This window comes from Cupressus sempervirens, chromosome 5 (genome assembly GCF_028749045.1).
Source record: "Cupressus sempervirens isolate cs-2001-9-10 chromosome 5, ASM2874904v1, whole genome shotgun sequence".
NCBI lineage: Eukaryota > Viridiplantae > Streptophyta > Pinopsida > Cupressales > Cupressaceae > Cupressus > Cupressus sempervirens.
This window is the reverse complement of record NC_143122.1, coordinates 778999777-779071865: the sequence shown is the minus strand read 5'-3', so window position 1 is coordinate 779071865 and position 72089 is coordinate 778999777. Positions and strand designations below refer to the sequence as shown.

At 38.6% G+C, this 72089-nt stretch overlaps 2 protein-coding genes across 2 annotated transcripts; both read left to right on the top strand.

The window, feature by feature from the left end:
- The first annotated feature begins 43096 nt into the window (after positions 1-43096).
- On the top strand, positions 43097-43423 carry LOC149558254 (sister chromatid cohesion protein PDS5 homolog C-like). The gene has a single exon (XM_089830706.1). The coding sequence runs from the start codon at positions 43097-43099 to the stop codon at positions 43421-43423; it is 327 nt and encodes a 108-aa protein (XP_089686832.1).
- Positions 43424-53334: 9911 nt separating this feature from the next.
- Positions 53335-63272, top strand: LOC149558253 (uncharacterized). Its single transcript, XM_089830705.1, has 3 exons — positions 53335-53937; positions 54075-54329; positions 63231-63272. Exons 1-3 carry the CDS (start codon positions 53818-53820, stop codon positions 63270-63272), a joined length of 417 nt encoding a protein of 138 aa, XP_089686831.1. The 5' UTR covers positions 53335-53817.
- Positions 63273-72089: the final 8817 nt, after the last annotated feature.

Here is a 72089-nt window from a genome sequence, read left to right as displayed (position 1 = left end):
CTTTGACTGTGAAAGTCGCAGTGGAAAATGAATTTTCCATTTTCATGTAGTGGGCACAATTTTGATGTAGATTGATTCACAAATTATTTTTCTGGAGTAATCTTGATTCTAGACCCCATATAACTTCATTTTGGATTGAGATTTGCCTTTTCTCTCCTCATGTGAAAAATTGGACTTTGCCTACGAAAGTTCTAGTGGAAAATGAATTTTCCGCTATGCATTTTTCTTTTTGCTGAAAAATGAAATATTTGCTTCTCCAATGGAAAATTAGAAAATGACTGCGAAAGGTGAAGCAGAGAATAAGCTTTCCATTACACATTTTTCCTTTGGTGGAAAATCCCAAGTTGACTTCTCCATTGCGGAAAATCAGAAAAGTGCTTCTCCATGGAAAATTAGAAAATGACTTCTCCATGTGGAAAATTAGAAAAGTGCTTCTCCATGGTGGAGAATTAGAAAAGTGCTTCTCCACGGTGGAAAATTAGAAAAGTGCTACGAAAGTTGTAGTGGAAAATGAGTTTTCCACTACAATTCATTTTTCCTTTGGTGGAAAACCCCAAGTTGACTTCTCCATTGTGGAAAATTAGAAAAGTGCTTCTCCATGGTGGAAAAATGAACTTTGGCTTCTATTTGCTTCCACATTTGTATATTTGGACCTAGAAATAATTCAATCCTTCATAAAAACTTTGTTAAGCATACTGGGAACAATTTTTGGGAAATTCTTTATGGTAGGCAACTTTAAAAGTTTTTAAAAAATGGCGTACTGAAAGTGCACCTACATCTTTCAGATTCTTGGAATTTGCCTTCTCCCCTTGCGTTGCATTGTCATCTCTATCTTTCTTCAATTCTCTGGTGGAGCCAATGACTGGGGCAAGCCCACTTTTGCAAGTTGTAGGGAGTTGCACAGTTTTATCTAGTTGATCTCCATCACCGCGATCTCCTCCAACCGTTTGGTAAGGTTTCGCTGATGTGCTCGTGGTGGCTACTACTATGGTTGTTGAGGTTGTGGGGGTGGATTGCGTAGGCTGAGAACCCGACAATAAACTGCTTGTTCTCTTTCTACGAGCACGGGTCCATTCAACCCACTTGCCTGTTCTTTTAATTACTCTAACCATTAGAACCTTCAAAATTCTAACTGTTGGACTAAGTAGAGGAGTAGAATCAAATAGTGTGTTCTTCACATTGTCTAGATAGGTGGAAGATTGCATGAACTTCCCATTATCTATATTCCCTCCACATCGATGTTCACATCATAAAGCCCCACTTGATCAACAGTCATTTTGGAAAAGATCCTCTCCTAGATCTCTACTTCATCCACACAATTAGCCCAGTAGTTTTACATTGCGAGAACATGCTAGTAGGATGGGCCTAGCTATAGATTGTCCTTAATGTAGCCTACTAGATCAAATTGCAATCAGATTACCTCATAAGAGGTTGGCTTATACTTCTCAAAATGCTTCACTATATTCTTGACATTTGACCTTGAAGCATGGGAATATGCTCCAAAAGTTATCAGGAAATGGATTCCTACCTTCACATCAAAACAAAGCTCATTAACTTCAAGAATTTGCCTACACATTTTAACAAGCACTATGCAATCATCTAGGTACCTAGCCAGTTTCCATGGAAAATCAGAAAAACCTACTATTCTTTTGTATGAAATTGTTGGGAACTGAAAGAAAAAGATCTTGAATTAAAGATCTGTCGACATAGCCTTTGGGGACAAATGGCGCTTGGAAGCCAATTGGAAATATTATCAGAGAGAATTTGACCTCAGCTATGCACTCACTTTCTGCACAAATGGTTTGCACCATGTAGAAGAAATGCCCCACAAAATTCAAAGAATCTTCATTTCCCTTAAGATGATGTAGAAGCACCATTATGTCTATAATCTCTCACTTGAGATTGGTGATATATAATGTCTTTGGCACTTTTCTCTTTTTGCTTCAAGGGCTCTGGAACTAGGTAGTCATCATGTCTCCCCTCCACAATGTCTTCTTCTCATTGAAAATTGAAATTGAGTTCCAAATATCCATGTGAGTGTACATCTTTCATAGGTAGTCTGAAACTGTTCTACAATGTGTTCTGATTGAGGGTTGGTTGAACTTCATCTCCCGACATTTTGATCTGCTTGGTGTCTTGGTCAAAATGAGCTATGCACTTGTAAATGAGTTTTGGCACTTGCACTGCAACAAGAAAACTAGCTTCCTAAACTAAACCGCTCTCCTTCAGCCTCTATGTGATAGGGTGAATTGGGTCCACGTTCAACCTTTGATGCAAATCAGCCAGATCATAACATCTCAACAAGGTGTCATTTAAGTTCTTTAGTGTACAATCAATTCCATTGAGACTAGAATAACCCACAAACCTCAATGTTATGTCTTTTAGAGTGCTCTAAACAACTAACTTACAGATTTCGAAAAGGTTTTTAGGGAGAAGGAATGATCACTTTTGTTAGGCAAATTTTATTTTTAAAATCCCTTTTTTTTATCATTAGCTAAGATCTTGGCAATCGAATTTCCATTAATTTCGGCATGCTTGAAGCCTTCAACAATCGGGTTTGCATTGACTCCTAGTTTAATGGGCAAAAATTGATGTCATTCACACCTTTCTGTACAACCCATTAATGAGACAGATATAATCTTTTGAAAATCCACCAACTTGGAATAGAGTAGCAACAATTATTCTTCTTGAAATGAAATTTGACTATGGCTTGGAAATCATGTTGGGACTCAAATTTTTGGATTTTGATGGGAACTACTTCTCTTCTAGCTTTAGAGAACATCACCCTCATCTTATTTGAACCTCTTGATACTTAGCCATTTTTGCATATCGGAAAAATTCTACCTTCACACATCTTTCTTTTGGTAACCTTGGAAACCTCTTCTCTTCGAGCATAGCTCCACAAGACCTCCGCTTGATATTCCTTTAAACTTGGACTTAGCTACTGGAGCAACCCCCTTCGCATTTCGAGAACTCCTTGAGAATGCTCCACTTCTGGATTGGGGAGAAGAGAAGTAAGTGATAACTTTGAACTCTGAATTACTTCAAAGAAAATGGGACTTTGGAATGTCCCCATTTTTAGCAGGTTTCTGCAATTGGCCAAGTCAGTTCACCATTGTGACCCTCGTGAGTTGACAGGGCATTTTGGGGATCTTAGTTAGGATTTACTATTTTTTAGCAAATCTATTTTTACTATTTTCTATTTTTGGCAGCACAGTGGATGGCTTGGTAGTTGGTCGTCACCTGCCGCATGGGCTCTTATTTATTTATTATTCATTGAGTTGCATTATTATAATAATGACTTTAAGAGATGTTTCTAAAAAGCATGTACAAAAATTTCTAGCATTGAGTTCTTTTTCTAAAGTGGAGTATTTGGGAAACTTTTGGCAACAAAAGCTTATAAATGAGAGCTCATCTCATTAGGAAAGACACGCTTGATTATATATTTGATTTTGTGCCTTTGTGGCTTTTTCCTGGGTTCTTAATTGTATGCCCTTGTTGTTGCATAAAGGGTGGAAATTTTGAGAATTGCATTTGCAATTTAGCTGCTGAGGTATAGCTAAGAAGTGTTTTCATTCTAGTGCTGAAGTACAGTGGATTTGTTATTTGCTAGTTATTTTCCTTACTGTAGCATACTGTGGCTAACGAGAATACTATGGAAAAGATTATTGGTTTGGAGATTCTGAAGGTGATTATTTACTAAATTTTGGAAGCTTTCATTTCCTTCCTAAGAATTTATATTGTCCTTTTCTGATTGATTTAATATTGGAGGGTCTGCGTTTTCCTTTCTAAAAAATACAGCAGCTATGGTTTGAAACAAGTCGGGTTCTATCAAGGGTCTGGACGACAGCATTTTTGAGTTCTTTTGATGACTCCCAATTATGCGTTGGAGATGAACAACCACTAAGGAGCAGTGTATCCCAAGTTGGGACTGTGTTCATTCTGCCTTCCCGTGTTTGGGTGTTTAGGAGCATCGTCCTTGCATCATTTGCCTAGCACGTGACTTCCATATAGCATACATCATATTTATGGTCGAATAAGGGGCAGCTTGGTGTGGTTATTAGGGAGTTGCCATGAGCAGCAGGAGACTAAATTGGTGCCACAACTTGGTGATTTAATGCATTCTAGATGCCAAATTAACAAAGTGTATTTCTAATTTCCAAATAAATGCAAGGAACATTTATTCAATTTTAATCTTGTTTGATTTCATGTAATGGTCGGTTCATTTTTACTTGAGCAAAATACAAACAAATTAGAAAACTTTTAGAAAATGTAAAAGGAATTATTTATACTCCAATTTTTGAATTGGGCACCAGCTAGGGGTTTTTATAGTGCTATCAGAGTGGTCTCTTGCCAACCTACAAGAATTGGGCTCAGTTTTCATTTTGTTCGGTGCTAGCTTTGAAGATTTTCAGATTTGATTAGTAAAGTGGCCAGCACTTTAATTTCTCCATCTATGGACAGACATAGGACTAGTAGTTCTAGAGATCGATGGAGGAATGAGAAAGTTAGCATAGAAATGAATGCTTTGTAGGAGGGTATGGAGAAACTTGATCTTTATCAACAGAGGCTGGCAAAGAGCTTGTCATATCCAACGACAGTTGAGAGGGTAGTAAGGTATATGGCTTCCACCTTTAGAAGGCTAACATCGAGGTTGTAGGGAAGGAAGTTTGAGTTTTCCTTGATAGGTGTCCATGATGCTGATGTACCTATATTTAGTAAGGCACATGCAAGTTCTATCCACAGTATTGATGATGGACTAGTTTTGCAAGGACATGTAGATGTGCTCGTAATGGATACCTACACTGAGCTTTAGCAGGTTGAGGCTCCCAAAGTAGAAACTATGGTTAGTTCAGAGGCAGTTGATGATGTAGCTGTTTTTGACTTTTTCAAACTCACCGAAGAAGGGAGTTGTTATTGGCGACTTATATGTCATCTACTGTACTATTGCTCTAGTACAGGAGGCAGTTGCTTCCTTAGGTGGGACTGAGGAACGTGTGGAGCCACCCAACAATGATGTTGGTGATATAGGTGTCACAACAAAGTCGGGAGATGTGGATGTAGATGGTATGGACACATCTGATGATACTATGAGTTGCATCGGGTATGATATCCCTTATTAGATATTGGGTGATGACTTCGAGGAGATTTTTGATGAGTTCCAAGATCGATATTTACATGATCTTATGTTTGATTTGGACGCTGAGACATGTGAAGAGACTGATATTTTGAGGGCTTCCATTTCTTTGGATGAGTAGTTGGTTGAGGTACCTCATAGTTGTATCTTGGATGTGGAGTTTTGCGAGGATGATGGTACACATATGAGTGATCTTGTGGTGGGTAGCTCTGATTCAATTTCCCATCATAGTGCAATTAGTGAGACAAAGAGATTGCATAGAGTCAGAGGTTACAGATGCATCATGTGACCAGTTAGCCGAAGGTGAATGATAGTGAAATTTATTTAGTTCTTGGGATGCTAGCTACGTCTGGTTGGGGTGCTCCTATATATGATGAGCATGGTGATAGTACTCTTTCTCTAGTAGAGGTTCATGCGCTTCGAGAGGCTGTCAGGATCTTGAAGCATGATTACTCGCAGCTAGTTGCTGACGGGGATTACGTTCTGGAATGGGGTAGCACCTATCATAAGACATTGTTAGAAAAAGAGGAGGTGGAGGAGCTCACCCAAGAGCTTGACGTGACTATGGAATCTCTTCAATGTACTCAGTGGGCTCTTCAAGAGTCACAGTCATGATTGGATGAGGTGACTTTGGAATTGGAGCATGTTCAGACCACACCAGTCCTAGATCCAGTTTAGTTGCATATTGTGGTTGGTGGTGAGTTTTCTTCTACGGTTGGGGATGATGGACGTGATGATGTGGCTGACACATCCATCTAGGATGTGGGTGCAATATGTATGGATGAGATAAGAGTATCAGGGGAGTTGGGCTCTCATGTTGATTTGCTTCTTTCTGTTGAAAGAAAATCTATTTCTTCATTTCATACAACTGATAGCATTGGACAATTGATAGTGCCACATTTTTAGAGGGATCAGCTGTGGGTCGCAGGCGAGCAGGTGGATGCTTCCACATAATTTCTACTGTACAGAGTCCTTCATGGAGTATCTATTGGAGAGTTCGGATGTGAGGGAGGATTCATATAGAGTATCTGAGGGTACTCTTATCTAAGGCTCTCATGCTATTCAGAGGTTGGTGGAAAAGATTGTAGAGACTCTGTCTGCTATGCTTCTTCACAGGGATTTTGAGGTTGGGTTTGCTAAGAGGGTTGCCCAAGATCCTATCAAAAAATAGTTCAAAGTTAGAGATTGGAGCCATCTTCTGATTCCTAGTTTGATGATGATGAGCTCTTGACAAAGATTGAGAGTTGTTATCAGCATTACACTATGAGGGGAACTCATCATTTTTCTTTTGATCCACAGGTAGAGGACTTTGCTTCACGTCGGTGTGGGTTGGCTCTAATTTCATACCATCCATTATGGGATGGGTTAGTACCATCTTTTATAGATGAGATTAACAGTTGCAAGTTAGACCCCTTGCAGTATCTACACACCCAGGACATTTTGGCAGGGGTTGGAGTTGGTGTTACTAATTCAGGTACCTGTGATTGTTACCATCTGCATAGTATAGTTAGGTGAGATTATCAATTTGATGAGAACTTAGGTGTGGATAGACTTGGTATTTCAATTGCATTGAGTTTCAATGGGTTGTTGCCTTCATTAGCACCTCGAGTCAGTTTTCAAATGATTTTGATGTTGATGTCCATTATTTGAGTGTTGGTGCTACAAGAGTTGCTTGTACACAGTAGGGAGGGTACATAGTTCTACCGTTGGGATCCAGGTGGATTGTGTGTTCATTTTGCTCTAGGATTTCTTGTACACAGAGTTGGTATTTCAGTTGTGTTGGATTTCGATGGGTTGTTGCCTTCATTAGCACCTCGGGTAAGTTTGTAGATGATTTTGATGTTGATGTCTATTATTTGGGTGTTGGGGCTACAAGAGTTGCTTGTATACAGTAGGGATGGTACACAGTTCTACCTTTGGGATCCAGGTGGATTGTGTGTTCATTTTGCTCTAGGATTGCTTGGGGACAAGCAATCTTAGGGAGGGAGGACTGTAATGTCCTCATTTTTAGTAGCTTCCTGTAGTTGGCCAAGTCAATTCACCATAGCAACCCTCGTGAGCTGACAGGGCATTTTGGAGGTCACAATTATGGATTTACTATTTTTAGCAAGTCTATTTTTAGTAGTTGCTATTTTTCAGCAACACAATGGATGGCTTGGTAGTTTGTCATCACCTACAGTTGATCAGGTTAATAATTGCATTAGCTCTTATTTATTTATTATTCATTGAGTTGCATTATTATAATAATGTTTATATTATTATAATGAGTTTAAGAGATGTTTCTAAAAAGCAAGCTGGAAAGTTTCTAGTGTTGATTTCTTTTGAGAAGCTTCCACATTTTTTGAAGTGGAGTTTTTGGTAAACTTTTGCTAACAAAAGCTTATAAATGAGAGCTCATTTCATTGGTAAAGACATGCTTGATTATATTTTTGATTTTGTGCCTTTGTGGCTTTTTCTTAGGTTCTTAAATGTATGCCCTTGTTGTTGTATAAGGGGTGGAAATTTTGAGGATTGCATTTGCAATTTAGCTGCTGAGGTATAGCCAAGATTGCCTAACTTCTCTACTATTCATCATTGTAGCTGAGAAGTGTCTTCATTCCACTGCTGAAGTATAGTGGATTTGTTATCTGTTAGTTATTTTCCTTATTGTAGCATGTAGTGGCTAAGGAGAATACTACTGAAAAGATTATTGGTTTGGAGATTCTAAAGGTGATTATTTACTGAATTGTCGAGGCTTTCATTTCCTTCCTGAGAATTTATATTGTTCTTTGCTGATTGATTTAATATTGGAGGGTTTGTGTTTTCCTTTTAAAAAAATACAGCAGTTGTGGTTGGAAACAAATCAGATTCTATCAAGGGTTTGGATGGCAGCATTTTTGAGTCCTTTCAATGACTCCCAATTCTATGTTGGAGATGAACAGCCACTAAGGAGCCGTGTATGCCAAGCTGGGACTGCGTTCATTTTTCCTGCCCATGTTTGGGTGTTTAGGAGCATCGTCCTTGCATCATTTGCCTAGCACGTGACTTCCATACAACATACAACAGATTTATGGTCGAATAAGGGGCACTAAATTACTAGCAACTGGGTGTGGTTATTAGGTAGTTGTCATGAGCAGCAAGAGACTGAATTGGTGGCATGTCCTGGTGATTTAATGCATTATAGGTGCCAAATTAACAAAGTGTATTTATGATTTTCAAATAAATGCAAGGAACATCTATTCAATTTTAATCTGGTTTGATTTCATGTAATGTTTGATTCATTTTTACTTGAGAAAAATACAAATAAGTTAGAAAACTTTTAGAAATTGCAAAAAGAATTATTTGTACTCCTTAATTGAATTGGGAACCAGCTAGGGGTTTTTACAGACTTGGGACAAATCTTCTCATCAAGGGAAAAGCATACACACTTCTAAGGGGGAACAACACTTAGAAAATGTAGCAACCCGCAAACCACATTGAACAAAGAGATTTTCACTTAAGGCAAGCAGATGAGACGTTGGCGCACTAAAAGCCGAAAAAGCCAGCAAAGAGAAACAAAGGACTCTTGATGAGAAGCAACTCCTAGTGAAACTCGACCTAGGACTTTGACAAATTTTCAGCATTGTTTTGGCAACTAAGGGGCTTGAAAAGGGGATGACCTAAAATTGGGCAACAACTGGCTCTAACTAGGGACTTAGGGATGCAAGTGCCTAGGTTTCACAAAAGGATGGCAAAGGGCACACAAAGTAGTAAAGGAAACACACAAAGCAAAGCAAATCAATAGAAAGCGAATAGAACTGAAAGAAAACCTAAGCTAGCTATGTACAATGTTGGGTTTACATGCTTTCAATTGCAAACTAGGCAGACCTTTAGATCCTGATCATTGTAGCCAATGGAAGAACTTCTCTAGATGGGTATGCCAACTTGAAAGAGTTGCACTCGCTCGCTTGAATGATCTTGAATGGCCCTTTCCAGAGGCTTTCAAATTTGGAATGCATGCCCTTCAGTTCCCACCTCTTATACCATAATAGGACGAGGTCACCTTCCATGAACTTGTGAGGTCATGCCTTCTTATTGAAGATGCCTTTCACACACAATTGATATTGTGTGATTTTGTCAACCATTTGCTCACGTTCTTCCTCTAGCTTTGACAGATACATTATTCTCTTCTCTAAGTCGTCTCAGAAACTCCCTCTTCCACTACGATCTGCAACTTGCACATCGATAACTCCAAGGGAAGCAAAAGATTAGCTTTTTCTCCATATACTAACTCAAATGGTGAGATGCTAATGACCCTCTTTGAAGTTACCCTATCTTCCTATACAGCCTCGTGCAACATCTTGTGCCAATTCCTTTGATTGTCAGAAACAAGCATTTTCAAGATATTTACTGAGATTTTATTGCTTGATTCTACTTTCCCATTTCCTTGCAGGAAATAATCCGATGAATGGCTTAGATGGATGCCATTTTCATATCAGAACTTGACAATTTTCACCGAAGGAAAATAAGAAGTATTGTCCATCACCAAATTTAACGAAACTCCAAACTAACTAAAATATTTTCTTTGGAAAACTCATAAACTACCTCAAATGTGGTTTTCTTTGCCGGCTTTGCTTCCACCCACCGGCTTTGTATGAATGACTTGCATTAGAGGAAGGATTGATTAGTACAATGAAGTCTAGCCCCCATTGCTGGAAAGGACCCTCGATCATTGCCGGCTTTAAAGGTAGGGCAGCCAACTGTGGATCTCCCAAAAACATCTTACACTTGTCACACTGGGCCACCCATTTGTATGCATCTTTCAACATACTAGGCCAATAGTAGCAATGCCTTGGAATTTTGAAGGCTATGACTAAAGAGTAGTGCCTGCCACAAGCTTCATCATGAAATGCATAGAGCAAATTCTCCTTGTGAGGCTTATCCACACACCTAAGAAATGTGCCATCCATTGCCTTCTTATACAACTGATCTTCCCACATCACATATATTGTTAATTTTGTTCTTAAATATCTTCTTTTCTTGTATGTAAAGACAAGTAGGACACTCTCCATAAGTTAGGAAATAAGAAATATTCGAGAACCATGGGTCTTGAAAACTTACCATCAGCACCTTAGCTTCAGCGTCATACTCTCTTGACTAATTTTATGTAATCGCTCTATAGAGGCCATTTCCCCAAACAAACTTGGTTGGCTTGATTTCTATGTCACACTCCTGCACTTTAGCAATCTATGCAAATCTAGTATTGCATTTGACCTATTGCTGCATGAGAATGCTCTTTACTGTCGAGATGGAAATGTGCACTACGACAAGAGAATGCAAGATGTAAAACTGAAATTTCTTCAATGCTCGCACCACTGCATAGGCATGTTTCTCTATGTGTGAATACTTCAGCCTGTGGTCCTTTAGGAGAATACTCATGAAAGCTATGAGAGCTTGAATTCCTTATGCACTTTCCACCATTAGAAATGCTGATAAGGTGTGCTTTGAAGCATAACAATAAATTATGAAATCCTTCTTATAATCTAGGTGCACTAGAATGAGGGCCTTGGCTATGGTGCTCTTGATTTCTTCAAGTGCTTTCTTGCCTTATTCTTTCCATTTGAAACTCTGATTTCCCTTCATCATATCAACTATGCACTTAGTTATCTGAGAGAAGTTCTAAATGAACTGACTTAGAAATTTGACTTGGCTGAAAAATGACTTCACTCGTGTCCTGCTAGAAGGCAAGCTCAACTGTTGAATGGCTTGCACTCGCTTGGGATCTAATGCAGGATCACCCTAGGTGTAAGAGCAATCTTGTATCAACAAAAAATATTTCATTTCAGTTGTTTGAATAAGGGTTGTCTTAATGTAGAGTTTTTGTCTATGGAAGCTTTCTCCTTAGTAAGTTAGTTATACGAGCTCGGAATGTCCTAATTTCAGAGGTGGATGTTCATCTTGGATATATTAATCTTCTATTTGAGTCTCAGTGTCATATCATGTGTATTCATAGATTTATTACAGATTTATGGTGTGCAATTTTGGTATAAAAACTTCAAGCTCATCGTTGATGGCCTAAATGTGCCTAGAAGAGGCCCAAAAACTCAAAGGATGGGCGCTTGCATCGATCTGGGCTTGTATATTGAAAGCTAAGGCTTCCAAAAAGTGGTTATAATAGCCAACCAAAGCAAGGTTTGAAAGTTATGGCCTTCTGAAGTTGGGTCGATCAAAACTTCCAAAATAAATGTCAAAAATGTATTTGGCCAACTGTATATGTATTGTTAGGGTTTGTTGACCCTAGGTATTAAGTTTGAGTGTCTAGAACCTTCTTGGGTGGCATAAAATTGCCTATTTAAGAAATGCACAAACATTATTTAGGATAGCTTTGGGTGATAGTTCGCAACTTTGTCTTGCATATTACTGTAATGGAGATGCCCATGTGGGTTAACATATTGAAATTCTGATTTTTGTAATTCTGCATTTGGAAGGATAATAAGAAGCTCATATTTTGTTCTTGCAAATTGTCATTTGTTTCTGTTATGTGTTTATGGTATTAAGGTGAGCACCCTTCATCAAGTGGTATCAAAGCTAGAGTTCCTTGAACTTTTGGATGGACTGCCGACTGTGTGGCAGTTCGCACCAAGACCACGGTTTGGGCTGAGCATGTAGACAAATCGCCGATTGTGAGGCAATTTGCCACAAGGTTTCAGTGGAAGTGCGAAGATGCCTCCATAAAGAGAGCGTGGTGGGAGAGTTGTAGGTGTTACACCTGAGGGTTTTTGAGCCCTCCAAAGAGATACAAGCATTGGAAGAGCAAATGCACAAAGAAGTGAATCTTGCTATAAGAGATGAAAGTGAGGATGAAGGTGAAGAAGAAGAAAATACTTAAGTAGAGGCAGTTTTGAACCCAAAAGAAGAAAGACTTCTCAAGGACATCTCCAAGATTGGAAAAAGACCTAAGTTTGATGTTACCACATTTTCGAAAAATCTTAACCTGGAGGAATAGATCAATTGGATCAATGAATTGGAGGAATACTTTGAGTATGAAGATATTGAGGATTCTAATAGGGTCAGGTTTGCGAATGCAAAACTGAAGGCATATGAAAAGATCAAGTAGGAGATTTAATTGGAGAGAAATAGGAGGGGAAAGGACAAAATCACCAGATGGGACTAAATGATAGCTAAATTGGAGAGACAATTTATTCCTGTGGATTATTAGTTAATTCTGCTAAAGAAAATGCAAGGGTTGAAGCAAGCGAGAAGATCTGTTCAAGAGTATACTGAGAGTTCTACTGAGTTCTCATTAGAACTAGCCACGTAGAAGCTGATAAGAAGAAAGTTTTTCGTTATCTTAATGGGTTAAGGTCAAGCATTCAGGAGGAGCTGAGTGTAGTTTAAATGACCAATATTGAGGAGCCATTCCAGTTTTCCCTAAGAGAGATCAGAGACGAGGATCTAGAAGAGGAGGCTTCCATGGGAAATGTTTTCACTAAGGAGAATAATGGCATAGAGCATTTGAGTGTTCCCAGTGCCAAGGAAGGACAGATAGAGGAACCAAAGGCCAGGCCAGAATTGCACACATTGACGAAGATGCCAAATCATTCCATTCTGAAGATGTTGAAATACAAGTCCTAGTTAATAGGAGAGTCTTGTTGAGTGGAGAGAATGAACCTGATCAAAGGAGGAGTTTGTTTTGCACCAAGTGCAAATGTGAAGATAAGTGTTGTCCATACCGTATTGCAAATTTGAAGCTGAAGAGGCAAAAACACTCATGTCCATACCGTATTGCCTAGGTGCAAGATGACCACAAGGTCATGGACAGTGAGCAATGCTCAATGAAGTTCAAGATTGGAAGCTACCAGGATGAGGTGTTGTGTGATATCATACCTATGGACATATGTCATATGTTGTTGTACCTGACGGAGGAGCAAATACCTATACTTTAATAAAGAATGGAGTGAAACATAAGTTGAAACCATTGAAGAAGAAAGAAGAAAAGGTATGTAGTGCTGCTAGAATATGTTTTGTTGATGGAAAGGAGTTTCTCCGAGGTATGAATCATGAGCATATGTGTTTTTTTGTAATCTCAAAAGATGGTAAAGAAGTAGAGGAGGTACCGGCAGAAGTTGCAAGTTTGTTGGGAGAGTTTCATGATATTATGTCAGATAATGTACCTGATCAATTACCCCACAGTAAGGAAGATCAAATATTCAGATGGGTTTGATTCTAGGAGCCAATTTTCCAAACAAGGCAACACAAAGAATGACACTAGTAGAAAGTGACGAGTTGAATAGACAAGTGCATGAGTTGTTCCTGAAGGGGTTGATTCGAGAGAGTCTGAGTCCATGTGTTGTACCAATAGTATTAGCACCAAAGAAAAATGAAGAATGGAGGATGTACACAGATTCTAATGCTATTAACAAGATCACAATCAAGTACAGATTTCTATTGCCAAGGATGGATGATATTATGGATTGTTTGAGTAGAGCTATGTATTTTACAAAGATAGATCTAAATAGTGGGTATTTTATAGCCACCAAACACCCATTAGAAGCCTGCATCCATGCAAACTCTTTCCCAATCATTGTTAGAATGATTATTTACATTAGAATACAGGTTCATTCGATGCAAGTTAGATTCTTACATCCAATGCTTCCAAGTGCCCAAAACTTACAGAAATTGTTGCAAAAGTTGCTTGCAATTAGCACTTTTGGTAAAATGAAAACCTGCTTGTCTTAAAACACCAAAAATGGGTTAGATATCATTCCAATAGGTTCAAAATGGAAAAATGAAACCAAAGCAATCAAAAGAACCAATGCAAAGATGCTAAAAATGGAGTTTTATTGCATTCCAATTGCCAAATTCATAAAATGTTGATGGAATTTGTACAATGCCTTCAATATGTTGATCTTATGCCTTTACTAGGATATATAGGATGCACTACAACTTCCCAAACCATATTCATTCAGTTGAAATCCATTAACAAGGTTTAAAATATTCAAATATTGTTTTCCCTCCTAATCAAGGATATAGCCATTAGGACTCTAAATTTGAATTTAAAATCTTATTAAATTGTTTTATGTCTTACTTTATTGTTTTCTACTACTTTGGACTTGTTCTAAGACCCTCACCCCCATGACCTATTTGATTCCTCTAACCAATCTAGATTCCTTGTTGGCACTATTGGTCACCCTTACATCATTTTTGTGCCTAAATCCTTTATTAGGACCTTTAGGACTTTTCAAGTTAAATTGTTCATTACATTTTGCCATTATAGGCTTTATTACATTCCAATCCACTTTTAGGGATTTCATAGATCCTTTTCTTTTGCTTGCATCCAAGGTGTACCTAGATGTTTGCCTAGGTGCTCCTACACCAGTCTCTTTCCAAACCTATCTCTAGCATTCCATCTTATGTTGCATCTATTGTGACTACTTATATTCAACCATTTAATCCTCCTCTTAGTAGTCTTACTATTTCTTCTCTACCTGTGAGTGTTCCATTAGCTTCATTTCCTATCTCACAACCTTCATATAATAGTGTTCCTTACACTTATCCTTATCCACCTACTATGGTTCCTAATGTCTCACCTATAGCACCTTCTATTCCAACTTATTTTTACACTCTTCCTAGTGTGTCGAACGTGTCATTGCCACCTATTTCCTCTATTGATTCCACTATTATTAGTATTGCTCAAATTGTTTCTTCCTTGCAACAACAACTTGATTCCCTTACTCAATCCAAGTTTAATGTGCCTACATTTGATATGGGTAGTCCAACACAAAACTAATGTAGACCAAGAAAAATGAGCAGAGTTCACAAGAAAATTTACAAAAACATATAATAGCAGATATTTTTAGAAAGAAAGAAGCCATAACCCAGTTAAATTGGTCTAGTTGTTGATTAGCTGGGTTGATTACAACTTCCTACAGATCTGTCATTAGATTAGGTACAATAAAACAAACAATTAGTTATTCCCAGCTAGCAGGAACAAATACAATTTTCCAAGGTGATAAAATTGCATATGCAGATGCATCACTTGCATGCCAAGCATGAAGCACATTCCCCAATTTATAATGAATGGTTGGATATAAAGGCTCCATACACTGGCCCAACAATGGAAGCCAAGGATGTAACCATGCATGTATTGGTACACTCTCCATGCAAGGATCCCAAGTATCTACTGTTGCTATTAATTTGGGCATCACTATATGATCTAGACTATTATGAAGTACTGAAGCCGGTAGTAACTTCTCCCATGTCTCCAGAAAATGTAGCATAGGTTCAGGGTCCCTTGGCTCTCAAGAAGTTGTAGCAACTATTCTAATTGCTTGAAGAATAACTTTAGTGAAGAGTTGAGTGTAAGGAGTTGAAGAAGAAAGTTTTGCTTCTTTGTAAACGCAATAATAACAAGGCTCATTCCCTTGCAGAAGCCTCTGCCACAATGCCATTACCCCTAAACCATGCAAAGGATGTTGAAGTGGTCCCCAACCTTGAAACACTCTTAAAAGAAATGTCAAAGCAAATGCAAATGCAATAAATATATTACTATTATTTTTGTGTATGTATGTATGTATGTATCCAAAAAAATTGATCTAGTTGCATACATATTCCTAAATCCAAATAATAAAACAATAAAACTCACTCAACCCATGCTAAGTGACTTACCTCAAGATCCTACACAAAAATAATACAGACGAGGAAAAATGGGCAATGTTCGCAAGAAATTTTACAAAAACATAACATAGCAGATATTTCTAGAAAGAAACGGTTGATTACAAGTTCATGTAGAACTCTCATCAGATTAGGTACAATAAAATGAACAATCAGCTATTCCCAACTAGAAGGATCAAATATAGTTTTCCAAGGTGATAAAATTTCATATGCAGATGCATCACTTGCATGCCATGAATGAAGTACATTCCCCAATTTATAACGAATGGTTGGATATAAAGGCTCCATATAGTGGCCCAACAATGGAAGCCAAGGATGTAACCATGCACGTATTGGTACACTCTCCCTACAAGGATCCCAAGTATCTACTATTCTTGTTAATTTGGGCATCACTATATGATCCAGAATGTTATGAAGTATTAAAGCCAGGGGTAACTTTTCCCATGTCTCTAGAAAACGTAGCATAGGTTCAGGTCCCTTGGCTCTCAAGAATTTGTAGCAGTTATTCTCACTGCAAGAAGAATGACTAAAGTGAAGAGTTGGGTTTAAGGAGTTGAAGAAGAAAGTTCTGCTTCTATCTAAATGCCATAATCATGTGGCTCATTCCCTTGTAGAAGTCTCTGCCACAGTGAAATTACCTCTAAACCATGCAAAGGATCTTGAAGTGGTTCCCAACCTTGAAACACTCTTATAAGTAATGGCAAAGCAAATGCAGATGCAATACATATATTATTATTATTTATGTATATGTATGCATGTGAATAGGTGAAAAATGGAGCTTTAACAATGCATCTAACATTCCTCACTATTCATTTGTATTTTGAGTTGAAATTGAATAAGTAAAGTAAATATAGAAATGCTTGAAATTAGACAAGATAAGATACATACCTTATGATGGAATTAATCTAGAAATACCTATTTTCTAATGTCTATGTACAATCTTGAAAAATTCTGCAACCAAATCCAAGACCAAAGAACCTCAACGGAGAAAACCTAGAAAAATTATCTTTCTAGAAGCAGGTCCATTTTGACCGAGATAGCAGGGCACAATCTTACCCTAGGTGTTACATCCCAAATTTTGACCTAATTTAAAATGTTCATATAGTTGTTGAGGTTCACATGAAATCAGTTGACAGTTGAATTTGTTATAATCCTGCGAAATGGTATGATGGTTAGTCATTATAATTTCATATGAAGATACCATGCTAGTTGATTATTTATCATGACTTCATGGAATTGAAAAGGCGGTTAGCCATTATGATTATTTATGATTAAATAACTTATTATGGTAATATGATTTAACTGCAAAGAATTTCCTTGTAGGAAGCACGTTGAAGGGGTGGAAGCATTGTCAGAAAAGAATTGGGCATAAGAGCATCACCATCACTAGACAAATGGGTATGAATCGTGAAATCATCATAGTTTAGGATCTAGTGACTTGAATATTAGGATATAGTTGATGGAACCACATGAGCTATTAAATAAACATTTAAAACATTAATCATTTTAATTAAAAATAATGCCTACCTCAAATGGTTTTTGGTTGACTTTTCCACCACATCATTATAATACATAATTATGTGTGTACATATAAATATAAATTAAAGGTATAGTATTCTTATACAAGATTTTATCTATTTAATACATACTTTTAAATGCATGCACAAGAAGATAAAATAAATCTTCCAAGATGAAACATTTATTTAGATATACATATTTTATAAGGTACGACCTTGGATAAACATTTAATATGTGTCATCTTAATAACATATATCTACGTGTTCTTTTTATTTGTAACCTTTCAAATTCTTTTTCTTATTTATTAAATTCTTTACTTGAAACCGATTGAACACTTGGCATATTTATTTGGTGTGCAAGAGCCAAGTCTCTTCTTGATAAGTTATGGCTTCTTGGAAGCCAAAGAGACTTCCAAATACCTCTTTATATTATGAAAGTTGTGAGAGACCATAGAGTCTCATTCCTCACAAGATATCCTTCTACAGATTTCCCTTCGTTCTTTTCCTGCATATTTTTTGCCATAATGATTTTCATTTTGGCTATACTCTTGTTGAATACGTGATTGGAATCACACTGAGATTGCATTCAGAGTTCTTTTTGTGAAGGTGCCAGCTGATAACATTTAACCAAGATTCATGTTACTTTTCGATTTCTTTTTATTGCATCCAACTTCCTCTTTTTGGCTTTCGTCTTCTTCCTATATTCCGGATACCTCTGCAGATATAGTGTGATATCTCTGAAATTTACCATTGTTATTCATTGTATATTTCTTCCACGAATTGCTATTGATGATTTACGAAAGACTTGTTTGTTAATCAAATTGGAGTTCTTTCCGTGAAGCATGGGGCTGATTAATAGTGCCCAATAGAAGCTAATTATTAGCGCCTGGTGGACACCATTTTATTTCTAGATTTAACCAAGTTATGTGGTGTTTATATTCCAAGTTTTACAATACATTTTATTATTAGATATTGCTGCATTCCAATTTATTAAAATAGTAAGATATAGTCTTGCATCATGATGCAAATCATTTTTTTAAACATCATCAGATAGGCCATCTCTAAGATAGAGTTGTTTATGATAAATAAAAGCCAAGTATCCATGTCATGATATCATATTTTATTTATGCTGTTGAAAGTCAGAATCAAATGGTAATTATTATACAAGTCTTAAGATTATAATCTCAGGTCACAAAAATGTGATTTGTTGAAAAAATGTAACATTCTTATATCAATTGAGGATCAATAGAAAGAGCTAGTTGCTTTGAGATTCAAACACCTAGGACTCACCCGGTTGTATAGCTAAAGAAAAGGGTGAAGAGGTGAGAGAAAGGAATCTGCAATAACATAAAATAGAATTAGATGTGACATAACAATGTTTATTATATTTAGAAGGAATCATTTAATACTTTATTGCTTTCTCCCGTTGTCAAGTCAATTGGTGTGATTAGATACCGGAATGCTCAGTGATTGAAAAAGTTTTCCATGTCTATTCTGGGTAGGGAGGGCCTTTCTAGTTAAAGAAAGTGTGGGGCTAAGTTTAATGTCCATGTCCATAGTTGGGTGGTTAAGCCCTTGACAATGTTTTCCCTCTCCACAAGATGTCAAGACATGTATCAAATAAAGATAAGCTATGCATTCAAATGTTTATCGGAAATAGGTATTTTTACTTTTATGATGTATATTCAAGTAGAAGGTAAGAGTAACTAAGTTGTATCATCGTTATAGTTATTTCTTTAAATCAAAGCAACTCTTATCGTCAATATAATTGGCAACCAGTTAGGCCAGGTTGATCTTCTAACTGAATGTGGAATATATTTATTTGCGAGAGAGAGATTTATATGATAGATTGTTATTTTAGTCTTTTATTTATAAGAATAATGATTATGAGCATATCTTCTAATCTTATGTTCTTGCGACAGTTAAGCAATCAGAAGGAAATGAATGATACAGTAGTATTGACGACCCAAATGATACAATGGTATCTACTGCCCTAAATGATACAGTGGTATCTGAAACCCTAAATGATATAATGGTATCTAATTCCCTAAATAATCCAAAGGTAATTGATGCCCTAATTGATATAGCGATATGCGATGCCCTAAATGATATAGTGGTATTTGATGGTAATTGTCATTTGTTATTATATTTGTGGTCTAATCTGGGTGATTGCAGAAGCATAATTAATTTTTAGTTCGAATTCCATAGTATGTAGATTTAAATTTCCATAGTAAATTAATTGATAGTGTTTTCAAATGTTAGTTATGAGTTTTCTGTTTAAGTAACTGTAACTATTAATCTCATTCACATGAACATAACTAATACAACTATCTTCCTATGAAAATAAAGTAATAACTATATTTTTTTAATATATTAGTTGTTAGTTAAGACCTGGGAAAAGTGTTTGTTACGTTGGGGCACAATCTTACCCCTCACTGAAGGTCATCCTTGACAAAAAATCTCCGACATAAATTTTGTTTGCAGATTTTGAAAATTTTCCAAAAAAGGTACTCATATTTGTACTTCAAGGTTTGACAATGGTGTTTTTGGGTGGCTATATAGGGTTTTGCCTTAGTCAAACTTTCATGCCCAAAATATAGAGGGTAAACACAATTTATTTTTATTTATTTTTAAATCCCTAACAGTGTCTTGTCATCTCCATTTAGGTTTATGATTAACATGTAGAAATAGGTCGTTAAGTTTGAACTTCCATTATTTGATTGATTTCTACGTTTGTTTCATTATTACTTTAATTTTAAAGTGATCTATTATAACTAGAATAAATAAATCAAATTTTCTTAACTTGCTATTAATAATAAACAACTATCTAGGTGTATAATCAACACTTAAAATTTAATCCAATAATCTAACTTAATTTTACATCCTTAACTAATCAAAAACATTTAAGATAAAATTATTTTAACTTTTGATTTAAGAACAATATAATCACTTGTAATAAATCTTGATTACTTTTAAGATGGCTTAAATATGCTAACTTATCTTGGACAACATATTAACCAATAATAATAAATTTCTTTTCTTTAACATAACAAAATTTCTTTTCTTTAACATAACAAAATTTGTTTTCTTCAACATAACAAAATTTCTTTTTTTTAACATATTTGAAACTTGAAGATTGCTTAATTTCAAATAAACTCATCATTTAATCTATTTTTTCACCCATCTATACATGAATTGAATTAACATAAGATACAGTGCAAGGAGGTTTTCTCAATCTTTTATCTCTATTAATCAACTTGGTTCAAGGCTCCATCGGGAAAGAACCAGTAAGAAAATCCGACATCTTTGCCAATTACATCAAAATTTAAATACATTTTTACATAATGATACAATTCAATTGAATTCTCTTTTAGATTTTTCACAAGAGATTCTTTTCCAATATCTTCAATGCATCAAGGGAACCATGGGAAAGACAAGAACCAACACAGAGGTAAAACAACATAATATGATGAACAATTTAGGCATGCATTCCCAACCTAGTTTTGCACAATACATTGAACATTGAACCAAAATAGGGGGAAGGTGGATTTTCTCAATAGGAGACGTCAATCACCATACCATAACATAGCCCTTTCAAGGCTAAAATTCAAAAACTATTTTTAGGGCCAAATGCCCTTTTGAGGCCAATGCAACAAGGACTTTCATTCCTTCCCTCTACAAGAATTCAAATTTCATACAAGGTATGTGATGACAAGTAGGGGCCCATACACCCTACCCTCTTTCCCTCTTCTCACCATGAGAGGACACTCTACACTACTGAGGTCCAACTAAGACCCTTTCCCCATACTTGGCCACTTCTTTTTTATCCAAGGGTGAGTAATGCCAAAACAATCCCCATGAAAACTCCTCAAAATTTCGAAGCAAACATAAAAATGACATCCAAGAACAAGTTAAGACTCCTCTCAAAACACCCTCAACACACATACAAGCAATACAAATATCATCACAATGCCTTATGCATGAATCAAGCATGAGCAATAAGAAGAAACATGATCAAAAGAGGAAAGAACCCTACCTTCACAAAAAGTTATGGTAAAATGAAAAGTTGAGAAGATCTTACCATTCATTTCCTTCAATCTTCAACTTTCCTCTAAAAACTAGAGATTGGGTAACATAAAAAAAACTTCTCCAAAATGCTTCCAAATATGACCCTAACTCAACTAGACTTTAGGTAACCCCAAGGTGGAGTTTTAATCACCAACTCACGAAGGAGAGAAATCAATTTTCGCAATCAACCAAAAGTAGAGTTTTTGAGTGACCCTAAAAGTCAACGTAAGAGGCTAAGGGGGTGGAAAGTACTCCCAACCCATACCCTTCCCCTAAGATACTTAAATTTAATGTTTTTCAGCCTTAAAGACATAATAAAACTCAAACAAAAGTTAGGAAGATTTTAAGACTATATAACAACCTTCAAAGGAAGACAATGCAAAATAACACAAATTGCCAAGGGGTTCAGTTTCATCTTTCCATTAGGTTTTCCGGCTAAATATCCTGCACACTAATTGCACACATCAATAGTTCAAGAATCACATGCATATATGTAAATTACGTATTAGAAAAATCATGCAAGTTGAAAACATCCATCTTTCTAATAATCAATTGTTTATCTCATTTTACTCATATTTTGACCATTAAAATTGCATAATCAAAGTGTTAGTTCTACATTCATTTACATCGTCATTATACATGTTCATAAAGCTTTAAATGACTAAATCAAATATCTGAAAGTAAAGCATCACTCATCATAAAATAGCATAATAATGTTCAGTGCATCAAATAATTTTCCGACATATCGAGTCATGAGTATCAAAATAATAAAGTATCAACTAAGCTACGATGGGTCAGGAGGAGGCCTCACATCCTCCCCCACTAGGCATTAACTTCCTCCTAGAGTTCATCAAAAAAAATGGGTATTGAGATCGCATCTGTGCCACATCCTCCCATGAAGCCGTAACCTCATCATAGCAATCCCACTGGACCCTAACCTGGTCCAGCTCTCGACCTCGTAGTGCTAGGGTCCGTCGGGCAATAATATGAATAGGCTCTAGCGCTAACTGGTCGTCCGACTCCACCTGCAAAGCATCTCAATCTATAATATGAGACTCATCATAAATGTATCCTCTAAGTATAGAAATGTGAAACACATCATGGATGCGTGACAAGCTAGGTGGCAGGGCTAAACAGTAAGCAACTGGTCCTATCCTCTCTAGGATCTCAAATGGTTCAACGAACCGAGGTGCCAACCTAGAGCCCTTTCCGAAACGGATCAGACTCTTGTGCGGCCGCACCCTCAAGAAAACTCTATCACCAACTTGATACTCTCGATCTATCCTCTTCGCATCAACATACTTCTTCTGCCGATCCTGTGCCTCTCTCTCATTCACTGACTAATCAGGGTCACCTGCTGTTCCATCTCCTTGACTAACTGAGGACCAATAGATACTCAATGCTCGATCCTGTCCCAACTCAAGGGCGTCCTACAAGGTGTTCTATACAAGGCCTCATAAGGCGACATACCTATGGAGGAATGGTGCCCATTGTTATAGGCAAACTCTACAAGATGTAGGTATTCCTCCCACTTGACCTAATGGTCCATCACATACATACATAACATATCCTCCAACACCTGATTCACTCACTCAGTTTGACTATCGGTCTAAGGATGGTACGTTGTACTAAAATTGAGCCTAGTGCCTAGTACTGTCTGCAACTCTCTCCAAAAGGATGAAGTGAACAATAAGTCCCTATCAGAGATGATCTTACGAGGAATGCCATGAAGTCTGACAATATCCCACCAGAACACCTGAGCTATGTTTCATGTTGTGAATGTAGTACGCATGGGAGAGAAATGGAAAACCTTGGTCAACGTGTCAACTGTCATCAAAATGGCATTATGGCGATGAGACGACAAAGGGAGACCAACAATAAAATCCATAGATATAACATCCTACTTCCACTCTACAATTTCATGAGGCTAAAGGAGCCCATTGGGATGACGATGCTTTGTCTTCACCCTCTGACACTCGAGGCAATCTGCACTCTCATGCCTGGCCAATGATACAACTAACTCAAATCTGCATGTAACTTCTTAACACCAGGGTGCACTACATAAGGTGCTCTGTGAGCCTCAAGTATAATGAGCTCGCGCAAACCCCCAATAGAGGGTCATACATACATCCTTTATGACGCAAGAGTCCATTGGACTCCAAGGAATACTCTGAATACTTCCCCTCCAAGGGTTTCTGAGCATGCACCACCTGACTAACCTCTGCATAAAGCTCATCTGCTGGCAAGTGCTAAAGAATTTGCTCTCTTAAATTGGTACTAGTAGTCATAGATGAAAGCTCATGGTGTCTCCTACTCAAAGCATCTGCAACTAAATTCTCCTTTCCCTTGATGTAATGAACATCGAAATCGTACTCACAAAGGAACTCCATCCACCTTATCTGCCTAGCATTAAGGTTCGGCTTCATGAATATGTACTATAAGCTTTGGTGATCAGAATGAAGCTCAAATCTATGACCTAGTAGGAAGTATTGCCACCTCACTAAAGCATGAACCATTGCTGCAAGCTCTAGGTTGTGAGTACGGTAATTGAGTTCATGAGTCTTCAACTTCCTAGACTCGAAGGAAATAGGTCGGCCAACCTGCATAAGAACTACCCCTATACCATCCAAAGATGCATCAGTACACACAACAAAATTCACAGATGGATCTGGTACTGCAATAATCGGTGCACTCATGAGGGCTCTCTTGAGCTCTTGAAAGGCTCTGTCACACTTCTCTGTCCACTCATACTTCTTTCCCTTCTTCTGAAGAGATGTGATGGGGTGAGCCAATTTAGAGAATCTTACAATGAATCATCGATAATAACTTGCTAGTCACATAAAGCTCCTCACCTCAATGACACTAGTGGTTGTTAGCCAATCCATGATGGCCCTAATCTTCGATGAGTCTACTGAGATACCATCGCCTGATATGACATGACCCAAATAATGTATCTCAGGCCTATAAAATGCACACTTCAACAAGCTACCAAGTAACTGATTCTCCCTCAACTTCTGCAATACCTATCTCAGGTGCTCTTTGCGCTCCTCATCACGAGAATATATCAGGATGTTATCTAAGAAAACAACCACAAACTTATCCAAAAAGGTATGGAATACTCTATTCATGAGGCTCATGAATACAGGGGGAGTATTCGTGAGGCCAAATGGTACCATGATGAACTCGTAGTGACCATACCTAGTATGAAAGGCAGTCTTAGGGATATCACTATCCACAATCCTCAATTGATGATAACCCGACTTGAGATCAATCTTTGAAAATACTCAAACACCCTGCAACTGATCAAAGAGGTCATCAATCCTAGGAAGAGGGTATTGGTTCTTGATGGTTTACTTTGTTCAATTGTCGATAATCAATACACAACCTAAGACATCCATCCTTCTTCTTTATGAAGATCACTGGTGCACCCCAAGGTCACACACTAGGTCGAATATGCCCCTTCTCTAAGAGTTCCTCCAACTGAATCTTTAGTTCACTAAGCTGATAAGTAGTCATCTTGTATGGTGCTCTCGATAATTGCTTCGCTCCTGGTATAAGATCAATATGAAAGTCCACTGCTCTAGGTGGAAGCCTACTAGGGAGCTCTGAAGAAAAAACATCTGCAAACTCCCGCAATATTGAATAATCATCGAGGGATGGCTCCGCCTCTGAATCTTTCTCCCTGTGGTTGATGGTGATAGCGAACGACTGACATCCCTTTCGCATGCACCATTTAAGCTGCATAGTGGAAATCATACGAAAGTATATGGGTCTCTTAACCCCAAGGATCACCCAAGAGATACCATCCTCATCCACACTTTCCACCCTCTTCTGTCGACAATCCATCTTGGCACTGTGGGCATAAAGTCAATCCATGCCAAGAACAACATCATAGGAACTTAGAGGGGTAATGCATAGATCAAACATCGTGGACATGTCTTCGATCTGAATCGGGCAATAATGCACCAAAGAACTAACTGACACTCTGGCTCCTGAGGCTAACTCTACCTCCCAATTGACATCCTGCCTAACTATGACTAGCCTGCAACGCTCCACAACAAAAAGAGATATAAATGAATCAGTAGCTCTGGAATCAAATAAAATAGTAACCATGCTACTCTGTATACTACTTGTAGCTTCAATAACTATAGCCTGATGCTTAACCTAGCAGTTATCAACTGCTACAAAAACTTTGTGAGATCTACATACATCACCAATTGTCGGCTCTGAAAATGCCCCTCTCTGGCCACTAGAAGATTGTCCCTGAAGAAACTCTCTAGCAATATGACCCATGCCACCACAAGTGTAACATGGTCCTCATGTATAAGATCATGCACTCTGAGATCCAGACAGTTGTGGGCCTCCTGACCTGCTAGATCCACTGAAACCACCCCTAGAAGACTGCTAAGTCTTCACTGACTATGATTGTGGGGCCTGTACTTTTTGATCCTGCCTCGGACCCTGTGATTGCCATTGCTTGGGCTTGGAGCCTTGATAACCCTGTGAGGGTTTCTGCTACTGAGACTATTGGCCCTTATAGGGCCCTACTATGTAGTTCTGATTTTCTTTCCAAGGGGGTTTCTACTGCGTAGAATTTCGGTTTTGAGACTGATCCCATGACTCCTACCTACTCCAAGTATCCTCTGCGACTAATGCTACCTCAACTATCTGCCTGAAGGTAGTAGGAAAGGCCATATAAGTGGACCTTGAAGTGAGAAATTCAGGCCCATGATGAAACGATGCACTCATTGTTTCTCGTCCTTCATGTACTCAACATATGGAAGGAGCTCAAGAAACCTGCTCTCATATTGAGCTACTGTGAGACCCCTTTGATATAGAGAATGAAACTCCTCAATCTGCTTCTGCCTGAAGTGCTCAAACAGGTACCTCTCTCTGAATCTCTCTAAGAATGACTCTCATGTGAGGGTATCTATGCTCACTCCTCCTATAGTCTCCTCCTGATGCCAGCAATTAGAAGCATCTCCTCTCAGTTGATGAACTGCAAGACGTGCCTTCAGATTACTCCCATAAGGACGTAATCCAAAGCACCATTGAAGACTCTGTAACCAAGCCTCTGCCACTTTCCCCTCTGTGGAACTAGTAAAGAGTGGTGGTCCGAGTTGTATCAACTCTTTGATATCATATCCTCTATGTCTAGGAGGTCTGTCGAGTGGCGGTTCTCTCTGATGTATCGACTCACCCTCATGCTCACCCTATCACTTAACTTGCCTCAGTGAGAGACTCCTACTCTCTTTGTCTTCGGCCTTGCCTCCTCTATGAACCTGTGCTTCCCCTTCGGGAATCTGCTGCCCTGGCTGTACTATAGGTGCTATCCTCTGCTAGACTATGCCAATCAGTGTCTGGAGGGCATCCAAAATATCCTGATCCAGGTTCAGTGGTGGAGGTGGTGGTCCATCCTCCTATCCCATCTACCTTGACGGTTGCTTCGTGTAATAGGAGGCATCCTACAAAATTAAAATTTTAGTTAAGTTCAGAAGCATAATGATTTTAAGTTCCTAGTGTTGAAACACATCTTTGGGCATGACATTTTGGTATCAGAGTCGTGTTTCAATACTAGGAACCTAAAACCATTATGCTTCTGAACTTAACTAAAACTTTAATTATGTAGGATGCCTCTTGTTACACGAAGCAACTGTCGAGGCAGAGGTCGTAGGGCGAGAGGTGGTAGAGCGGGACAAGAGGATGGACCACCACCTCCACCACCGAACTCAAATCAAGATATTTTGGATGCCTTCCAGACACTGATTGGCATAGTCCAGCAGAGGATAGCACCTATAGTACAGCTAGGGCAGCTGATTCCCGAAGGGGAACCACAGGTTTCCGGAGGAGGCGGGGCCGAAGACAAAGAGAGGAGTAGGAGTCCCCCATCGAGGCAAGTTGAGGGATAGGGTGAGCATGAAGGTGAGTCGATACATCAGAGAGAACCACCACTCGACAAACCTCCTAGACATATAGGAGATGATATCAGAGAGTTGATACGACTCGGACCACCACTCTTTACCGGTTCCACAGAGGGGACAATAGCAGAGGCCTGGTTACAGTCTTCAGTGATGCTTTGGGTTACATATTTATGAGAGTAATCTGAAGGCACGTCTTGTAGTTCATCAGCTGAGAGGAGATGCCTCCATTAATTGGTGGCATCAAGAGGAGACTATAGGAGGAGTGAGCATGGATACCCTCACATGGGAGTCATTCTTAGAGAGATTCAGAGAGAGGTACCTGTCCGAGCACTTTAGGCAGAAGTAGATTGAGGAGTTTCATTCTCTATATCAAAGGGGTCTCATAGTAGCTCAGTATGAGAGCAGGTTTCTCAAGCTCCTTCCATATGTTGATTACATGAAGGACGAGAAACAACGAGTGCATCGTTTCATCATGGGCCTAAATTTCTCACTTTAGGGTCTACTTCGTATGGCCTTTTCTACTACCTTCAGATAGGTAGTTGAGGTAGCACTAGTCGCAGAAGATACTCGGAGTAGGTAGGAGTCACGGGATCGGTCTCAGAACCGAAATTCTACCCAGTAGAAACCCCCTTGGAAAGAGAATCAGAACTACACAGCAGGGCCCTCTAAGGGCCAATAGTCTCAGCAGCAAAAATCTCAACAGCAACAGAAACCCTCATAGGGTTATCAGTGCTCCAAGACCAAGCAGTGGCAGTCATAGGGTCTGAGGTAGAATCAGAAAGTACAGAGCCCACACTCACAATCAGTGAAGACTCAGTAGTTCTTTAGGGATGGTTTCAATGGCTATAGCAGGTCAGGAGGCCCACAGCAGTCTGGATCTCAGGGTGCACGATCTTATACACGAGGACCATGTTACACTTGTGGTGGCATGGGTCATCTTGCTAGAGAGTGTCCTTAGCAAAAATATTCCAGTGGTTATAGAGGGGCATTTTCAGAGCCGACAGTTGGTGATGCAGGTAGATCCCACAGAGTTTTTGCAGTGGTTGATAACCGCCAGGCTGAGCATCAAGCTACAGTTATTGATGCTATAGGTAGTATACAGAGTAGCATGGTTACTATTTTATTTGATTCCAAAGCTACTGATATCTCCTTTTGTTGTGGAGCGTTGCAAGCTAGTGGCAGTTAGACAGGATATCAGTTGGGCGGTAGAGTTAGCCTCAGGAGCTAAAGTGTCAGTTAGTTCCTTGGTGTATCATTGCCCGATTCAGATTGGAGACATGTCCACGATGTCTGATCTACACATTACCCCTCTGATGTTGTTTTTGGCATGGATTGGCTTTATGCCCATAGTGCTAAGATGGATTGTTGATAGAAGAGGGTGGAATGTGTAGATGAGGATGGTATCTCTAGGGTGATCCTTGGAGTTAAGAGATCCATATCCCTTCGTATGATTTTCGCTATGCAGCTTAAACGGTGCATGCAAAAGGGATGTCAGTTGTTCGCTATCACCATCACCAATAGGGAGGAAGATTCAGAGGGGGAGCCACCCCTTGATGATTATTCAATATTGTGAGAGTTTGGAGATTTTTTTCCTTCAGAGCTCCCTAGTAGGCCTCCACCTAGAGCAGTGGACTTTCATATCGATCTTGTACCAAGAGTAGAGCCAATATTGAGAGCACTATACAGTATAACTACTCATGAGCTTAGTGAACCAAAGATTCAGTTGGAAAAACTCTTAGAGAATGTGCATATTCAACCTAATGTGTCACCTTGGGGTGCACCAATGATCTTCGTTAAGAAGGATGGATCACTTAGGTTGTGTATTGATTATCGACAATTGAACAAAGTAAACCATCAAGAACCGATACCCTCTTCCTAAGATTGATAACCTTTTCAATCAGTTGTAGAGTGCCCGAGTATTTTCAAAGATTGATCTCAAGTCGAGTTATCATCGGTTGAGGATTGTGGATAGTGATATCCCTAAGACTGCCTTTTATACTAGGTATGGTCACTACGAGTTCACCGTGGTACCATTTGGCCTCACGAATGCTCCTGCTGTATTCATGAGCCTCATGAATGGAGTATTTCCTACCTTTTTGGATAAGTTTGTGATTGTTTTCCTGGATGACATCCTAATATATTCTCGTGATGAGAAGAAACACAAAGAGCATTTGAAACAGGTATTGCAGAAGTTGAGGGAGAATTAGTTGTTTGATAGCTTGTCGAAGTGTGCATTTTATAGGCTTGAGATAAATTATTTGGGTCATGTCATATCATGCGATGGTGTCTCAGTAGACCCATCGAAGATTAGGGCCATCATGGATTGGCCAGCAACCACTAGTGTCACTGAGGTGAGGAGCTTTATGAGACTAGCAGGTTATTATCGACACTTCATTGCAGGATTCTCTAGATTGGCTCACCCTATCACATCTCATCAAAAGAAGGGAAAGAAGTATGAGTGGACAGAGAAGTGTGACAGAGCCTTTCAAGAGCTCAAGAGAGCCCTCACGAGTGCACCGATTATTGCAGTACTAGATCCATCTACGGATTTTGTGGTGTGTACTGATGCATCTTTGGATACCATAGGGGCAGTTCTTATGCAGGATGGCCGACCTATTTCCTTCGAGTCTAGGAAGTTGAAGACTCATGAACTCAATTACTCTACTCACGACCTAGAGCTTGCAGCAGTGGTTCATGCTTTAGTGAAGTGGTGACACTTCCTACTAGGTCATAGATTTGAGCTTCATTCCGATCACTAGAGCTTGCAGTACATATTCACGCAAGCGAACCTTAATGCTAGGCAGAGAAGGTGGGTGGAGTTCCTTTGTGAGTCTGATTTCGATGTTCATTGCAACAAGGGAAAGGAGAATGTAGTTGCAGATGCCTTGAGTAGGAGGTGCCATGAGCTTTCATGTATGACTACTAGTACCGATTTGAGAGAGCGGATTCTTCAGCACTTGCCAGCAGATGAGCTTTATGTAGAGGTTAATCAAGTGATGCATGCTCAGAGACCCTTGGAGGGGAAGTATTTAGAGTATTCCTTGGAGTCCAATGGACTCTTGCGTCATAGATGACGTATGTGTGTACCCTCCATTGGGGGTTTGCGCGAGCTCATTATACTTGAGGCTCACAGAGCACCTTATGCAAGGCACCCTGGTGTTAAGAAGTTACATGCAGATTTGAGGCAGTTGTATCATTGGCCAGGCATGAGAGTGCAGATTGCTATCATAGTTGCGAGATGCCTCGAGTCTCAGAGGGTGAAGGCAGAGCATCGTCATCCCGGTGGGCTCCGTCAACCTCATGAGATTGCAGAGTGGACTCATTGTTCACTTCATCCTTTTGAAGAGAGTTGTAAGCAACGCTAAGCACTAGGCTCAATTTCAGTATAGCATACCATCCTTAGATCGACGGTTAGACTGAGCAAGTGAATTAGGTGTTGGAGAATATGTTATGTATGTACGTGATGGACCATCAGGTCAAGTGAGAGGAATACCTACATCTTGTAGAGTTTTCCTATAACAATGGGCACCATTCCTCCATAGGTATGCCACCTTATGAGGCCTTGTATGGAAAACCTTGTAGGACGCCCTTGCGTTGGGACAGGATTGAAGATCGAGTATCTATTGGTCCTCAATTAGTCAAAGATATGGAACAACAGGTGACCTTGATTAGTCAGCGCTTGAGAGAGGCACAGGATCGGCAGAAGAAGTACGCTAATGCGAAGAGGATAGATCGAGAGTATCAGGTTGGTGATAGAGTTTTCTTGAGGGTGCGGCCGCAAAAGAGTCCGATCTGTTTTGGAAAGGGCTCTAAGTTGGCACCCCGGTTCATTGGACCATTTGAGATCCTAGAGAGGATAGGACTAGTTGCCTTTCATTTAGCCTTGCCACCTAGCCTGTCATGCATCCATGATGTGTTTCACATTTTTGTACTTAGAGGATACATTTATGATGAGTCTCATATTATAGATTGGGATGCTTTGCAAGTGAAGTCAACAACCAGTTAGCGCTAGAGCCTATCTGTATTATTGCTCGACAGACCCTAGCACTTCGAGGTCGAGAGCTGGACCAGGTTAGAATCTAGTGGGATTGCTATGATGAGGTTACGGCTTCATGGGAAGATGCGGCACAGATGTGATCTCAATACCCATATCTTTTTGATGAACTCCAGGAGGAAGTTCATGCCTAGTGGGGAAGGATGTGAGGCCTCGTCCCGACCCATCATAGCTTAGTTGATACTTTATTATTTTGATACTCATGACTCGATATGTCGAGACATTATTTGATGCATTGAACATTATTATGCTATTTTATGATGAGTGATGCTTTACTTTCAGATATTTGATTTAGTCATTTAAAGCTTTATGAACATGTATAATGACGAAGTAAATGAATGCAGAACTAACACTTTGATTATGCAATTTTAATGGTCAAAATATGAGTAGAATGCGATAAACAATTGATTATTAGAAAGATGGATGTTTTAAACTTACATGATTTTCCTAATACATAATTTACATATATGCATGTGATTCTTGAACTACTGATGTGTGCAATTAGTGTGCACGATATTTAGCTAGGAAACCTAATGGAAAGATGAAACTGAACCCTTTGCCAATTTGTGCTATTTTGCATTGTCTTCCTTTGAAGGTTGTTATATAGTCTTAAAATCCTCTTAGCTTTTGTTTGGGTTTTATTAAGTTTTTAAGGCCTAAAAACATTAAATTTAGGTATTCTAGGGGTAAGGGTATGGGTTGGGAGTACTTTCCACCCCCTTAGTCTCTTAGGTTGACTTTTAGGGTCACTAAGAAATCTTACTTTTTGTTTGATTGCAAAAATTGATTTGTCTCCTTCATGAGTTGATGACTAAAACTCCACCTTGGAGTTACCTAAAGTCTAGTTGAGTTAGGGTCATATTTGGAGGCATTTTGGAGAAGTTTTTTTTTTATTGCTCAATCTCTAGTTTTTAGAGAAAAGTTGAAAATTGAAGGAAAGGAAGGATAAGCTCTTCTCAACTTGTCATTTTACCATAAATTTTCGTGAAGGTAGGGTTCTTCACTCTTTTGATCATGTTTCTTCTTATTGCTCATGCTTGATTTATGCATAAGGCATTGTGATGATATTTGTATTGCTTGTATGTGTGTTGAGGGTGTTTTGGGAGGAACTTTAACTTGTTTTTGAATGTCATTTTTATGCTTGCTTTGAAATTTTGAGGGGTTTTTATGGGGATTGTTTTGGCATTACTCACCCTTGGATAGGGAAGAAGTGGCCAAGTATGGGGGAAGGGTCTTAGTTGGACCTCAATAGTGTAGAGTCTTCTCTCATGGTGAGAAGAGGGAAAGAGGGTAGGGTGTATGGGCCCCTATTTGTCATCACATACCTTGTATGAAAATTTGAATTCTTGTAGAAGGGAAGGAATGAAAATCCTTGTTGCATTGGTATTAGGATATACAATAAATTTCTCATTGTTGATAAAACGAATTGTTCAATCATCTTGTTAATCTATGCAAATAGTAAATCCAAAATTGAAATATATATATATATATATATATATATATATATATATATATATACACACACACCACCTTGTTATAAGATTCTATTAGACACAAAATATGCCTCTTAGAAAATTGGGCAAGTTAAAAAAAAAAAAGTTCACCACTTCAAAAAAATAAATCAACACTTGGAAAGGAATTGGCTTGTCAAAAAAAAATGATAACCCCACAAGAGCAAAAACACTCTCTGGAGTTTGTATGGAGAAAATATCTTCTAAACTTACTAAATATTCTATCTTAAATATATAAATAAAACAAAAAAAGGGAACATATAGTTTAAACATATAGTTTAAACAATGTCCTAAACGATCTAACATCCCAAGCCTTCAACTACTTAACTTTTCCTCATAACTTCCTTGGTAGACATGTTATTATGACTTTTGACTCCTTCCTTGTCATAAATTTGTGTATGCCCTTGTCAGGCGTCAAGTTACAACTGGGAGAAGAATGGAGTTTGTAAATGAACATAGTAAGAAAATAAAAACATAAAAAAACATAAAATCTCTTAAGCCTTGCCCGTTGAATAGACACCCCCCTTCAACTCTATGCCTCCTTGGTAGGCACACATCCTCCCTTGACCTCCTTGGGCTGCATTAAATTCTTCACCAATGTGCAGACCTCTTCGAAAGTGCAGGGCCTAGGAGTTGGACGTTGAGTGGTGGGTTAGCATTGAAATGGGAGTTGCTCATTTAATAAGTTTTCAAAAAAATATATATAAACAAACATCAACTCATTCCTTTCATCCTTGACCTGCGAACTTGTCATAGCACTTGGATCACATGCAGTACTTTGGTCTACATGTGCAGATATGGGGCCATGTGTAGGAAAGTGTGTTGGTCAGCTGGGGCTAGCTAGGAGTTAGTTTAGGAATTAGTAAGTAAGTAAATGTTAGATTTTACTATAGTTATGATAGTGTTTATTGTTAGTAGTTTAATTTTGTTCAAATTTTAATTAATGTAATTGTAATCAATATTTTAAATTAATAGATTTGTTTGTTTAGAGTTTAGTTGTAGTTAAATTAGTTTTGTGAGTTAGTTTTAATATTGTTATTTAAAAGGTTTTAGAGTTAGTAAATTTAATTAAATGAAATTTAGTTGGTTTTAATTTTTATTATTATTTATTTTAGTTGGGACTTTTAATGTTAGTATTATGATAGTTAGTTAGTATTAGGGAGTTTAGTATCATAGACATTAGCAATGTTAATACTTGTATTATTTTTTTTGTATTAGTAAAAGTTATTTAATTAGTTAGTTAATTTAATGTTAGGTGTTAATTTCGATAGTTAGTTCTATGATTATGATTTCTAAATAATTAGAGTTATATTTACTTAAATTGTTATTAAAAGAATTCAATTATATTGTTCACTAACATTCTGATTACTTAACGTTATAGTGGATAATAATAAATATTTTAAATCTATTGAGTCGACCTCACATTTTGATATTAAGTTGTTGAGAAGGTTATAAAATTAATTTAGTAATCAATAAAGTTCTATGTTTTAAGAAAAGTTCTATCATTATTGGTTAATATGTTATCCAAGATAAGTTAGTTAGCATATTTAAGCCGTCTTAAAAGTAATCGAGATTTATTACAAGTGATTATATTGTTCTTAAACCGAAAGTTAGTATTATTTTATCTTAAATGTTTTTGATTAGTTAAGGATGTAAAATTAAGTTAGATTATTGGATTAAATTTTGAGTGTTGATTATACACCTAGATAGTTGTTTAGTATTGCAAGTTAAGAAAATTTGATTTATTTATTCTAGTTATAATAGATCACTTTAAAATTAAAGTAATAATGAAACAAACGTCGAAATCAATCAAATAATGGAAGTTCAAACTTAACAACCTATTCCTACATGATAATCATAAACCTAAATGGAGATGACAAGACACTGTTAGGGATTAAAAAAAAAAATTGTGTGTTTACTCTCTACATTTTTGGCATGACATTTTGTCAAACCTCATTCTGGAGATCTCCACTTCCCTGAATAGTTGGTCGTAAAAGAATGTGTGAATATTGAATGTGTAATGCAAAGATCTAATCCTCTAGATTAAAACCCTAGTATGAATAGGTATGACAAACCAATGCATAGATTTGAATAAGATAAGAAATCATATCAATCCCCCAACGCTAAAGTACTCCTACCAAACTAATAATCTGTAATTGCTATCCCATGATTGTATCCTTGAATGCTTGAATATTGATAATGGTGGATCAAGGAAGATAGGATCTCTCTTGCTCCAAATAGATGTTCACAATGGTGTGTTCAGAAAAATGCTTGATATCAACAATGGCTTGATCTTCTATATCATCCTCTTGCAATCTTGCATCTTCATTTCACCATTACTTGCTTGCTTCTCATGATTTCTTGTCATAAATGTATGCAAATGAGATTCTTTATATAGAGGTTTCAAGGTGAGGCTCCTAGAGTAATGTGAGGACCAACAATTCAAATTTCACCTTGAATTATGGTCCAATCACAATAACCAAGGAGGGAAAAGAATTCAATGAATTTCAAATTAAAACCCTTCCGCATTCAGATCTAAAAGCTTGTCATTGATTTTGAGGCCCTCTGTTACCAAAATTTGAAAAGGGGGATCAAATCCGGAAGGAGGTCAAGGACCACCTCAACCCTAACCTAGGTCAGGGTCGACCTCGTCCTTGACCTAGGACCTATTCGGTGGATATTTTGCAACCGACAATTTTGGGTAAAAATCTAGTCGCAAAATAGGATGACCAGCCACAACGTGTGAGACAGAGTCTCTTCTACCTTAAAGGGAAGGCTCCCCCTTCTTACTGTTTCTTGGATCAACTCAAGGTAAGCAAGAAGTCCAGAGATTTTGTAAATAGGGTGTTACTAATATCCTTTCTTCTTAACTTTCAAGAAAGGATCCACTTACTTGTAGAGCGAATAATGAGCAAGGTAAATCTCTAACTAGACTTCTATCAAAAGCTGGAAACAATGATACTGATAAACCTTCACTAGCTCAATCACTAGTTGAAAATATATTGATTTAGCTCTAAGTACGGTCATACTTCTATATGGATGAACTTTACAATTAGGGTGCAAAGACTCCTAAAAGTAAGAATACTACTATTTTGTGAATTAAGAAGAAAATATAAGCTACAAACAAAGCTTCTAGCTATACACTTTCACAATAGCTCCTAGTCAAAGCTTTGGCTTCAATTGTTTCTTAACTCTTTTCAATTCAATTCACTAGAACAATTACCAATAACACAAGACAATATGAATCAAAGACAACTTGAATGAATCATAGACAAAGCTTACAATTCACTCGAATGACAATCTCACTTAATCAAAGTTAAGTCTCAAATGCTCCTTTGTATTCACTTTTTCTCAAAATAGTGCTTACACAAACAAAGTTTTGTTAGCACAATTTCTCCAGAGTTCTCTTGCATAAAATATAATGATGATTTTACAATGAGGGGGCACTCCTTTATATAGGCAAAGAAGTTGCGAAAAAGGTGGAGGAAAAAGTGAGAGCAACTCAACTAACTTTGACCAAGTGTAACTACAAAAAATAAAGGGTTACATGCAACTCGCATTACATCTTTTTAGATACATGTAACTCGTATTACATATAATTACACTTTTTCATGTAATGCATTCTAAACAATGCCTTGAATTTGACAATGATGTCACGCACTGTCGGAATTGCATTCTCATATGCTGACTGCACAACTTTGGAATTTTCTGCTATAGTATCTAACAAATGTTTTGTTAAGGATTTGTACAAAACAAACTTGTTCATTGTAGGCAAACCAAAATCTTCAAAATCTACATCAGCATTAATCCTGATTGTATATTCGGAAGTCACTCTCTCTACTACCAAAAGATTACCGAAATCATTAGTCTCAAAATCTACATCAGCATCCCATTTCTTCCAAATTACAAGTAACACTTGTCTCAATTGCTTGACAATCTCCTAGGGCCACCCGCAAATTTATAATTAGTTTCCTTAACGTCTCTTCCTTATAACCAATGAGCCCTTGAAATTTGAAGAACATCTCACATGATGGAAGAATATCACATGAGACCATAGCATCTAGACCAAATTTCATCATTTCATCCCAATTATCAAAGATTTCTTTCAGGTTATCTGCTTCCAGGGTCAAAGAAGAGATCAAGTTTTGTTCCATTTCATTCATCTCTTTGATACGTCTAAGAACTAGAAATGTCTCTGTGATGGCTCGAACTCCTTCATAAATGATTTCTTGCATCCAGACTAAATCTTATCATTTCATCCCAATCATCAAGGATTTCTTTCAAGTTATCTACTTCCAGGTCAAAGAAGAGATCAATTTTTGTTCCATTTCATTCATCCCTTTGACATGTCTAAGAAGTGCAAATGCCTCAAACTTCTTTAGATGTTTGAGATATTACGACACTCCGAGAAGATTGTTTTTGGATAACCTCATTTAAATGAGAATTCTCTTGTTTTAACTAATTCTTCTCTTCCTAAAGTTCATAATTGCTTTTCGATACATTTGTCAATGCATCTTGAGCATCTTGCAAATAACCCAAACGAGATTGCTTTCCAACTTAAACTTTAGTAAACTTGGTTTATCTACCAAAGGCTCAACTATCACAACAAATTTGGTTTTATTAGAATCAACTAAAATTCTAGAAACAATCTTATCTTTCAAAGATTTGGATTTAGTCTTCTTCACAGGAAGATTGTTAGGATGAACAACCACTTTTCTTCTTTTTGTTGTTATTGTACTCAACCATGCAAGCAGGCTGAAACTTTCATCTACAAAAGTAGGCATAGTGGAGACCATTGGCATTGATCCAAATTGTATATCTGTAGTGACTAAGCATACCACTAATGGCATCAGGAACATGTTAAAAAGACTCCATCATGAAGAGTTCAAATCCTGTCAAAGATGTATCAAGTTGGAAAACTTGACCGCTAGTAAGAGTCATAAAATTTTCGAACACATTTGCTAAGTGATCATATTGTTCATGTGTAGGAACACAAGGAGTAGCAAATGAAGTAGGAAGAGCCATGGTGTTAACCTCCGAGACTCGAATGGAATGAGTGAAAACAGTAGAGAATGAATCTACATTATCATCAACCTCCTATGAAAAAGGTTCTTCATGTAGAGAAGACGTGCAGCCTTTGGAGGAGATGATCACAATTTCTCCTTCATCTAAATCTTTTTTATCATATTTTATTTCCAATTCTTCTTCTGATTCTACCATTGATTCTTGAATTGGCTCAAGAACTTGAGATTATTTAGTTCCTTTTCCACCTTTCGATTTGAATTTGAGGGCACTCTTGGCATTTGAAGATAAGACACAATCTTTACCTGTAATTTCCAATTGTGATTTCCTGCCAGGATGACCAAAACTTCCACATTCTAGACCCATCTTAGGATTTATTCTTTTAAGGCCTTTACTTTTCAACCATTTGTTAGTGTTTACTAAGATAGATTGAAACCTGTCCATGATAGATGAACCTTCCTTTTGTTGCCATTGAATAGGGAAGGGCATATCTTATCAAAACTGGCTTGATAAGGGGGTTGAATCTTGTTGCTATCGAATTGTTGTCGAAATTCATACTCACTTAGCTCACATATTTGCACACATTTATATTCCTAGCTTGATCTCATTTAGTTTAATTATGTATATGCTTAATCTAGTTCATTTTACATGTTCTTAGCTTAATTACATAACACATTTAGAATACTTTGCACATTCACCTAGACTAGTTGCATTTCTTTAAATCCTTCGTTCTTAGAGGGTCTGGTTGCTTACACTTCGAATTTGAGGATATCTAATAAGCAAAATCCCTTTAGATAGAAGGCAACAGGTTGACTTGCAGGACTATTCTTGTTGCTATCGAATTGTTGTTGAAATTCATACTACAATAGAGGCTTTCTACAGTGGCAGCAATCTTCAATGTGAACATTTTCCATTTTGTAAAAAAATTGACATTCATTTACCTGTCAAAAAAACAAAATAGAAATATGAATTTTTTTTTTATTACTATGATATGATTTTTATGGAATATGGTTTTTTATAAAATCTGTACATGGTGACATAAATCATTGTCTAAATTTGATTTGCTGAATTTTCCAATCTCATAAAATTTCTATGTATTTATATCAAGACATAGTATATATAAAAATAAATACAATAGTTTATTCATGGAATTTTTGTGTTCATTTGAATACAATATTTACTAAATTTATATTAATTCTTTTGAAATTAGATACCTCTCGCCTTATTTTACAAAAAAAATTAATTAAATTTTTAAGTATAGTAGTTATACTAAACTAAAAATTACAGAACTTAAACAATTATGAGTCCATGGCTGTAGCTGACAATCATAATAAACATCACTATAAGCCACCTAAAGTGTAGATTGTGTTTGGCCATTGCCCTATAAATATCATTTTGGGAATAAGATTGGATCACCGTGAACAATAAAAAATCGAAAGAAAGTATATCTTCTTGAGCTCGAATATAGTAGTAAAAAATGTTATGTTAAATTTTATAAAGCAAACATTCAATACTGAACATTGGATAGAGAGGTCTAAAATCGCATGCGTGCATCTCAAAGTTGGAAATATATGCGAGTAATTTGTAAGGTATGTTTTCAATAATGCTCTTCCCCCTTTAGACCTTTTCTAGGTTTTGTTTATGACATTGTATTCCTCCCGCATTTGGTCGAAAAATCAAAAGAAAACTGGAAACGATTGAATGGGGTTTTGCGAGGTTCAATTGACATGTGGTGGTATGTCAAATTATGTATTAGAGGTACTAGAATTGAATTGTTTTGCTGCGAATTGAGAAATTTTTATATATCAACATGCCATAGAATTTGGGGATTTTCTAATACATTTGTGGGATGCGTTTCAAGGTTCAGATGTCGAAGAAGAATGAGTGTAAAAGAATAGTCTCTAATTGTCTATCTAAGAAGATCTAGAGTGATTTTGAGTCATAGAGGAAATGCTCAATCCTTTCACAAGTTTCATTCTAACGAATTATGATAAGTCATTGAACAAAAATATTATCTATTGTATTGAAAATAAAATTAGCATGAGATGTTGAAAATGAAGTGAAGAAATCTAAGCTTTCTTCTCAAAGTACTTAAAAAATATTTTTCCCCAATGAAAGACTAAAGTCTTTCCAAACTTTTTTGCCCCAAATCATGGGAAATACTAAACTACCATTTGAATATCCACAAGTTTTGATTTGTGCTGGCCCTTCTTCTTGGAGTCCTAAATATTCCTTGATATCTTTTAACGAAAACGAACAATAGATGGTGAATTCTGTGAAGTCAAAGATTGAAAAGTGGGCATCCCTTATTTATTTCTAGATTGTTTTTCTTAAACTAAATTGAATGGAGCATCCTTCATGTTTACTCGTAGTATAGTTCTTCTAGATAATTTCTTTTCAAAAACCAAAAGGAACAATGACAAGACAATATCATCAATCCACTTAAAGAAAAAGCCTTATGTGATGCTCACATTTCTTTATGAAGTATATAATGTTTACTTTTTCACTCCAACCTAGCTGGCGTTATGATCAAATAATTTATCAAATATTGATTCATGCATCTCCTTACTTTGTTTAAATTGTGTTCACTCATTAAGTTAATGTCATTTCTATCCTAATGTGGAGAAACCCCCACAACTCCCAAGCAACCAACTTCATGATGAGGAGCCACTTCTAAAGGTGCCAAATCTGCATATCAACTTTCTTTGTGTGTAATGAAATTAATTGCATAGAAAACAAGGTCTTACTATTTCATTAAAATGAGACTTATAAGACTCCTACTATGAGCTATATATCCCTTACTATTCCATTGTATGACATGCAAATTTTAACCTTATACATTAATCTGTACATAATTTTGTTTAACAAGGTTTTAATTAGATCTAAAGAAGTACGATCTAGTACTCGCCACTTTAAAATAGAATATGTAGGAAAGAAACATCAAATTGGAAGTTTAAAGAAAAGAGACTATATTATAGTTTCTTTACTTGACTCCTCTAGCATTAATCTCTAATTCTCAACTTCTTAAGGTAGAGCTCCTTTCTTGGGCATTGCAACATAGGTCAATAATATTTTTACCATCTACCAACTAAACAAGATTTGGCCTTCACATTCACTCCTGCCGCTAGAAATAATTTTGAGAATTTTGAATTGTCTCATCCTAAAATGTGATGTATATCTTTTTTTCCTACATTAGAAATGTCAACACATACGAGTCCATTTTATGTCACATGTAGTAAATCATGCATCAAATGGAATTTATAAATTGTAATGAGGAAAATTGGCTGAACCTTTTTCTTGGAAATCTTTGGAGCCTTAATTTGTATAATTATTTATAGTCTAAAAGTATGTGTCAAGACAAATCCAAAAAAAAGTTCCTATTATGATTGGAAAAATCTCACTATGCATGCAGCTTCATGAATCTTCATGGACAATTTAAGCTTTCCATGTTCATTTCTATTTGTCATTGTGAATTCTTTGGCAACTAAGCTATAAAATTGACCAGTAAACCTCTTTCAACCATATGCATTCATGGGCCTCTCTATCAACAACTTAAAATGCCACAAAACATAACAAGCCACAAAAGATATTTCATTTTTCAAACACAAGTCTTCCTATTGGCTATTAAAGAATGCAATAGAATATAACAAACCAAAAAGGACATCTCATTTTTTCTAGCATACTTGCCCACAATTTAGTAAGATTGTATTGACGGTTGATGATAATTTCCTTGTTAGTCCTTTGGTGTAACTCTACCTTCTCTAGCCAAAGACTATTGCCATGCCTCCTACAATTTCTCAAAAGAAGATCCAATGTCCTTCAAATAATTTTACCAATTATGCTTTGAATTTCTGTAAGCCCAATTTTTGGAAACTAAATTGGATCTTTCATCACTCATCTAGATAGTTCCTAAACTATCTCCATGCGATCTGGTTACCTCTAAATTAGACATCCCAACTATGATAGTATCATATTAGAGGAACCCTTGCCTGTAATGAAGTAATATAAGATTGATTTAAAACTAAAAAGTCTCTAGATAGAGATTCTATGTGCATAAAATAATCTCTATATTTTGCATTTTCAGTTAAAGATTATCAATAAATTGGTTTCTTCAGTGTAGCTACATTACCCATAATCCAAAGTGCTCTATGAGCTCATGTTAATGCCACATTCATGCAACAAATATCAGCTACTAAATTGACCCCATGATCTGAATGCCATAGACAAGAAAATATAATTCCATCATGTTTTTGACCTTGAAAGGAATCTACTTTATTGATAGAAAGACCTTTCTCTTCATTATATTGGGGGACATTGTCAAACTCTCATTGCAAACATGTCAAATGAAGCTTGTATAGGGTGATATTACAACAAAAACTTTTATACATGCAGCCTAGGCAACTCTTTCAAGGTTCTCATATAATTGCAAAGAAAATTAGGATTCACAAATATTCTGATAAGAAATAGAACCACCTTTATAATATTATCTTCCATTTGCAAATTATTATCATTTCATTCACGGATTATTCAAGCTTCATCTCCGCCAATTAGCCAGTCCTCTGTACTTGGAAACATAACAGTGGTATCAGAGCAGAAACTGTCGGGAGCATCTCTAAAACCGTTCGAGAAAGTGGTCGCACTGCATAGGCAATGGCCGTGCAGCATGGATAGTAGTCGTGCAGCACGGGCAACTGAGGCCACGCAACACAACTAAGGCCGCGCAGCATGAGAGCATCTTTGAAACCATTCGGGAAAGTGGCCGCACAACACAGGCAATTGAGGTCGTGCAGCACAAGCAATGGCCGCACAACATGGGCAGTATCCACACAGCATGGGCAACTAAGGTTGCGCAGCATGAGCTAAGGCTATGCAGCACGGGAGCATCTTTGAAACCGTTCAGGAAAGTGGTCACGCAACACAGGCAATAGCCACGCAGCATAGGCAATTGAGGTCGCGCAGCACAGGCTAAGGCTGCGCAAAACGGGAGCATCTCCAAAACTATTAGGGAAAGTGGTCGCGTAGCATGGGTAGTAGCCATGTAGCATGGGCAACTAAGGCCATGCAGCACGGGCTATGACTGCGCAACACGGGAGCATCTCCGAAACCATTCGAGAAATTTTTAAAACTTTTGGGAACATTACCAAAACCGTTCAGAAATATTATAGTGGTATCAGAGCTAGTGATCTTGCCAACCTGTTGGGATGATTGAGTGATTTTGGTACTTGGATCACACTATGGCCCCAAACAGCGATGGAGAGTGGTGGTTGAAGGCACTACAAAGGATTGGCAAAGAGCTCAGTGAGGGTGTTGATCTTCCGTTAGATATATTGGAAGAATGTTTGTGTCAAGTGGACCAATTACCTTCAAGATTTATACAAAGAATCCTTTCGTCAATTAAAGATGCCTTAAGTCAACCTAGGCTTTTTAGACGCCATGACAAGGATAAAAGATTGGCAGTTGCAGCATGTCTCAGCAAGGTCTTGAGAATTTTGGCTTCTAAAGCATTGTATGATGATAACACCATGATAGAGATATTGCAATTGATAGTTGACTGCTTTTAGAGTCTTGATGACTTCAGTAGTGACCCTTTTGGTAGGAGATCTACAATATTGGAGAATTGTGCAAATGTCAAAGTAAGTAATCTTATCTTAGATCTCAAAATGCAAAATTGGGTCCATAACATGTTTCATCACTTCTTGGTCACCATCAAGGAAGATCATGATACTAAGATTCTAGTTGCTATGAAGAGTCTTATGATTTCGTGCATTGAAGAGATGGATGAGATATCCCAACCCATCACATCTATGTTATGGGTTGTTCATAATCTAAATTGTATCCCCTTTATAGCAACATATAGATTGGTCAGTAATGTTTTCAAGCATTGTGAAGAAAACCTAATATCTCATTTACACAAGTGGGAAAAAATGGATGACATGAAGACATGATTTTAGGGCCACTCTAGGAGGATTTGCTAAATCTTTCTATTACACCAACATGGGGAGTGTAGACACCTAAAAATCTTTAGAAAATAAAGTATTTTTATTTTCTGAAAAAAATTCCTGATGACATCATCATTTATTAATTAATTAATTATTTAATTTATTTATTTATTTTTATGCCATTAAATCCCTTTATCTTAATTAAAAATATTTAATTAAGGAATCCCTCCCAAAAATGTTTAAATCTTATTTAAACATTATTTCCTTATTTATTAATTATTTAATTAATAAATTGACCAAAAATTCCAAAATAAATAATTTATTTATTTTTTGTCCAAAACTTGGCCAATTTCCTTAAGACCACTAACCTCTTCCAAAATCTTCTAAATCCTTCTTTAATTTTGATTAAAGGCTAATCCCATCATTTCCTACCCCTAATCCCAACTCAAAATATTTAATTAAGATTAAATATTAATCCTCATATTTATTAAAAATATTTTAATAAATATTTCCTCAACCTAAACTCTTGAAATAAATAAAACTTTATTTATTTTCTAAAAAATTATTTATCCTCATCCTAAAAGCCTAGACTCTTCTAGAAGATGTCAATTCTAATCCTAAACCCCCCTCTAACCTTGTCACATTCCCTAAACAAGGTTAGCCAACTCCTAAGCTAATCCTAATCCCTCTTCTAATCATGTGCACAACTTAAGCAAGGGTTAAGACTTGCTAACCCAAGCCAAAGTCAATAATCTCATCCTCCTCCCAACCACCTCTAAGCCAAAGTCAACAATCTCATCTTCCTTCCAACCATCTTTATTTATGACCCAACCATCTCTATTTGACCCAACCATCCCCATTTATGGCTCAACCTCCCTCATTACTCCTTTGACCAACCCATATCCTACCCTCTCACATCCAATCACCTTGTGACATGTGTCACCTCCTAATTGGCTTTAAAAAAGCACAATCCATGTGCTCCCCTTTGAGTGCATCCTAGCCCTCCCTTACCATCTTGCCATCCTTGCATCCTGACTGTCCATCCTTCCACCCCTTGGCCTATAAATAGAAGCCTCTCCCTTCACTAAAATCATCCACTTTTGAAGCAAACTTATAATGCTATTTTGAGAGCCTAAAAACTACCAAAATACTATTATAATGCTGAAAACCCTCCATACCTTCATTGTTGAATCATTCATCCACACTCATATTTGATTATCACTCATCCATTTGGAGCTTGAGCACATCGTGAGCATACATCCACTATCCATCAGGGACATAGCTTCGTCATCATGAGAAGCACTTGAGGAGTTTACCATCTTTGGTCTACTTTCCTCAATTTTGTCTTCTTTGGTCCTATCTTAAGTGTTTATTTGTTTTTAGTATTGAGAATGCTTTTTATAGATTAGTGTTCATTTTACTCTACTAAAATAGGTGATACATTTTGGCATGCCTGGTGGGACCCACTTCACGGGTTCTTTGCAAACATGCTAATGTGATTTAGAGTGTTTTTAGATTTTTCAAGCTTATAGGTGGACGGAGCACTTTGAATTCTTCTTCCTCTTCTTGTCTATATTCTTCTTCTATTCTGTCTACTTCTTCTTGTGGGATCTTGGCCATTTTTTATTTTATTTATTTATTTTTTTTTAAAAAAAATTTAAAAAAAAAATCTCATCGTCTCTCTTCTTCAAATTTTCTTAAAAAAAAAAAAATTTAAAAAACATTTAAAAAAAAATAATTTGGGTACACCTCTTTTTTGTGAAAGTTTGGTAAAAATATGCATATTCATATATATGTGTTGTAAAAAAAAAAAAATTCAAAAAAGTGTAAAATACGTGCTTGTCTTTTTCGGGTGGCACGGATTTTGGCCCCCAAAATTTTTTAAATTTCTTGCAGGTACCATCCAAACCCATCAAAACCAATTGGGCAGCCACCACAACGCCATTTCTAGTCACAGCTTGCGGCCTTTGAAGACCACCAACACCGTTGCTCTCATTCATTGGGTTCTAGCCATTGTAGTAAAACATCATCATATCAAGTCACTCTCTAATCATGCATAGTCCACGCCCATTGGATATGCCATGTTAGCAGGTCAAATCTTTTTTTTTTATGCCTATGACAGCCATATGGCCATGAAATTTAAACTTGCACTTTGATGATGTCAGCACGACATCATTTCTACATGCCCTTTAAGCCTTGAGAATCAACATTTGGTGTTTTGCTCATAACTTGAGCATCCGGACTCTATTTTCAGAAAACAAAATATCCTCAAAAAGTTGGTTCCGAGCCCGTCATGATGGTATTGGTTTCTATCATATTTTACAGCCTTTTAAATACTTATTTTCACTATCAATGACTGAACTTTGATGGTTTTTGCAGGGAAATTTGCTAACTCATGCATTATCGGTTGAAGACTTCTATGAAACCACTAATCACGTTTCTTGCAGGTTCTCCTTACATGGTTTAATGCTCTTGGAAAATGAACTTGAAAATTTAAACACTTGTCTTTGAATGCATGTTGCTAAAATGAACTTGAATGTTTAAACACTTGTCTTTGAATGTATGTCGCTTAAATCAATCTTGAATGCCATGGATTAAAATCAATCTTTCTTGGAATGTATGCTTAAAACAAACAAACTCAATCTTGAATGCAAAAGATCAATTAACCATTCCAATATCTCACACTTCAATTTTTGGGCATAAAAAGAATCTACATTCTAGAAACTTCCTAAATTATAAAAACCAAATAAAGACACTTTAAGTGAGTTTGTAGATGGACTCACCCTCTTTAATCACCCATCAATTCAACCATTGGTTGCAATCTCAGCGCCATCTATGGGGATGGGTCCACCTAAGAGGGTGTTAAGTGCTCCACAAAGATCAAACTTCACTTACTTGTGTTTTTATTAGTTTTTCTAACTTAGAAAATTCCTTGAATGCACATTAGGTTCGCTAACACTTCATTTGGGCACTAAAATTGAACAACTCTTGACGTGGAGGGCCTCCGGGCACGTGCTTGACATCGAATTTCATACACTTTTGTTTTGGGCTTAAAACAAACTCACACTCAATCTTGAATGCCTTAAAGAAAAATCAATCAATACTTGACGTGGAGGGCCTCCGGGCGCACGGGTTTACTTTCTTGTTGACCCTAACTCTTCTTCTTATTTGCATTCTTTGATCAATTTACTTTTGTTGGCGCTTCAAGTTGGAATTGAACATTGTCTCTTAAACATGAGTGCTTGCAAAGTCTAGATTGGCACACATAAGAGTCAGTTGGTAAAAGAACAAGCGTGTTTTTTAGCCCAAGGTCATCCAAGTCTTCTCTGCCCTTGTCGTCTTTCGAGACCATCTTGGGTGCATAAGATTAGGATCCAAAACCTTGTTTGTCTTCTTAGGAGGCCTGCTTGGAGATTTCATCACTCCTTGGACGAACTCAACTCCAGCGTTCCGGCGGAGTATAAGAACCGAGAGGTGAATTGAAAGACACCTCTCTTGGGATCAAGATTTTGTCACTCGGGCTAAGCCTCAAGGAACTTTATACCCTTGAGAAGTGAAAGAGGAGAAGTGGGTTACCGCTCCTCTCGGCTATGTGACATCTTTTTGTATTCATCTACGGATTTAGGCCTTACGTACCTTGGGTATATCGAGGACTCCCTAGCTAAACCAACTGTCAGCCTTGCAGACAACCCTCTAGGGTGTTAATGTGTTTGAAGTGACTGGTCGAAACATTTGTAAAACATACACACTCCTTGGCGCAAGTATCACATTCTGAGAATCAAAAACTTCTATGTGGTTGTTCCTATCTATTGCTTGATTTTTTATTTGTTGAATGAATGTTTGCCAAACTTGGTCAATTCTCTTAAGAATACTTAGTGTAGTCACTGCTTGTTTCAAAAATTGAAGAAGTCAAAGCAAAACAACCGAGATCTCTCAAAGCCAAGAAAATTCAGGAATTCATGTCAGAACAACCCAAACCCAAATAGAAGTTTCACAAAGTTAAACTCAAGCCATCTCAGGTATACCAAGAACTTTCAGCCAAGAGAAAGGAACTAACACCAAGCCCTCGAATTGCCAAACTCTACAAAGTAGAGGACAAAGCTGCTGACGAAGCCCTTCAAGACGCCTGGTTAGATCGCACCATCCAACTTAACCAACATCCAGGAGTTAACAATGCTTATGCCTTACCAACTAGGCATGATTTCTATGATTAAACCCCTTTGTTTCTCCACATCTTCTTGCATAAGCTTCACTTTTGCATTAAGAGTCATCTTTGTAGGTAAGCCAGCTAGCCATCCTTAGTCATCCTCTTAAGCATTTTAGTTCTCCATCTCATTTAGTTCTTTTCTTTAGAACCAAACCATCTAACCAGTAATCAAAAAAATTCACATCCAAGCCTTCAAAATTGTTGTCACCTTGCCAGAATTCTGCCATTCCTACCATCTTGCAAATCCACCAGTCTCACCGAGGTTATCCCTCTGACAGAGCTTTGTCTAGGGTAATCTAGGCTTGTCACTTGTCATCCCTCATCACCTTGAGCTAAAGGTTGAGATCCACAAGTGGTTAATCTCATGTTTTTCCTAAAGGATCATCAGTCTATCCTTAAGTTGACACAATCACCACCAAGCTTGCACATAAGAAAGCAGACCTTTCATGCTTTGGCAACATATCTTTGGAGTTAGAATCCCCAACCCAATCCTCCTTAGGTTTGTCATATAGCTTTGTCTCAAACTAGGAAATCATTTGCATAAAATAGCCTTCCCCCTTTGCATCCATTAGCATTGTTGCATCTCATCCCTAGGAACATTCTGCATTTTCATGCCACCCACCACTCATTTTGGTAGAAACACAAGGAAAAAGGACATGGATCCTAGTCATAGTAATAACACATCTCGAGCTCAGCCATACCCCGTCGTTTCCATGATGGCACCAGATCCACCACCACAAATCCCCGAAGAGACAGGTTCCTCCATAGACATTGATGCTTTCATGAACCAACCTGGTCATGCCACCATTGTTAATGCCATCATAGACCGAAACAAGGAAACCATCATGGCAAATTTCTTAAGGGATAATGTTGGTTCCTTTAAATTTGGGCGTCCACCACCTATCGACATTTCAGATCCTACACACCCTTTGTTTGGGTGGCAACCACTAGTCGCAGAGTCATCTATTCTTACCGATCCTTTCTCTGGATGTCAACCACATTAGATAGAACCTGTAGACCCGAATATACCCTCAACCTAGGTGCCTGCTCCTATTCCACAAAACACCCATCCCATCCTCACTCAACCCTTAGTACATGCTACATCCCAACCAACCTCATGTGTATCATCTGCCTCTGCTTCAACCACTCATTTCCCTACTCCCCCAAATCCTCCGTTTACATCCAACAACACTACCTTTTCACTTCCACCTCACAACACACCTAGTCTATTTACTACTCAAATGCCACCACTAGGGTCAAATACCTCATCTTCCATCCCACCCAACATCACTATCAACCCCTTTGTAGCTAGCCAAAGCTCTTCCGCCTCATTTCCTTTGGGACCTTGGAATGTTGCTATAGCGCAAGGACCTACCACTGGTCTTCCCCCTAGCACTGCAGCCATGTCCGCCCCTCAAACACTTTCATCTACCACTTCACATTGTTATTCACTACCACCCCTTACCAACTATCTCTCCATGCCACCTTTGAGAAATAGCCAAACCATCCCACCATTACAGTTCCCTATGATGAATACTCTACCACAGAATAAGTGCCTATCACCTACTCATAATCAGTCATACTCTCAAGTAGGAGTGCAACCCACATATATTGGACATGGTATGTATTCCCAAAGCATGGCACCAGCATTAACCACCTTACCACCCTTTCAGCCGCAGTCTTCACACCAACAATATGCTCAAGCACCTACACAACGATATCTCATACAGCAGTAGCCTCATACTTATTCCCCACCAACAAACTTCTCAGCAGATGCAACAATATACCCAAAACACATTCCAACAACCCATAACATCCATTCCTCCAGCTATGCAACTTATTTTTCCATAGACGCCATATGGCAACCAAAGTTTTTCATATCAATCGCAACCATCAGATCCAGGCATGTATCCTACGCTAGGGGCACTCGCTCCCCCACCTATAAACTCTGAATGGGAAGAGATGAAAAATTCTCTCAAAGCCCTCAAAGATGGGATAGACTCAAAAACTTTCAAGTTTGAGAATGATTGCCCATACCCGTTTGACAAAACCATCACGATGACACCGTTTCCTAAAAATTTTGAGACCCCTAAGTTTGACAAATTTAGAGGGGAAAGTGATCCAGTCACACATGTTAAAGAATTCTATATGCATTGTCAGGAGGTAGCTTATAATGATGTGTTCCTCATGCGACTCTTTCCCAAGAGCTTAGCAGGACCAGCTTTGGAATGGTTCTGTCGTATCCCTCAAGGTACTATTAAAACATTTGCAGAACTTTCTGAGGCGTTTGTTGCTCAATATACCCATCTTGTTGAAACTGAACTGTCTGTAGTAGACCTAGTCCATACTAAACAAAAAGGTGGAGAAAGCCTCACAGAATACTTGCAACGCTGGCAGATCCTCACAACAAGGATCTCTTGTACCATCCCTGAGCATCATCTTGTCAAGATGTTCATAAACAATGCACACCCAAGCCTTGCTCATCATATGGTTATGAATTGTTTGCAAACGTACAAGGACATCAAAGAAAAAGGAATGGGCCTTGAGCAAGGCCTCATTAAGGATGGTGTCATTAGATTGTACAAAGAAAACACCAAAGACCGAGGTCCAAGCAATGAAAAAACTCGATATTGGAACAAAAACAAGAATACAGTAACAGATGGTGCCACCGACACTCGACAGGTCCATATTGTTGGGGCGGCTACCAATGTTCCCACTGCATTTTGCCAACAACAAACTTATCAACAACAACCCCCTATGTATCACCCGTCACCCATACAAAACAATCAATAAATACCTGCTCATCATAATCAAACCAATGCTATCACACTTTCGACAAGTACTAAACCTCGTGTTCAAAAACAACCTCGTGTATACACCCCATTGGGGGAACCTCTTGATGCAATCTTTGAAAAACTAGCTAAGGATAATCTTATTCGACATCCACCAACACAACCCTTGGAACCAAACCAATCTAGGGCATCTTGGTATAAAGATAATGAGTTTTGCAAATTCCATCGTGTCAAAGGACATACCACTCTCAAATGCATGCAACTCAAGGACTATGTCCAAGACCTAATTGATCAAAAGGAAATCACAGTGGGGGCACAAACTTCACCCAATGCAGGATTAATGATGTATCAAAATGCTTTCCCTCCTCATAACACAAACCTAGGAAAAGCACCCGCAAACCCACCTATCAACAAACCGAACAATACTCAAGGCAAACAAGGAGATAACCGAGACAAGTCTCAAAATTATACCTTAGCGTATTTAGACTATGGAAGCCTTATCAGTTGCATATCACAGGTTGAGCCATCCATCAACGTCATTAACATTAAGGACCAAGATACCCAATGTGCAGTTGCTACTCGCCGGACTTGACTCAATATAGCTGGCCCACCTATTTCTGCCATAGTTCCAAAAATCGCCATGAAATCGCCGAAATCGCCGAAATCGCGATAAGATTCATGGCTCCCGATTTTTTTGGAATCGGAAATCGCTGGTGGCAATTTTTTCATGTGAATCGCCTGAATCGCCAAAATCGGCGATTCATGGCAAAAATCACCAAAATTGCCATCATGAATCTCCAGAAATCGGCCGTGGCAACAAGGATAGAAAGTTCAATTTTTTAAAAAAAACACATCTTTTATTTGCTTTCTAAGTTGACTTTCCTCTTTGTTATAACCCTAAAGAGCCTTCTATTTGCTTAGTATGAGTAGAAGAGAGGAAGAGTGAGAGAGAAGAAGAGAAAAGAGAATCCATAGGTTTCCAACCGGCAAGAAGAAAGAGCACCAAAGAGATCAGAAGTCCATTTGGGGAGGCCATAAATTGCATTGGGAGCATTAAGGAGTCAATATCAACACTCCTCAACTCATTTGCAAGAGGTAAGTGTTGGTTTTTTTTTTGCATGTTAGTGTAGTATGCATTTTTTGTTAAATTTTTTTAGTGTTCATTTGCAAATCTTGAATGTTTTTAAATTTTTATTTTTAGTTTTACTAAATTGCAAACTAGGGTTTGTTGTTTTGTAGTTTTTGTTTATTAGTTGCAAACTTTGATTTTTTACATGAATTTTTTTATTGCAGCAGCCCTTTGCTTTCATTTTCCAATTTCCACAATGGGTAAAAAAGATGAATGCTGGAAATATAATGAAGAGTTTCCTGGGAGAACCAAATATCAAACAAAATGTATATTTTGCAAAGAAAAAATAAATTCGGGAGGTATCTATAGATTGAAATACCACATTGCTGGCATACCTGGCCATGATGTCACAGTTTGCACTCAACAAACTGCTAAGGCAAAACGCTCTTGTTTAGTGGCATTAGAAAAAATTGAACAAGACAAGTTGACTAAGAAAATGCAACTTGAAGGGTTAAGAGGTATTGGCTCCTGTGCTCCCACATCCGCAACCGCATCTACATCTGCAAGTGCATCTGCATCAGCTTCCGCATCCGTAGGTTGTGTTGGGGAGGGTTCTTCTAGGCCTCCTTTTCATCCCAGTGCTAGTGCTCATGTGAGTGTTAGTGGTAGTCGGTCTCATACTGAGACAGAGTCCAACACCAACCTATTGCGGCCTAGAGTGCGGAAAAGCAGAATGGATAGTTACTTTGTGCCCCGCACTACTCCTGGCTCCCAACCCACGCTTGAGGGCATGGGTTTGAACAAGGAGATTCATGATGCTACCAGAAAAGAGATTTGCAAATTCTGGTACTTTTGCAACATTCCATTTATTGCAGCCAGGTAATTGATTCTTTTTTCTTTGTTATCTTCAAAGTTAAAGTTAAAAGTAAAAGTAAAACTTTAATTATATCTACTTGTTTTATGATTTTAGTTTTTGACATCTAAATTTCTAATCAATATCATTATCTATTTGTGACAGGACTCCTTATTGGCAGAACATGATAGATGCAGTTGCCATTTGTGGTCCGGGGTTTAAAGCCCCAACTGAGGCTGAGTTAAGTGGATACCTCCTGGAGGAAATGGTTGAGGATATGAGGCATGAGCTTGAGGACAACCGAAAGGAGTGGATCGAAAAGGGTTTCACCATCATGACTGATGGTTGGACAGATAGGAGGGGAAGAACACTCCTCAATTTTCTTGTATCCTGTGGAGGTGATTGATCATTCTACTTTCCTACATACATAATTTTGAATCGTGATTGACTATTTCAAATTTTGATTTGTTGATTGCTAATAGTAATTATAATTTGTTGTTTTGTTACTTGTAGGATATACCATGTTCCTCAAATCCATTGATGCTTCTTCTCATGTAAAAAACACCACCTACTTATGTGAGGTTATTGAGGAATTTATAGCAAAGGTGGGGGAACAACATGTGGTGCAAGTGGTGACGGATAATGCAGCAAGTTATGTTGCTGCAGGTAAACTTTTAACTTTTTAAGTTTTGAAAATAAATTTATTTGAATTTTGAACTTTTTCTAATTCTAACTTAGAATTTCTAAGTTTCCTAAGTTCTAAGTTCTAACATGTTTGAAATTTGAATTTCTAATTATCTTAAAATTGTTGTAGGCAAACTTTTGATGGAGAGGCACCCCACCATATTTTGGTCCCCTTGTGCAGCACACTACCTTGACCTCATGTTGGAGGAAATTGGCAAACTTGAGTGGGTCAAGTCATGTGTGGAAAGGGCAAAAAATATATGTAAGTTTATTTATAATCATTCATTTGTCCTTAGCACAATGAGGAAGTACACAAGAGACAAAGAGTTAGCTCGTCCAGGGATCACGAGGTTTGCCTCGAATTTCATCACCTTGTAGTCCTTGTTGACATCAAGGGATGATTTGAGGAGCATGTTTGTTGGGCGGGAGTGGATTTCATCTTCCTATGCTACGACCACTGCAGGGATAGATGTGGTGGATTGCATATTTGATGATGATGGTTTTTGGAAACCTGCTAGAGAAATACTTAAGGTAATTTTATTGCAATTTAACATATAATATTTTACAGTTTACTATGCTAATTGTTTAATGATTTAGTTTTACCTTATATTATTGAATTATTCTATGTTTAAGTTTTGACTCAAATTTTTGTTTTACTTTATATGTAGGCCACTGAGCCTCTTGTATCTCTCCTACGAACTGCTGATGGGGAGAAGCCCTCTATGGGCTACATATATGAGGGCATGGATAGGGCCAAGGAGGCCATTAGAGCTCAGTATGCAGGAGTGCAGGAGAAGTATGCCCCTATTTGGGACATCATTGATAGGAGATGGCAGAATCAGCTCCACAGACCCATCCATGCAGCACCTTACTTTTTGAATTCGGCATTTCGTTTTCGTCCTGACTTCAAGGCGGATGAGGAGGTTCTCACCGGATTATATACAGTGATCCAGAGGTTGAGTACTGATGAGGATAGCAGTGCTGCAATTATTGAGCTTGATAAGTTCAATAATAAAGAAGGGCCACTTTTCTCTAGCAGGGTAGCCATAGATGCTCGGGAAACAATATAGCCAGGTAAAAATTAAATAATATATTCAATGTTCATGAATCTAGATTCTAAACTTAAAGTTGATTATGTAATTTTAGAGTTAACTTGTAATTTGTAATTTGTAAATGAGACTAATTATTTTTATTTTCCCTTATTTCAGATAGATGGTGGCAAATGTTTAGGGCCACAACCCCAAAACTTCAAAAAATTGCCATTCGTATTCTGAGTCAGCCAAGCAGCACTTCTGGATGTGAGCGTAGTTGGTCCATGTTTGAGCACATCCACTCGAAGAGGAGAAACAAGTTGACAGTGCAGAGGTTGAATGATCTTGTCTTCGTTCATTACAACCTCCGTCTTAGGATCAGATAGATTTTGGGCACTGACTCCTCTCCGATCATTCTGGAGGAGATTGATCCAGAATTAGAGTGGCTCACAGAGGTTGTAGATCCAGTCTTCACTGAGGAAGACCGTGCGTGGATTGACCAGTTGGATATAGAGGCTGAGGCAGCTAGAGCACGTTCTTCAGGCATTGGTAGACGCACACGTGCACGCACAGACACAGGCCCTAGCGACATTCGTGAGCCCATCTTATATGTGGGAGATATGGCTCGACAGTCCTCTAGGACCTACATTAGACACCTTGCTACTAGGCAGACTGGATACTCAGAGGCTGAGGCTGAGGCTGTAGCCGAGCTTGAGGATGATGTTGAGGATGATGATGACTATGAGCCTGAGGCTTGAGCTGGAGCCTTGTTTTTATATTTTTTTTACAGATATTGATACTGAATCATTGATAGACATATGTTTCAAAGTTTCAAACTTTCATGGATCTTCATCTTAGATTCTTACATAAATCTATGATTTGATGTCTTATGGATCATCTTACATACATTCTATGATTTAAATCATTATGATCATTTGATTTCTATTTACTTCAGCTAGCCTACAATTTACATTTTAGAATCTTAGATAACATAGTTACGTATGTGATTGATTTTATGTTTCATGTTTATGTATGTTAAGTTTTAACTTCTATTTGATGATGTTATAGTGTGCTTAAGTTATATTCAATAAAGGGTGCATGAAATAAGTTTTAAATTGTTAAAATCTTTAAATTTAAAGGGTTTTTTCAAATTTGCCGATTCATCGCCGATTCATTGCCGATTCATTGCCGATTCACGATTCGATTCCGATCCGATTCCGATTCACGTTTCTTTGATTTCTACACCGTCAAGACCACCTCCATCTAGAGCATCTCCATCAAGAATCATCCTCATTAGGGCCACAATATAACATCTTGGAACACCTTGGAAACACACCAGCCCAGATCTCCATTCTAGATCTCTTACGAACAAGCCCACTTTATCAAGAGATCCTCAACAGTACTCTACATGAGTCATGCGTCCCCTCTGACATAAATGCCACCGAGTTTTGCAACTTGGTTGGCCATCTTTCGGCCTCATGTGCCTTATCCTTCAAAACCACTGATATCCCAAAAGTTGAACCAGATCATATCCTTCCACTCCGCATAGCCATCATGGTTTCTGACTTTGCTGTTAAAAGGGTCATGATAGATAATGGATCAGCTTTAAATCTATGTACTTTAAAGTTCATCAAACAGGTAGGATACACTGAGGCAGATATCATTAATGAAGTAATCACCATCAAGGCCTATGAAAATTTGGAGCGCACCACTGAAGGAACCATCTTGCTCCCTTTAGGAGTTGGCCCAGCCACTCAAGAAACACTTTGCCATGTAGTTGATCTTAACCTTCCATACAACATCCTCCTTGGTCGCCCATGGATTCATGCCATGAAGGCCATTCCATCCACATATCATCAGTGTAACAAATTTCTGCATAATGGCACTGAGATAACCATCCACGCAGATCCTGAACCCTTTTCTTATTGCAATGCGGTTGAAGCTTCATACACCAATCACTGTCTTGGGATCAAAATTGGCACCACCATGGCCAGTTCCTCTGGCACCTGCCATGATCCAGACACCATTTTAGCCTCCACCCTCTCCACGGTTAAGATCAACTACCAAGGTTGTGGTGAGTATAGTCTTACAGATGCTTTTGCTGTTGGCGCTCTACCACTTGATCCCCATACTCAAGGACGCCCAACACATCAAGGGCCTATACCGAAAACCACCTCTCAACTTCAACAAATGGGCGCTACCACATTTATTACGAAAGGCATTCTTGATGGAGAAGAGAATGCACCAGACATTAACACATGGCTATACAAGGAGCCCCCTCCTAAAAGTGAAGCACTTCTTGATCACTTTAAACAAAAATATCCCTGGTCACATCGTTTGGCCATAGAGCAATGGGATTATCAAGGAGGTGGTTTAGGCTAACAGGAATTAGGTATGAGACAGCCTATAGAAGCACACCAAGGGCAGAAAACTCAAGGCTTGGGCTATGGACTCCCCACAACTAGGGGCACTACAATGGGAGGCCACGCCTTTATGAACATCCAAAACACTCTCGTTGAGGTTGAAGACATCCCTGAGGAAGTTGAAAAGAAAGTTTACAACAATATTTTCCTTGACGAAATAATCCTTGGAGCCTCTGTGCTCTGCCAATTATCCTTGAATCTCATAGACCTCCCGCTCACTCACCCCGAACTCAGATTGGGACCAACCAAGTGTCGTTCATGTTGACAAGTTCTCTACTGAGCACGCGCTTCTTAAATTCATGGGGGCAGAAACACCACATAAACGGCCGCCACCACCATCAGCATATGTCTACAAGCTGGATCCTGCAGGTTACTTCGGGGAGGAGGAAATCTCCAATCGCAAAATAGAATACAAAAAGAAACAAAAAAGAAAAATATCAAAGGAAAAATGTCCTCTGGTGAAAACTCCTCTGGAGCATCATTGGATAACTCAACAAATGAATTAAAAATAAAGGATGTATCTGATGGTGAAAACCTCTCTGAGGCGCCTGAAGATGGAGATTTCATCCTTCCCCCGCAAGAGCATAGGCATCCTATCTCTTCAATTTTGATAGAGGAAACTCGGCCAGTAAATATTAGTTTGATAGAGGTCCCACATATCACATACATCGCAACCTCTCTACCACCTGAACAAGCAGATCTTCTTATGGAGGTTCTCCGCAAAAATGTGGGCCGCTTTGCATGGTCATATCAGGACATGCCAGGGTTGGACCCCAAACTAGTCGTACACCATCTAGCAGTGGATCCAGGGGCCAGGCCCGTTAAGCAGAAGCTCCGTAAGATGCACCCCAAAGTTGCTTTATTGGTTAAAGCGGATTTAGAAAAATTGTTGGAGGCCAAAATCATTCTCCCAATAGATTATTCTGAATGGATTTCTAACATGGTACCTGTTACCAAGCCTTCGGGTGATATCAAAATTTGCACTGATTTTCTTAATAAGGCTTGTCCGAAGGATGACTTTCCATTACCAAATATCGACATGATTGTGGATCTCACCACAGGTCATGAACTCTTGTCACTAATGGACGGTTTCTCTGGATATAATCAGATTCATATAGCATTTACTACACCTTGAGGCACATTGTGCTATAATATGATGCCATTTGGGCTAAAGAATGTCGGGGCAACCTATCAGCGTGCCATGACGGTCATCTTCCATGACCTAATCCATAAGATTCTTGAGGATTACGTGGATGATATTTTAGTAAAGTCTCTCAATGCTCTTGATCACTTATTTCACCTCGAAGAAGTGTTTAATCGATTGGCAAATTATCATCTCATGCTGAATCCAAAGAAATGTGTCTTCGGTGTCACCTCAGGCAAGCTCCTAGGCTTCATTGTGTCCCAGCGTGGTATTGAGATTGACCCCAAGAACGTCAAAGCCATCATGGATATGGCTACTCCTATGACACTCAAGCACCTTCGTTCTTTGCAAGGAAAACTCCAATCAGTCTGGCGGTTCATTTCTCAACTTGCTGATAAGTGTCAACCTTTCACTCACTTTCTTAAGAACGATCAGAATTTCAAATGGGACTCAGCTTGTCAACACAATTTTGAGCTCATCAAGCAATACTTAGCTAATCCGCCTATTTTGGTTCCTCCAGTTGCAGGGCGCCCACTCATATTGTACATCACAGCTACTCCCACAGCATTAGGTGCTCTTCTAGCACAACTTGACAATGCAGGAAAGGAATGAGCTATTTATTACATTAGCCGAACATTAGTGGGCTATGAGCTCAACTACACGCCAATGGAGAAGGCATGCTTAGCAGTAGTGTTTTCCACCCAGAAGCTACGTCATTACATGTTGAGTCATACTATGCAACTGATATCAAAGATTGATCCATTAAAATATATGCTCTCTCGCACAGTACTCACTGGACGCCTAGCAAAATGGGTTACACTTCTCAGTGAGTTTGACATTCAATATGTTGACAGAAAGGCCATCAAAGGCCAAGCTATTGCAGATCACTTGGCTGATGCACCCTTAGTTGCAGATCACCCACTAATCATGGAATTTCCAGATGAATACCTCTGTTTGATAGAAGAACAATCACTTTGGAAGCTATATTTTGATGGCTCCTATACATCTCATGGCTCTGGCACTGGCATACTCTTGATTACACCTCAAGGTGATTTTTGGTGTACCAATAACATTGCAGAGTATGAGGCCCTTGTTGCAGGCCTCAAAATCGCCATTGAATGGAATATCACAGAGCTTCAAGTTTATGGTGATTCTCAACTTATCATTAAACAAGCATTGAATGAATATCAGACCAAGGATAACAAGCTACTACCTTACAAAAATCTGGTTGATCAATTAAAGGAGCATTTTACTCAGATCCAGTTCATACAAGTACCTAGACTCCAGAATAAGGCAGCTGATGCTATGGCTACTATTGGTTCTCTCTTGGAAATGCCGTGTGAAGCTACACAATATGAATTCTTGGTCGACCAGCTACATGAACCCGCATATGAGAATGATGAATCAACACAAGTATGCATCTTGCTTGGTCCCCAATCCCCATGGTACCACGAAATTCATGCTTACCTACTAAATGGTATCATATCTCCTCGCCTCACACGAACCCAATGCCAAAACCTTATACGTAGAGCTTCCCGATACACTATCATTGCCCAAACCTTATATCGTCGTGGTTATCATGATACTCTCTCTCGATGTTTAGATCAAAATGAGGCTGCGATGGCTCTCAAAGAGGTACACGCTGGACTTTGTGGTGCTCACACGAGCGGGATGGTGCTAGCAAAGCAGATCCTTCGGGCTGGATACTATTGGCCTACTCTAGAACATGATGCATGTGAATTTTTGAAACGATGTTTACCTTGTCAACAACATGCTAATTTAATCCGGGCTCCAGCACAGGACTTGCAACCCATTGCACCACCATGGCCTTTTGCCTGCTGGGGGTTTGATCTCATTGGTCTTATTGCACCACTTTCTTCAGAGGGGCATAAGTGGATAATCACTGCCACTAATTACTTCACTAAGTGGGTCGAAGCAATTCCCCTTGTCACTACTACGGGAGTTCAAGTGTTCAAGTTTATCTTATATCATATCATATGTCGCTTCGGCATCCTAGCTACCATCTTCACTGACCATGGAGGTAATTTTGAAAACCTAAATATGGAGGATTTGTGCACTTCCCTTCATATCCATCATCATTTTTCTAGCCCATACTTCCAACAAGGTAACGGTCAGGCAGAGGCAACTAATAAAACCCTGCTCAGAATCCTCAAGAAAGTTGTCAATGACTCCGGCCGTGATTGGCATTTGCAAATCAATCCTGCCCTATGGGCATACCGCACTTCATTTCGCACAGCCACTGGCACAACTCCATACTCCTTGGTTTATGGTGCTGAAGCAGTCCTACCTATTGAGGTTGAACTCCCATCGCTCTGCATTTCTCTACGCGGACAGATATCTGATGAAGAATATAGAGTGGCTCGACTTACTCAACTTGATCTACTTGATGAAAAAAGGCAACAGGCCTATGACCACCTCATGGTCTACCAGAGTCGCCTCAAGCGCAATTTCAATAGGAAAGTCCATCCACGTAATTTTCAAGAAGGTGACATGGTCCTCAAAGAGAATATGAAGGTTCAAGTTGACAGAGAAAAGAAAGGCAAGTTTGAGCCCACATAGCTTGGTCCTTATGTGGTCACAACATCTTTTGGCTCAGGAGCCTATCAGCTATCTACCCTTGAAGGTGAAGTCCTGAATGATCCTACCAACATTATTCACCTCAAGAAATTCTACGCCTAAGGGAAGAATTTGTGAATCAAAAATAGGCAAAGAAAAATAAAGCGTCCAATGGTGAAAACTTGGCAATTCAAGCACCTTGGATAGGTCCCTGGTTAAAATCTAGCAAATAGGCGCCAAGTGTACTATAGTCTTTCCATTATCTATCAATGACCTACATATCCAGTATCACCCCTTTCCTTCTCATCACCCATCTCCCCATTTTCCAAGTTTTTCTCAAAAGTTCATACATCCGCTGCACATCCGCTAATATGTTCTATCTTACATTCCAAAGTCATCCACCCATTTCCTTTTCATGCTTGTATATTTTTGAGCCTTATAGCATCCAGCATCACTATCTCACTCACATGCTCCGTTTCACCCCCACAAACTAATAAATACAAAAAAAATAAAAAATTGCCAAAAAAATTGTCAAAAACATTCATAAATCATCCACTTTTGAAGCAAACTTATAATGCTATTTTGAGAGCCTAAAAACTACCAAAATACTATTATAATGCTGAAAACCCTCCATACCTTCATTGTTGAATCATTCATCCACACTCATATTTGATTATCACTCATCCATTTGGAGCTTGAGCACATTGTGAGCATACATCCACTATCCATCAGGGACATAGCTTCGTCATCATGAGAAGCACTTGAGGAGTTTACCATCTTTGGTCTATTTTCCTCAATTTTGTCTTCTTTGGTCCTATCTTAAGTGTTTATTTGTTTTTAGTATTGAGAATGCTTTTTATAGATTAGTGTTCAGTTTACTCTACTAAAATAGGTGATACATTTGGTGATGTTGTTGATAAGTTTGTTGTTGGCAAAATGCGGTGGGAACATTGGTAGCCGCCCCAACAATATGGACCTGTCGAGTGTCAGTGGCACCATCTATTACTGTATTCTTTTTTTTGTTCCAATATCGAGTTTTTTCATTGCTTGGACCTCAGTCTTGGGTGTTTTCTTTGTACAATCTAATGAAACCATCCTTAATGAGGCCTTGCTCAAGGCCCATTCCTTTTTCTTTGATGTCCTTGTATGTTTGCAAACAATTCATAACCATATGATGAGCAAGGCTTGGGTGTGCATTTTTTATGAACATCTTGACAAGATGACACTCAGGGATGGTACAAGAGATCCTTGTTGTGAGGATCTGCCAGCGTTGCAAGTATTCTGCGAAGCTTTCTCCACCTTTTTGTTTAGTATGGACTAGGTCTACTATAGACAGTTCAGTTTCAACAAGATGGGTATATTGAGCAACAAACGCCTCAGAAAGTTCTACAAATGTTTTAATAGTACCTTGAGGGATACGATAGAACCATTCCAAAGCTGGTCCTGCTAAGCTCTTGGGAAAGAGCCACATGAGGAACACATCATTATAAGCTACCTCCTGACAATGCATATAGAATTCTTTAACATGTGTGACTGGATCACTTTTCCCTCTAAATTTGTCAAACTTAGGGGTCTCAAAATTTTTAGGAAACGGTGTCATCGTGATGGTTTTGTCAAATGGGTATGGGCAATCATTCTCAAACTTGAAAGTTTTGGAGTCTGTCCCATCTTTGAGGGCTTTGAGAGCATTTTTCATCTCTTCCCATTCAGATTTTATAGGTGGGGGAGCGAGTGCCCCTAGCGTAGGATACACGCCTGGATCTGATGGTTGCGATTGATATGGGAAACCTTGGTTGCCATATGGCGTCTGTGGAAAAATAGGTTGCATAGCTGGAGGAATGGATGTTATGGGTTGTTGGAATGTGTTTTGGGTATATTGTTGCATCTGCTGAGAAGTTTGTTGGTGGGGAAGATAAGTATGAGGCTGCTGCCCTATGAGATATCGTTGTGTAGGTGCTTGAGCATATTGTTGGTGTGAAGACTGCGGCTGAAAGGGTGGTAAGGTGGTTAATGTTGGTGCCATGCTTTGGGAATACATACCATGTCCAATATATGTGGGTTGCGCTCCTACTTGAGAGTATGACTGATTATGAGTAGGTGCAAGGTAATTATTCTGTGGTAGAGTATTCATCATAGGGAACTGTAATGGCGGGATGGTTTGGCTATTTCCCAAAGGTGGCATGGAGAGATAGTTGGTAAGGGGTGGTAGTGAATAACAATGTGGAGTGGTAGATGAAAGTGTTTGAGGGGCGGACATGGCTGCAGTGCTAGGGGGAAGACCAGTGGTAGGTCCTTGCACTATAGCAACATTCCAAGGTCCCAAAGGAAATGAGGCGGAAGAGCTTTGGCTAGCTACAAAGGGGTTGATAGTGATGTTGGGTGGGATGGAAGATGAGGTATTTGACCCTAGTGGTGGCATTTGAGTAGTAAATAGACTAGGTGTGCTGTGAGGTGGAAGTGAAAAGGTAGTGTTGTTGGATGTAAACGGAGGATTTGGGGGAGTAGGGAAATGAGTGGTTGAAGCAGAGGCAGATGATACACATGAGGTTGGTTGGGATGTAGCATGTACTAAGGGTTGAGTGAGGATGGGATAGGTGTTTTGTGGAATAGGAGCAGGCACCTGGGTTGAGGGTATATTCGGGTCTGCAGGTTCTGTCTAATGTGGTTGACATCCAGAGAAAGGATCGGTAAGAACAGATGACTCTGCGACTGGTGGTTGCCACCCAAACAAAGGGTGTGTAGGATCTGAAGTGTCGATAGGTGGTGGACGCCCAAATTCAAAGGAACCAACATTATCCCTTAAGAAATTTGCCATGATGGTTTCCTTGTTTCGGTCTATGATGGCATTAACAATGGTGGCATGACCAGGTTCGTTCATGAAAGCATCAATGTCTATGGAGTAACCTGTCTCTTCGGGGATTTGTGGTGGTGGATCTGGTGCCATCATGGAAACGACGGGGTATGGCTGAGCTCGAGATGTGTTATTACTATGACTAGGATCCATGTCCTTTTTCCTTGTGTTTCTACCAAAATGAGTGGTGGGTGGCATGAAAATGCAGAATGTTCCTAGGGATGAGATGCAACAATGCTAATGGACAGAAAGGGGGAAGGCTATTTTATGCAAATGATTTCCTAGTTTGAGACAAAGCTATATGACAAACCTAAGGAGGATTGGGTTGGGGATTCTAATTTCAAAGATATGTTGCCAAAGCATGAAAGGTCTGCTTTCCTATGTGCAAGCTTGGTGGTGATTGTGTCAACTTAAGGATAGACTGATGATCCTTTAGGAAAAACATGAGATTAACCACTTGTGGATCTCAACCTTTAGCTCAAGGTGATGAGGGATGACAAGTGACAAGCCTAGATTACCCTAGACAAAGCTCTGTCAGAGGGATAACCTCGGTGAGACTGGTGGATTTACAAGATGGTAGGAATGGCAGAATTCTGGCAAGGTGACAACAATTTTGAAGGCTTGGATGTGAATTTTTTTGATTACTGGTTAGATGGTTTGGTTCTAAAGAAAAGAACTAAATGAGATGGAGAACTAAAATGCTTAAGAGGATGACTAAGGATGGCTGGCTGGCTTACCTACAAAGATGACTCTAATGCAAAAGTGAAGCTTATGCAAGAAGATGTGGAGAAACAAGGGGGTCTAATCATGCCTAGTTGGTAAGGCATAAGCATTGTTAACTCCTGGATGTTGGTTAAGTTGGATGGTGCGATCTAACCAGGTGTTTTGAAGGGCCTCGTCAGCAGCTTTTTCCTCTGCTTTGTGGAGTTTGGCAATTCGAGGGCTTGGTGTTAGTTCCTTTCTCTTGGCTGAAAGTTCTTGGTATACCTGAGATGGCTTGAGTTTAACTTTGTGAAACTTCTGTTTGGGTTTGGGTTGTTCGGACATGAATTCCTGAATCTTCTTGGCTTTGAGAGATCTCAGTTGTTTTGCTTCGACTTCTTCAATTTTTGAAACAAGCAGTGACTACACTAAGTATGCCCTAAGCTAGGATTGACCAAGTTTGGCAAACATTCATTCAACAAATAAAAAATCAAGCAATAGATAGGAACAACCACATAGAAGTTTTTGATTCTTAGAATGTGATACTTGCGCCAAGGAGTGTGTATGTTTTACAAATGTTTCGATCAGTCACTTCAAACACATTAACACCCTAGATGGTTGTCTACAAGGCTGACAGTTGGTTTAGCCAGGGAGTCCTCGATATACCCAAGGTACGTGAGGCCCAAATCCATAGATGAAAACAAAAAGATGTCGCACAGCCGAGAGGAGCGGTATCCCACTTCTCCTCTTTCACTTCTCAAGGGTATAAAGTTCCTTGAGGCTTAGCCCGAGTGACAAAATCTTGATCCCAAGAGAGGTGTCTTTCGATTCACCTCTTGGTTCTTATACTCCGCCGGAACGCTGGAGTTGAGGTCATCCAAGGGGTGATGAAATCCCCAAGCAGGCCTCCTAAGAAGACAAACAAGGTTTTGGATCCTAATCTTATGCACCCAAGATGGCCTCGAAAGACGACAAGGGGAGAGAAGACTTGGATGACCTTGGGCTAAAAAACACGCTTGTTCTTTTACCAACTGACTCTTATGTGTGCCAATCTAGACTTTGCAAGCACTCATGTTTAAGAGACAATGTTCAATTCCAACTTGAAGCGCCAACAAAAGTAAATCGATTGAAGAATGCAAACAAGAAGAAGAGTTAGGGTCAACAAGAAAGTAAACCCGCGCATCCGGAGGCCCTCCACGTCAAGTATCGATTGATTTCTCTTTAAAGCATTCAAGATTGAGTGTGAGTTTGTTTTAAGCCTAAAACAAAAGTGTATGAAATTCGATGTCAAGCGTGCGCCCGGAGGCCCTCCACGTCAAGAGTTGTTCAATTTTAGTGCCCAAATGAAGTGTTAGCAAACCTAATGTGCATTCAAGGAATTTTCTAAGTTAGAAAAACTAATAAAAACACAAGTAAGTGAAGTTTGATCTTTGTGGAGCACTCAACACCCTCTTAGGTGGACCCATCCCCGTAGATGGCGCTGAGATTGCAACCAATGGTTGAATTGATGGGTGATTAAAGAGGGTGAGTCCAAATACAAACTCACTTAAAGCGTCTTTATTTGGTTTTTATAATTTAGGAAGTTTCTAGAATGTAGATTCTTTTTATGCCCAAAAATTGAAGTGTGAGATATTGCAATGGTTAGTTGACCTTTTGCATTCAAGATTGAGTTTGTTTGTTTTAAGCATACATTCCAAGAAAGATTGATTTTAATCCATGGCATTCAAGATTGATTTAAGCGACATACATTCAAAGACAAGTGTTTAAACATTCAAGTTCATTTTAGCAACATGCATTCAAAGACAAGTGTTTAAATTTTCAAGTTCATTTTCCAAGAGCATTAAACCATGTAAGGAGAACCTGCAAGAAACGTGATTAGTGGTTTCATAGAAGTCTTCAACTGATAATGCATGAGTTAGCAAATATCCCTGCAAAAACCATCAAAGTTTAGTCATTGATAGTGAAAATAAGTATTTAAAAGGCTGTAAAATATGATAGAAACCAATACCATTATGACGGGCTTGGAACCAACTTTTCGAGGATATTTCATTTTCTGAAAACAAAGTCCGAATGCTCAAGTTATGAGCAAAACACCAAATGTTGCTTCTCAAGGCTTAAAAGGGCATGTATTGTCTGTCATACTTGCTAAATCTACACAAACATTCTCGCCTATGAGTCATGGTTACCCTTACTCTACCAATTGTATTGTTCCCACTTTTACAAGTGTCAAACTATTTCATTATTTATCCCAAAAACACAAAAATATTAAAATATATATCACAAATCCCAAAAACATTTAAATATTCGACAAACACACAAAAACATCCATATATCTTCCATAAAAATTCCACAAACAAAACATAACATTACATTATGAACAACATCTGTTGTCCCTTTGATTGCCACAACAATAAGCACAAACTTTCTATTCTCCTACGACAGCAACAACTACTAATGTTTGGCAGCTTTTTTTTATTCTGGCCTCCCTGGGGGAGGTGGCAAGACAGGATATCCAAACAATGGCATTCCTTCAGACCCAGTCCCAGATGATGATGCCCCTGGGGTCATCCTCACACCTGCCCAAAGTGTATCCATGGGGATAGGGATGTTACCACGCCTCAAGAGGGTGTTTATCTGCTCCATAAAATGTTTTTCAGAGTATACAACTCCTCTCCTTTGCTCCAAAGGGACCTCTTGGTGATATAATCCCATGTAATATGCCGCCTCTCGCGCAACCCTCACTAATTGCTCCATGACATCTTTCATTTCTGCCCGTAGTCTTTCTGCTCCTGGAATAGTTGTTGTCCTCTGCGCAATATCACGTTCTCTTTCATATCTATTCGCTAGCATTTTCATTGACTCCCTCTCATGTTTCACTGTATTTAATTGATTCTGGTACCATGTAATGCGCGCATTACTTACATTCAGCTGCTCTTGTGCCCTCCGTGCTAAACTATTGGTCTGCACTGCTGACTCCTTGTACGCTTCTACTTGTGACCGCAGGAGCACTAATTCATTTTCACATCTCTCCATCGCCGCTCTCTCAGCTACCAAAGTCGCCTCCACAGTCTCCACTCTTGTTTGCTCCATCATTAACATCATCCCTAGACGCTCAACTTCTATTCGTGTACCATCCTCTCGCGCTCTTTCAATCAGGCCTTGAAAGAAATTTGCATCTTTCTCCACTTGGTCAGCCCGTTCTTTTTCCATTGCCAATGCTTTTTCCATCACCACCGTTGCATCATGAGCTTCTTGTACTGCCGCATCAGATTGCAATGCTCAAAATGGCCGAAATGCAGACAACACTGGGTCACCCTTTTGTTCCCCAGAGCTCTGCATCATATCCCCTAATTTAATTTTTCCCTTCTTCCATTCGACCGCTGTTGGTCGCATCACGGATCTTTGTTCCCCTTCTGGAAGGGTCTCTTCTACAGATGGCTGATCTTCTGCACTTGCTCCCTCTAACCACACTTCCACCATTGGTAAGTTTGTCTCCTCTTTTTCCATCGCCTCTGTTTTTTGCCTCGCACCTTCTGCTAATAGTTGCAGCAAGGTCGGATCTTCTTCTTCCTCTTCTGGTTGATTTTGAGTTGGATTTACTTTTGCTAGCCTCCACCACTCCCCAATCACAACGCTGCACACTTCGACGTGGCAAGGTTTCTCTTCCTTCTTGTTGGCTCTGCTTTACACCCCGCTTCTGCCCTCGCACCCATTTCCTTTCTCCTTGACTTTCATTTTCCTCTTCACTCCATCCCCCCGTTCCTCCTATCGCCTTTGGCATTTTCTGCCTCTGCTCTTGTGAATCGGCCATTGATATTTCCCTCACAGCTTAATTCTTCACTCACACTTTTCTTATGCTTCAGCTAACACTTCTTGTTGTTCAACTTTCATCAAATTCACTCACCTTTTATAGAACCCACAACATTCTCCATCGCTTCCATTACACGCTATCCATCTCTTCGGCAACAAGCTTTAATACCCACCATCATAATAGTCAAGTCGGCAACTACTTCCGTCCTTTCCACAGCTCACCTCCCCTATAGTAACAGTATGCTATATCCTACCTCTTTCCACTAACTTCCCACGCTTTTCCTCGCACTATCTCCTATCTCCTCATCCCTAGATTTTCTTCTGCTAACCTTCTCATTTTCATCTTTCCCGCCACTATCCTATCATGTTGAACTTTTGTATGGTCATCCCTTGTAAATACTTTGGTTTATCCACTGTATATTTCTTGCGTGTCAGTCCTTCGCTTGGTATCATTGTATATCTCTCATCTCTTCACGTTCATTCATGCTTGCTCAACAAAAATCAAATACAAATAAATATTTTTAGTTCTCTTGGTTAGATACTTTCGCGAATCCTTGTACGAGACCCCTTGTCATCAACATGTTGTCCTAAATAGTTCTGATTGCCCAGCTCATCCTAGTCCTTGATATTACCGATAGATCCTTGCAGGTTCCATCCTTCCTCTCGTCTGATCTTGGTCTGTCAGTATCCAGTCCTACCGATCTCTTTGGCAAAAGGTTCATTTTTCAGTATCTCTTTCAAGTGATTTGGGTTGTTCCCTCCTCATGGTCGCCACGATCTTTTATATCATGGTGTGCTATGAATGGGGCAATTCAAGAGCAAGGTTTTGATCAGGTCTTTTTCTTTTTCTTTTCTTCTTGTGAGTTAGTCAGATATGCCCCTTGCATAGTCCAAACATGTCCAAACATGTGATCACTTGTGGTTATATGGTGCACTTGGGAAATATTGTTTGCTTGTGGATTACCCAGTACCATTTCCACTCTGATTCTTTCAGGATTCATGTGTGATGCTGGGGCAATCCTTGCATGTTTGTTTCGTGTTAGTCCTATGTAATATTGGTAAAAAGGCCTTGATGTTCTTAGTAACCTTGGCATATTCCCAATATTCCTATATCAAAATAAGTGCTCAACTACATGGTGGTGCTCCCCTTTGGAACACCCGCATGCTCAAGCTTCAATGGATTACTTAATACTCCCATTTTATCAAAACATCCCATCCTATCCAAGCATCCCATCCAATTAGTCTTACAATGCTGATCTACAAGTTTTATCCATAGCCCAATCATATCTCCTATCAATCCCATGGTATTTAATCCTGTATCAATCATAATCATACCTCCTCTATCAATCATAATCTTAGCTCCTTCATCAATCATAATCTTAGGTGCCTCATCAATCATACTCTTCGCTCCTTCATCAATCATACTCTTAGGTGCTTCATCAATCATAATCTTAGCTCCTTCATCAATCATAATCTTAGGTGTTTCATCAAACATAATCTTAGCTCCTTCATCAATCATAATCATAGTTTATACATCAATCATCATCATATCTCCTGCATCAATCATAATCTTACTCATCACCAATCATAAATCCTTGAATCATTATCTCCCCAAATCTCCCATCTTCCACCTCACTTCCTTGGGATTCAATTTAGAAAACTAATCACCCTCTCCCCTCTCCCTAAAGCTAGTGTTCTTACCCATTGGTTATCCTTGTGCAAAAGGTTTTCCTTTGTATCATTCTCCCATAGCTTCCTTGATTCACCTCTCTTAGCTACCCTCAGTCCTCCTCTTGTCCTAGATTCTTGTACCTTTCAAGAAGCTATCGGGCCTCCCCTTCTCTCCCCGCCATCTTCTTGAGAAGGCATCACACAGTCCACTCTCTCTTCTTCTATTCAAGACTGGGGCAATCATGTTCCTTTCAAAGTTTCCTTCGTGTCGTCTATCTTCAAACTTCTTTGAAATAGTATTGTTCCAAAACTATCTCAAAGAGGGGCAAAATGTAGACACCTAAAAATCCTTTACAAAATAAAGTATTTTTATTTTCTGAAAAAAATCCCTGATGACATCATCATTTACTAATTAATTTATTTATTTATTTTTATGCCATTAAATCCCTTTATCTTAATTAAAATTATTTAATTAAGGAATCCCTCCCAAAAATGTTTAAATCTTATTTAAACATTATTTCCTTATTTATTAATTATTTAATTAATAAATTGACCAAAAATCCCAAAATAAATAATTTATTTATTTTTTGTCCAAAACTTGGCCAATTTCCTTAAGACCACTAACCTCTTCCAAAATCTTCTAAATCCTTCTTTAATTTTGATTAAAGGCTAATCCCATCATTTCCTACCCCTAATCCCAACTCAAAATATTTAATTAAGATTAAATATTAATCCTCGTATTTATTAAAAATATTTTAATAAATATTTCCTCAACCTAAACTCTTGAAATAAATAAAACTTTATTTATTTTCTAAAAAATTATTTATCCTCATCCTAAAAGCCTAGACTCTTCTAGAAGATGTCAATTCTAATCCTAAACCCCCCTCTAACCTTGTCACATTCCCTAAACATGGTTAGCCAACTCCTAAGCTAATCCTAATCCCTCTTCTAATCATGTGCACAACTTAAGCAAGGGTTAAGACTTGCTAACCCAAGCCAAAGTCAATAATCTCATCCTCCTCCCAACCACCTCTAAGCCAAAGTCAACAATCTCATCCTCCTTCCAACCATCTTTATTTATGACCCAACCATCTCTATTTGACCCAACCATCCCCATTTATGGCTCAACCTCCCTCATTACTCCTTTGACCAACCCATATCCTACCCTCTCACATCCAATCACCTTGTGACATGTGTCACCTCCTAATTGGCTTTAAACAAGCACAATCCATGTGCTCCCCTTTGAGTGCATCCTAGCCCTCCCTTACCATCTTGCCATCCTTGCATCCTGACTGTCCATCCTTCCACCCCTTGGCCTAAAAATAGAAGCCTCTCCCTTTACTAAAATCATCCACTTTTGAAGCAAACTTATAATGCTATTTTGAGAGCCTAAAAACTACCAAAATACTATTATAATGATGAAAACCCTCCATACCTTCATTGTTGAATCATTCATCCACACTCATATTTGATTATCACTCATCCATTTGGAGCTTGAGCACATCGTGAGCATACATCCACTATCCATCAGGGACATAGCTTCGTCATCATGAGAAGCACTTGAGGAGTTTACCATCTTTGGTCTACTTTCCTCAATTTTGTCTTCTTTGGTCCTATCTTAAGTGTTTATTTGTTTTTAGTATTGAGAATGCTTTTTATAGATTAGTGTTCATTTTACTCTACTAAAATAGGTGATATAGGGAGAACACCAAAAAAATGAAGAGGTTGCTTGTATGGAACTAGTGAAGACATGGACAGATCATATTGTGTCTATGGTTGTGCCTATCACCAAAGCACTATCCATTGAGGAAGCTCTATCAGTTGCCAAAGTTGTGTCCATCATAGAAGTGATGTTTGTTGCTAAGGTCCATGTCCATCGTTGAGTTTTTGTCTGACACCATCGTGTCCATCACCGATGTCGAGTCCATGTCTGTGTTCGTCGTCGAGTTCATGTCCGTCACCATCATTATGTCTGTCACCATCGTGTCCATCACTGTCATGTCTGTCAACGATGTAGAGTCTGTGTCCGTGTTCATGTCCATCGCCATCATTGTCTCTGTCACCATCGTGTCCATCACCATCATGTCAGTCATAGACGCAGACTTTGTGTCCGTTGTCGAGTTCGTATTCGTCACCGATGCCGAGCCCATCTCCATCATCGAGTTTCTGTTTGACACCATCGTGTCCATCATTGAGTCCATGTCCATCGTCGAGTTTTTGTCTAACACCATCATGTCCATCGTCAAGTTGGTGTCTGTCATTGTCGTCGTGTTTGTCACCATCGTGTCCATCACCATCATGTCCATCACTAATGCTAAGTTCATGTCCGTCATCAAGTTCATGTCCAACACTGTCATGTCCATCACCGACATCGAGTCTGTGTCCATCATCGAGTTCATGTTCATCACCATTGCCGTGTCTGTCACCATCGTGTCCATCACTGACATCGAGTTCGTGCCCGTTACCGTTGTGTC

Bases quoted from the DNA above. Each gene is read 5' to 3' on its own strand.
- LOC149558254 (XM_089830706.1), top strand. From the start codon at position 43,097: ATGGCCCCAAACAGCGATGGAGAGTGGTGGTTGAAGGCACTACAAAGG.
- LOC149558253 (XM_089830705.1), top strand. From the start codon at position 53,818: ATGTTTGTTGGGCGGGAGTGGATTTCATCTTCCTATGCTACGACCACT. The intron at 53,938-54,074 runs GTAATTTTATTG...CTTTATATGTAG, and splicing joins CTGCTAGAGAAATACTTAAG to GCCACTGAGCCTCTTGTATC. The intron at 54,330-63,230 runs GTTCTCACCGGA...TCGGGTCTGCAG, and splicing joins ACTTCAAGGCGGATGAGGAG to GTTCTGTCTAATGTGGTTGA.